Raw genomic sequence first — 72,089 nt, forward strand, 5'->3', positions numbered from 1 at the left:
CAGAAATCACATAAACATAACAGTAAGTTAAATTTTGAAAAATAAATAGGGGAGGAAAGAACTATACTAAAATATTATCTTCTTTAATGTTTTTGAGAAAATTAATTATAGATCATAAATAGGATTTTAAGTGAAAATATCAATAAACTTGATGTCAGGTTCAAGTCCTAAGCAACCCTTAACTATCTACGACCCTGATCAAACCACCAGTACTCACTATTCATTTTTTCTTCTGTGAAATAGAGAGATCCTCACCTAGTTAGTTTTGAGGAAGTTTGTAAATTTGAGGAAGTTTGTAAATTCAATCTCAGATATGAAGGTTTTTCAAAATTCTGATTTTATAGACAACCAGGTAATTTTTTTTTGTCTTATACAACATTTGTGGTATGTATATATACCACGTGTGTGTGTATATATATACTATATGTGTGTGTGTGTGTGTGTACACACACACACACACATATACCACATTTGTGGTATATACATTTGTGGTATGTATATATACCACGTGTGTGTGTATATATATACTATATGTGTGTGTGTGTGTACATATACCACATATACCACATATACCACATTTGTGGTATATACATACCACAAATGCTGTAAAAGACAAAAAAAATTACCTGGTTGTCTATAAAATAAATATAATATTTGAAAATGTTATAATACCTGTTTGAAAAGAATTCCTAGGTCATCCAGATTCTGGCAGTTATTAGCGCCGTGTGGTCCTTACCTCAGAAAAACTCAGGTTTCCTTCCAGATTTTTGTGGTATAACTTAAGTAACATAAAATTTTTACCCATTATAAATGTATACTTAAATGATTTTTACTGAATTTGCAGAGTTATACAAATATCACCACATTTTTTGTGTGTGTGGTTTAAATGTGTTTTAAATATCTTAGAACATTTCCTTCACTACAAAAATCTCCCCCTGTCCCTGTGCAGTCAATCTCCACTCCTTCTCTAAGATCAGGGCAACCATTGATCTGCCTCTAGCTCTGTAAATGTGCTTTTCCTGCATATTCCATACATGGAAAGAATCAAACAATATGTGGCTTCTTTCACTGGATAATATTTTTTTACTGTGTTCCTTTCTAGAAGTTTTATAGTTTCAGGTTTTATATTTAAGTCTATGGTAATTTTTTAAAATTTTTGTTTATAATGTGAGGAAATGGTCTGACATTATTATTATTATTATTAATTATCATTATTTGCATGTGAGTATCCTATTTCTGGGGGCAATGTTATTGAGAACCAGTTGGTCATAAGGGTGTAGTTTATTTTCGGACTCTCAATCTTATTGCATTAACCTATTTGGCTAATCTTGCATCAATACAACACTATAATGATTACTATGGTTTTATAGTAAGTTTTTTAAAATCAGGTACTACATGTCCCCAACTTTGTTATTCCCCTTTGGTCCTTTGCATTTTCACTCAAATTTTAGTAAAATTTTGAGAGAATGTATACAAGTACGCACTGAAAATGAACATCAGCTGCTTTCACTAGTTCTCATCAGGTAGTATAGTTTTGTTTCTATTTTCTCTCAGAATTAGCTGTAATCTGACTTCTGTATCTGTCATTTCAGTGAACCTACTCTTGGAAGACAATTAACTAAAATGTAAATAAATTTTATGGTGTTTTATGACTATTCATATTTTTTAATCTTTAATCAAAATGTACACATATAATTCTCTACTTTTTCTAGGAATTAAATATCTTCTTAAGTTTATGGACCCTACCCTGATAGAAATCTCCATAATTCTGAGAAAAAAAATTGTCTTCTTTCTAGACTCCCATTTCTAGACCTCCTCCCAACCCAGAAAGTGCATGCTCTAAAACTTAGTTCTTGAAATGCTTCTTTTGGCTTTACTGAAGAGTTGTGCTGAATGTGTATTTTAGCTAAATGGTAAACAACCCAGGGTGAGAGGGGTAAAAAGCTGAGGCCAAGGCTTATTCTGTCATAGCTATGAAGTCCTGCAATTATATTTTAAAAATTATTGATGGAATATTATTATTTAAAAAATTTATTAAAGTAATTTTAAAATGTGACATTATAGTATAAAAACAAAAAGAAGATAATTATTGGGGTTGCCAGCTGCTAGATAATTCCTGTCATCATTATATTACATAATTTCAATGCTAAATGGAGTTTTATTTTTTTTAACATTTTTTTTTATTTGAGAGAGAGAGAGAGAGATAAATTCAAGCAGACTCTATACTGAGCACAGACTTGAATGCAGGGCTTGATCTCAGAACCCTGAGATCACAAGGGTGAGATCACAACCTGAGCCAAAACCAGGATTTGGACGCTCAACCGACTGAGCCACCCAGGCAATCCAGAGTTCATTTTTTTTTTTTTAAGATTTTATTTAAGATTTTATTTATTCATTTATTTATCAGAGAGAAAGAGAGAGAGAGCGAGAGCACACAAGCAGGCAAAGTGGCAGGCAGAGGCAGAAAGAGAAGCAGGCTCCCTGCTGAGCAAGGACCCCCCCCCCACCCCACCCCAATGCAGGACTCAATCCCAGGACCCTGGGATCATGACGTGAACCAAAGGCATACATTTAACTGACTGAGCCCCCCAGGCGTCCCTAGAGTTTACTTTTAATTGAGATTGGTGAATAAGTAAGATTTGGAGGCTAACTCTGTCAAGATGCAGTACTGCTCATGAGTTTCCAACAGATTGAGAAACTTTCTTCCTCTTTAATGCTATGTACTAAGTATTTTAAGAAGCAGATTCAAGAGAACTTCTTAAGACATTTTATTGTATTATATTGTCAGTATTGTATATTATAAAATGAAATACTATAGGGCTTAAAATAATTTTAAGCTACCTTAAAATTTAATCTTACCTTATTCAACTGGGCACAAAACATGTTTTTAAAACTTGGATCAAGAATGTGCTAATTGAACAATGTATTTGGCTTTGAGATGATATAACATGGAATTTCCAGCTCTACCTCAAATATTATTTCATAGATGTCAATTTCAGTGTATTTTGAAAAAACTTAAAAAAAAAAAACCTGATTTTTCACTGGAGGCTCCAAAAAGAACACAATATGGACTAGACCTTAACCTTGGCCTAGGAAGACCTGTCAAACTTCTGAGTTGTAAGATAATATATTTATGTTGTTTTAAGCCACTAGGTTTGCGGTAATTTGTTCCACATCAATGGAGAAATAAAACAGGTTTTGGTATATAGAAGTCAGATACTACTGTAACAGATGTAAATAAACACATTCAAGTGGCTTTGAAAGTGGGCAATGAGAATAAGCAGGAAGAATAGTGACGAGTATGAGAGGATAAACCTCGATTGCCTTGAATACAACATTAGTAAAAATATGACTGTTAACTCTGCTGGTAACATAGTTCGAAATAAGGTATGTTACAAAATACATATCCTCTTAAAGAACACCTACATTATCATGACTAGACTGTTAGTAGAAATATGAACTTTAAAGACACTGGTGGTGATGGTGCATATGGAAATGAGCTAGATGTCAATGGAAACTAGAAGAAAGAAAATTCTTGTTTTATAGTAGAAGAAAGCTAAGCTGAACTGTGACTTCTAGTTATATGAAATGCAAATTTTGTAATCAGTGAACCTGTAAATTGAGCGGAAGAATTTTCCTAGCAGATTGTTTAAGGTTTCCTGGTTCAAATAAGATATGAAGGAAAATAAATATATATGTGTATGTATATATATATATATATATATATATATATATATATATATATATTAGAGGACAGAGAACAAGGCAATAATTGTTAGGCAAAAATGGAACTGGTGCTTGATGTTGATTTAATAAATTCTTACTCTTATCTGGATTAAAAAACTTGCTATAATTAAGAGATTCACTGTCAGACAAGCATGATTTGGAGACTAGGCCAAGGGTGTGGACAAGCAACCTTTAGCTAGTTTCTCAGAAAGACCAAAAGACCAAAAGAGCAAAGCAATCAGTCATACACAGGGCTTTTGGAATAAATTAGTCATGTGATTCAAGGATCCTTTCAGCCATCCCAGCAGAGTCAGGAACAGAAAAGGGATTATCCAGGAAACATCTGTAGGCAAGCCTGCTGTCTAGTGGAGTGAATCTTTGTGAGAGAATCAGGGGTTCTTGAGAAAAGAACATGTCAGTCTCTCAAAATTCTATTGGCTGGAAGTAGGCTGATAAAACTACTCAACTTAAATCACTTGCTACCCTTCAAAAAAAAGGAAGGATGACTGTGAGGGTGGAACTGTAGCCCACTGGAAGGAGCCATGAACCTAGAGGTTATGAAGTATAAAGGATTATTTCCAGATCTCGAAGATTGGTTGGAGATTGACAGAATGAAATAAAAAATTTCTTATGGCTTTTTTATTTTAAAGCAATTTATCTTTGTTAAATTTTCTAATTCATCACATTATATTGTTGTTTTTTTTTTAAAGATTTTATTTATTTATTTGACAGAGAGAGAGCACAAGTAGGCAGAGAAGCAGGCAGGGAGAGAGAGGAGGAAGCAGGTTCCCTGCCAAGCAGAGAGCCTGATGCGGGACTCAATCCCAGGACCATGAGATCATGACCTGAGCCAAAGGCAGAGGCTTAACCCACTGAGCCACCCAGGCACCCATATTGTTAAAATATGTTTGGATGTATTTAATGTGAATAATTGGAGGGTTTTATTTTTATTTTTTATTTTTTTAAATTAATTTATTTATTTTTTAAATTTTTTATAAACATATAATATATTTTTATCTCCAGGGGTACAGGTCTGTGAATTGCCAGGTTTACACACTTCACAGCACTCACCATAGCACATACCCTCCCCAATGTCCATAACCCCACCCCCCTTCCCCAACCCCCCTCCCCCCAGCAACCCTCAGTTTGTTTTGTGAGATTAAGAGTCACTTATGGTTTGTCTCCCTCCCAATCCCATCTTGTTTCATTTATTCTTCTCCTACCCCCTTAACCCCCCATGTTGCTTCTCCATTTCCTCATATCAGGGAGATCATATGATAGTTGTCTTTTTCTGATTGACTTATTTCGCTAGTTCCATCCACGTCATTGCAAATGGCAAGATTTCATTTCTTTTGATGGCTGCATAGTATTCCATTGTGTATATATACCACATCTTCTTTATCCATTCATCTGTTGATGGACATCTAGGTTCTTTCCATAGTTTGGCTATTGCAGTAAGGAGATTGAAACAGTCATCAAAAATCTCCAAACAAACAAAAGCCCAGGGCCAGATGGCTTCCCGGGGGAATTCTACCAAACATTTAAAGAAGAACTAATTCCTATTCTCCTGAAACTGTCCAAAAAATAGAAATGGAAGGAAAACTTCCAAACTCATTTTATGAGGCCAGCATCACCTTGATCCCAAAACCAGACAAAGATCCCATCAAAAAAGAGAACTACAGACCAATATCCTTGATGAACACAGATGCAAAAATTCTCGCCAAAATACTAGCCAATAGGATTCAACAGTACATTAAAAGGATTATTCACCACGACCAAGTGGGATTTATTCCAGGGCTGCAAGGTTGGTTCAACATCCTCAAATCAATGTGATACAAGACATTAATAAAAGAAAGAACAAGAACCATATGATACTCTCAATAGATGCTGGAGGGTTTAATTCAAATACATGTGTTTAGATTTTTCAACTTGGTAGTAATAATAATTGTTTACTAGTTTTAAAGTAATCTTAATGTTTCTGATTCTTAATGACGTAAATATATTAAAAATCTTCATTCCCCTTTACACTTAGCATTCTCCAAACTTTGTCAACAAACACATAAATACAAATTAAATACTTTTGGAACCACCAAGAAATTAGATGTCATTTTAATAATCAAACCACCAATGGATAAGAGCAGCCATTCTCAGTGAGTAGTCCATACACCATTATGGATCTAAAAAACAATTTAAGAGTTTCTGTAAGGATGAAACTTGTTTCCTGAAAATGGTAAGATGAAATTTGCCATTTTCAGTGTGGTAATATTTGCATTAATTTTTCAAAATCTGTGATAGCTAATACTGCTGTCATTTCAGCATGAGTCTAGTCAGTGGCATCAAACTGCACATATGTAGATATATAGAACAGACCATCAATCCCACCCACTTCCACCCCGATTCTTCCTTAACTCTTGTGTCCAATACATCATCACTCTCAACTCCTAGCAACAACTGATCTGTTTCCAGCTCATATAGTTTTGTCTTGTCCAGAATGTCATATAAATTCTATTATATAATAAAATCTGATCACATGCTCAGATTTTGTAGTCTTTAGTGTTTGTTCTCTTTCATTTAACATAATGGGTTTGAGATTTATCTAGGTTCCTATGTATATCAAGAGTAATTTCTTTTTGTTACCGACTAGCATTCAATTTTGTGGAGGTACTTCAATTTATTCATCTGTTCCCCGACTGAAAGAAACTTGGGTTAGATCCAGTTGGGGGTAGCTGCAAATAACAACACTGTAAACATCTCGTATAGGATTTTCCATGATCAAAATTATTCATTTTATTTTGTAAAAAACTTCTGAGTTAGAGTGGTTAATCTTATGTTAAACCTTATGAAATCTTCAAAATATTTTCCAAAGTAGCTGTACTGTTATGCATTTCCCCCAAGCATTATATGGGTGCTCTGTTTGCTATGTATCTTTGCTAATATAGAATTATGTTTTGTTTTACTATTAACATTTTAACCATTCAAATATTTGTGTAAAATATCTTATTGTCATTTTGATATTGAGCATCTTTTTTCTTAACCGTACATCTTCTTTGTTAAGAATTTATTCAATTTATTTGCCAATTTTTAACAGGACTTTCTTTTCTTTTACTTAAGTCTTGAAAGTTCTTTATATATCCTCTGTCAGTCTGTGGCTTGGCTTTTCATGTCTTTAATGGCATTAATCAAAGAGCATTTAAATTTAATGAAATTGAACTTATTACTTTTTTTTTTTTCTTTTGAAGATAGTACTATTGGTACTGGTTCTAAGAAATCTTTTCATAAGTAAGAATAAAAAAAATACCTCCTACATTTTCTTCTAAACTATTTATACTTTTAGGCTTAATATCTATTCCTCGGTCCATTTTTAGTTATTTTTTTTGATTTGGGTATGACAAAGATTTCTTATATGCAATACCAAAAACATGATCCATAAAAGAAAAATTGAAAAATTTGACCACACAAAAGTTAAAACATGCTTTTTTTTGATAGACAGTTTAAAAAGAAAAATCAGGGCACCTGGGTGACTCAGTTAAGCGACTATCTTCGGCTCAGGTCATGATCCCGGGGTCCTGGGATGAAGTCCCACATCAAGCTCTCCCTGCTCTGCAGGGAACCTGCTTCTCCCTCCCCTCTACCTGCCACCCCCTCTGCTTGTGCACTCTCTTTCTCTCTCTCTCTGTCAAATAAATAAATAAATAAATATTTTTAAAAAAATTTAAATAAATAAAATGAAAAATCAAACATTGCACAGACTTGGAGAAAATATTTGCATATTATATATCTGATAAAAGCTTTGTAATTAGAATATGTAAAAAAGAACAATAAGAAAATGAACAGCCCAATTTAAAAAAAATACATGTTTGAACAGGCCAGTCACGAAAGACATACCAATGGCAAATAAGCACATGAAAAGATTCTCAATATTATCAGTCATTAGTGACATTCAAATGAAAACATGACCAGATACCACTCACACTTTTTAGAATACCTAAAATTAAAATTATGTAAAATTAAAACTGAACATACCAAATGTTGGTGAGGATGTTGAATAACTCAACCGTTATATAGAGCTAGTAGGAATGTAAGATGGTAACACCACCTTGAAAAACTGGCTGTTTCTCAAAGAATTAAAAATGCATTACCATACTCTCTAGGCATTTGCAAATTAAAAAGAAAACTTGTGTGCACAAAAGGACTTGACCATTAATATTCATAGCAGCTCGTTTTTAACAGTCAGTTTGAGAAACAATCTCATTGTCCATCAACAGGAAAATGTATACGCAAGCTGTGGTATAGCCATACAACGAAGTACTATACAGAAAGTCAGAAACAGTACATATTATGTGACCCCATTTATATAAATTTCTAGAATATGCAAACTCTATAGTAACATCTGCAGTTACTTGATAATGCTGATTCAAGGCATAGGAAGGTCCAGTATGGAGGGATTGCAAAGACTTACACGTAACATTTTCAGGGTGAGAAATATGTTCACATCTCAATTGTGATAGTCTCAAAACTTATCAAATTATACACTTTTAATATATGTTTATTGTTTGACAATTAAACCTCAGTAAATGTGATTTAAAATGGAATTCAAACAATAAATCACACTTACTACGTCTTTGTTATCCACTTTTAAACAACTCTAACTACAACAGGCTAGAAATCCTATTAAAAATAAGCAGATGATATGTGAATTTTTTTAATAACCTCCAGCTATTTCTCATATTATTCAAAGTCCTTCAATGGTCTAAATGTGCTGTATCATTAGTTCTTAATGTACTGACCACTAGAGAAATTTGTGGGGATATTTTTGTATCACCAGTGATTGTGGAGATCAACTGGCTCTAGTAGGATACTACCTGTTCTACAATGTTTAGGGAAGTCCCACAAAATGATTTATCATATTTTACCCATAATATTTGAATTTTTCTGCTAGGCATTCATTAAGATAAAAGATCTTGAACCTAAAACTAAACTCTATTTTTGGATAACCACTAAGTTTTTTCAAATGGTTTTAACATAAAATAAATGCTCTAAGAATGCAGACTTCATGAAAATATAAGAAGGTCGTGTATTTGTTTTATTTAGAATTTTCCCAGGTTTTTAATCATTTCAAAAAAATTACGTCACAGAAAATAACTCTAGATATCTGAAGTATTTCAATCACCAATGCAAAAGACCTGTATCAGTTCTGTATTTATATCTGTCACATTCACACTTATTCTGCCTAGAGGTGTACATATCTGATTCTAGCACCACATCTCTTTTCTTTAAGCATAGGCTACACAGAGTGACTTCTTTCCAAAAGGTGCAGTATACAAATGGAGAAAAAATAGTAAGTTTACAGTGGATAAACATGAGAAACTAGGTCATCCAGATGATAAAAATTAATATCAACAGTGATAAGTGGTATTGATTGCATGTACCTTTGATATGATATAACTGAGAATGGCATTTTACCTCTGTGATTTTCCTTCCCCAAGCCCATAAGCCCTCACACTGGAAAAACAAACAAAAAAACAACAGGCAAACCCAAATTTAAGGAAAGTCTATAAAATACCTTATCGGTGTTCCTTCAAACTGTCAAGGTCATCAAAAAGTCTAACAAAATGTCAGAGTCTATAAGACCCTACAGAAACATGATGACTGCGGTGAAAAAAAAAAATTATTGAATGTTGAGTGGGATCACAGAACAAAGAAAGAGGATTTAATATTACTAAGATAAGTTTTTGAAGTTATCAGAAATTTATTTGCTTATTTTTTCCTCAAGTCTTGATCAAAATATGTCATTTTATTCTTGGCAGAACATAATGTATTTAGGGGTGCCTGGGTGGCTCAGTTGGTTAAGCAACTGTCTTCCACTCAGGTCATGATCCTGGAGGCCAGGGCTCAAGTCCCACATCGGGCTCCCTGCTCAGTGGGTAGTCTGCTTCTCCCTCTGACCCTCCCCCCTTTCATTCATGCTCTCTCTCTCATCCTCTCTGTTAAAAAAAATTGTATTTTTAGTACAAAATACTTTTTTTTTTTGCTATTATGATGTACACAATTCACCCTTGATGCTGACTTTCTTCTGTAGTAGACATATTATAGGAAGACTATTATTTCTCTTGCAATACAAACACTTCACAGCTAAAATATTTAAAATAAACCAAACAATTACATATTTCAAACACACCAAAGTAAAAACAGTGCAGAAGAAATTTGGGACATCATTTTATTCTATTTTGGATAATTCTGAAGTGTTCTTATATTTCTTCATAGATTAAAAATCCTTTGTTAAAATTTATACATTGACTTGTTGTTGTTTTCAGCAAAGGCACAAAGAAATTTGGGGTACAAGAATAAATAGGTTATTTACATATGTAGGTTCAACACTACATATGTAAAATAATCTTATACCTTTCTGTGGGATAATTGAGGAAAGTTGTCGCACAGGCACGCATGCAAGCATACCAACACGTATAAATATACACAATTTTAAACACTCATTATGCCTTAATCTGAATAATAATCTGATGCTGACTACAAGATTACATGAGTTTGTTCCTTTGTGTGTATGTGTTTGTGTTTTGGATATCCCCAAATGCTAGGACTTGGGACAGTTATAACCTGTGGAACCACAAGAATACATCTACACCCTACCTTGATTTCTATTGTGGAGAGCAGGTGAACCAGTTTTCCTGATCTGCATGTAAAGAAAACTTGAATAATGGCATTTAAATATAGAGGAGTTTATGGTTACAATGTCCAGGAGGCAATCCAACAAAAGAAAGAGGGAAATAATAAATTACCAATATCAAAAAAGAATGGTGCTGGAGGGGCACCTGGATGGCTCAGTGGGTTAAGCCTCTGCCTTTGGCTCAGGTCATGATCCCAGGGTCCTGGGATCAAGCCCCACATCGGGCTCTCTGCTCATCAGGGGTCCTGCTTCTCCCCCCTCTCTCTCTGCCTGCCTCTCCGCCTACTTGTGATCTCTCTGTCAAATAAATAAATAAAATCTTAAAAAAAAAAAAAAAGAATGGTGCTGGACATCTTTACAGATCCAGAGACTTTAAATGACAATAGGGAATATTATGATCGGCTCTACACACATAAATTCAACCACTTGAAACAATGAAAGGATTTCTTAAAAAGAAGAAACTACCAAAACTCTCCCAAAATGAAACAGAAAATAATTATACAGTAATCATTAAGCATGTTAAATTCATCACTAAAAAACATTTTGAGACATAAATCTCTGGACTGAGAGGGTATCACCAGAGAACTCTAACAAACATTTAAGAAAGAAACCATTAATTCTATATAGAGTATCTTCTAGAAGTTTGAGCTTTTTTTCAAGAACACAGATGCACAATTTCTCAACAAAGTATTATAAGCAAATCCAATCTATTAATATGAAAATGAATAATGTGCTACAACTTTTAACAAGAAATGAATGGTTCAATATTAAAAATTCATACATGCAATCAACACTATTACTAGCATTTAGAAAAAAATATAAAATCATATCAACTTTGATAAAAGAAGAAAAAGCATTTATCTGACTAAACATACATTAATGTAAAATGTTTCCAAAAATAGATATAGAAAGGAACTTTTTTTTTTTTAAAGATTTTATTTAATTATTTGTCAGAGACAGAGAGGGAGAGAGAGCAAGCACAGGCAGACAGAATGGCAGGCAGAGGCAGAGGGAGAAGCAGGCTCCCTGATGAGCAAGGAGCCCGATGTGGGACTCGATCCCAGGACGCTGGGATCATGACCTGAGCCGAAGGCAGCTGCTTAACCAACTGAGCACCCAGGCGTCGAAAGGAACTTTTTTTAACCTGAAAAAGTGTGTTCACAGAAAACTTATAGCTGACATTACATTTAATAGTGAAAGGTTAAATTATTTCATCTTAAGTTTGGGAAAAAGCATTGATATCCTTTCACTACTTATATCCAACACCATACAAAAAAAGTCCTATCTAGTATAAAAGGGAAGAAAAATAAGTAAAATTATCCATATAAGAAAGGAAGAAATAAAACTGCTCTTATTTACAGACAATATGATTGTATATTGTGAAAATATTAAGTAATTTAACAAACATTTTAGAACTAATAAGTGAGTTGAGCATCGCCTCAAAAAGACTTACATAAATAAAACAATCAGGGGTGTCTTGGTGGCTCACTTGGTTAAGTGCCTTCAGGCCAAATCATGATCCCATGCTCCCGGGATTGAGTCCCACATTGGGTTCCCTGCTCAGGGGAAACCTGATTCTCCCTCTCCCTGCTTCACTCCACATTCATGCTCTCTCTCTGTGTCTCCCTCAAATAAATAAATAAAATCTTAAAAAAACAAAAAAACTAAAAAAAGAAAGAATCATATATCATGTTCATGAAAGATTCCATATAGTTAAGATGTTAATTCTCGAATTGTCCAGTAGATTTAACGAATTTTCAATCCAAATTCTAAAAGGTTTTGTAGATTTTAACAAGCTGATCCTAAAATCTACATTTAAGGGCAAAGAAAATAGTTAAAACAATTTTGAAAAAGAAAAATAAAATCACACTAACCAATTTTAAGTGTTACTATAATGCCACAGTGATAAAGATCTTAAAATATTGTCCAGGGGCACCTGGGTGGCTCAGTGGGTTAAGCCTCTGCCTTCGACTTAGGTCATGATCTCAGCGTCCTGTGATCGAGCCCCGCATCGGGCTCTCTGCTTGGCAGGGAGCCTGCTTCCTCCTCTCTCTCTGCCTGTGTCTCTGCCTACTTGTGATTCTCTCTGTCAAATAAATAAATAAAACCTTTAAAAAAAATTAAATTAAAAAATTTAAAAAAAAATATTGGCCAAAACAAAAAAAAGAACAGAAAATAGAGTCCTGAAATAGACCTATACAAACATAGTAATTTAGTTGTACAAAGATGCAAATCAAATAAATAGAAAATGATAATATTTAAATAATACTTAGCTATGAAAATTATTAAACTATTGATACTTACAATAACAGATGAATCTGAAATGCATTATGCTGAATAAAAGGAATCATTCTCAATGTGTTACATACTATATGATTCTATTTTTATGACTTTCTCTATAACTACTGTGATGCAGAACAGATTAGTGGTTGACATGAGTTAAGCATGAGAATAGGGTTTAACAATAAAAGGATACATTAGGGAGATTTGGGGATTAATGGGCCTGGTTTGTATCATCACTTGATGGCAGTTACATGAATTTAAATATGTGTTAAGTTTATAGGCCTGTACACACACACAACAACAACAAAATCCAACTTTATGATAATTAAAAAAATTAAAAATAAAAAGATTGTTTCAATGGGAGAAGTAGATAGGGCTAAAATATATAATTGAAAGTAAGGATATTTTTACTATAGTAATTTCTACACTACGTTTTTGTTATAGTAGTAAACTCAATAGAGTTTACAGAGCCTATAACAACAAAGCTTAATTTATCTTTGTTTGCATTTCAACCATGCACTGACAAGGAGCTCAATCTCTTCTCTTACTCATGACAATATATTCTCCTTGGCTACCATTCACATTTGTCAAGGATAAAAACAAGAGACTTTGCAGAAAACTGATCAGCTAGCCACCCAGAAGAAGTATCTGGAATTTCCTATGCTATATGTGAAGTTGCTTTGTATATCTGCAGTGGTAGAAGTCAAACTCTATCATATTACTACCAATTTAGTTGTATGTACAGTACATATGTCTCTGCATTATCTTTTTAATTTACATTTGTTATAAAGCTTTTACCTTTGGTGACGTTGAGGGGGAGGATTTGGTGTGTTTTTCTACTTTCTAATTTGCTTTTGTTCCTTTAGGATCCCTTAATTTCAAAATTCTTCTTTTTTTCCATTCACTTCTACATGTCTATACATTATTGTTCCTTTTCTATTTTCTGCCTAATCTCCCAGAAGCAATTGATACTTATGACTTCCAACTCAATTATTATAATTGTTCAAATGTTTTCTCTCTATATCCTGCTGAGATCTACCAGGTCTCAAACTTGTTTTCAATGGGCTTTTTCATGTTGAAAACAAATTCTTCTTTCTGGGATGATTTTACCTAAGCCCCATCTACCCGAAGCCCTTGTACCCACTCCCCTTTTCTTTTATCATGCAGTCTCCGGATTCCATGCCATCTTGACTCAGGACTTTGGTATAAGCCATCCATTGAAATATCATGTTTATTTCTCTCCCTATACATAAATTGAGGATTACAGTAATCTCTATCTCCTGATATGTTGAGATATTGGCTATGTTTTATTTGCTTTCCTCGCTAATCTGTATAGTTTTATGGATGATATGCAGAGAAACTAAGATACAGCAAATTTTAGAATGACCTAGAAGGCAAAGACATAACATTTTTATTGGAGCCGAATTCTTGTTCATTTTAAGAAGTTTAAAAAATATAAAAATGAAAAGTAAAATCAACTATAGAGATAAATGTGAATATTTTTATGCTTAGTGTTTTATGGCAAAATGCACAGATGTAAAAATATATATATGTAAATATATTTTTCATAGCTTTTATCATATCATATAACTTTTGTGTATTTTTCTCTTAATGCTATATTTTTATAATATTCCTATATTGTAATATTTTTCAGCATGCTTTTCCATAGTTATTTTACCAAATGTATCCTAGAAATATTACTCATCATACATTGCTCCTCATCAATAAGTTTTGCACACTATCTAAAAGTATTTGTAATGTTATTATAAAACAAACACAGAATACCACAATGTGTAAAGATTTATGCTCAAGTTCAATAGGTAGTTAATTCTACTTTTCTTAGTAGCCAAAGTAGCTATTTTTTTTTAAAGATTTTTATTTGTTTATTTGACACAGAGAGAGAGATCACAAGTAGGCTGAGAGACAGGCAGAGAGAGAGAGAAGGGGAAGCAGGCTCCATGCTGAACAGAAAGCCTGATGAAGGGCTCGATCTCAGGACCTGAGATCATGACCTGAGCCAAAGGCAGAGGCTTAACCCTCTGAGCCACCCAGGTGCCCCCAAAGTAGCTATTTTTATTATTAAGAGATGGTTACTTATCTTGTTGGTCATTAACAAGTTATGGCCGTGGAATGGTTTATTTTACAGAAAACATTTTTAAATACCTTTGAAAAATCTAGGAGAAAGCCCATAAAACTGCAACAATTAACACTGCTGTGAAATTTTAAGAATGGATAAATTCTGCTCAGTTGCTAGTTTCATTATGCCATCTGTTCAATCTATTTTTCAAACAATCTGTTTTAATACATTACTAAATATGTCTCCAAAACTCATATCCTACCCTCAGTGAGACAAAGGAGATTTCTTAGCATGAAAACAATTTTGTTACAACTTTTTTAATTTAAATTCAGAATATAGCAATTAGCTCGGGCCTGGGAAAATTCATATTCTTACTACCTTTAAGTAAGTAGCCAACAGTGTTTATTTACCACTTTGTTTTCACTGTTTGAAGAATCTTTTTCTGTTATGTTTTATCTGCTGTGAGTATTCTATTTTTTGCACTAAGCAATACTATCTAAGTCACAGTTCTGCTTTCCAAATTTCACTGGAGAGGATGTTTTCAGAAAAGCTCTGACACTGGTACACTGGAACATGGGACATAGAGATAAATCATGTTCCTTTCCTACTTGAATCTGTGCCTAATGGAAATCCTGGGCAGCATATATCTTGAATTACTAAGGTATGATCTCTCTCAAGAAACTCCCTCTGCTTTTATTTTCTGAGACGGGACTTAAAAAATTAGTATCATTTCTTCCTTAAATGTTTGGTAAAATTCATTAGGGACTCTATCTGGCCCTGATGTTTTCTTTTTTAGGAGGTTATTACTTACTGATTCAATTACTTTAAAAATATAGTCCTATTCATATTTTCTACTTATCATTGTGTGAATTTTGGCAGTTTCTGTCCTTCAAAGAATTGGCCCTTTTAATTTAAGGTATCTAGTTTGTGGACATGAAGTGTCCATGATATCCCTTTTTTGAAATCTTTCTAGTGTCCACTGAATCTGTAGTAATAGCCTCTCTCTCATTTCTGATATCAGCAATTTGTGTCTTATCCCTTTCTACTTGGAAAACCTGGTGGAAGTTCAAATTTCCTCACATATGATAGTCTGCTGACTCCAATCTTAGACCCTTGAGGGCAAAGGTTTAGAAATATATTTTTGTAGAAATGTTTTGGAATTATATGGTTTAAATGAAGTATAAATATTAGTACTTAACAAATTTTCTGTCCCTTCCTTTTCCTCCCTTTCTTTTCCACTCATTACTTTCCCAGCTCCTTATAATTAGTCTTATTTATGCCTCCTCACTGAAGACACAATTCATTCCATTTTCTAAGATATTCATGGCTGACAATGCTTGTGCTCAAGCTCCTCTAGACCCTCCATTCAGTGGGGTTGGGAATTAGTCACGCTTTCAGAGACTGGTTTTCTTGCCTCCTGTCAGACTTCTTTTGTCATGAAATAATAAAATATGTTCTGCTATTTTAATATCAATTTCAAGCATCACTGTAAGCAGCAATTTCAATAGCTCAAATACTTTCAATAGCCTAGTCCAGGGTTACCTTTTATGAGTTCAATTTCAAGGAGAAATATGTACTTTTAGTGGGGTTTTATATTTATTCATCAATAGTGGGAGTGTACAGGGGATTATGCTTCCTTTGCTTGTCTATGTGATTTAACCAAAACTCAAGCCACCTACTAGAATTCATGAGTCCCTTCAGGCCAGGGTAGTGTGGGCATTATAGGGACAGTGGACTCACTTCTGCAATTTAAACTTAACACAATACCTTTCATTTTACCCATTCTGTTTGGCATCTTGTAAATACAGAGTTTTTGTTCTTTTGTTTTTGTTTTAGGATTTTTCCTCCCCTACTTCTTTCCAAATTAACACCTGCCTCCACTGCAAATTTCCTGTCTCCACTGCAAATTTCCTGCCTCCACTGCAAAGAGAAAGGCTTTAGATCCATGTATCTGTCCTTTTTCTGTTCTAATGGTCTTTGGTAATTTCTGTAACAAAGTATCATATTAAATACTAGGCCCCCTGCCAGCTTTAACTGGCTAGCTCTTGCTCAGAGGCACTGCTGGTCTACTGTGATACAGTCACAACCTCTATTGTATTTATGGCTTAGGTCATCCCATCCCTACATTTTCAGTCACTTTGCCCATTCCTGCAGGAAAGGACCCTTACAATGGCAGGTCCACTGACTCTCTCTGTCTCCTAGAGGGAGCACACAGGAAAAGCTCTAATCTAAATTACAGGGGCTTAGAAAATAGTGGGCATAATCCCTGATGGCCAATGTCTCTGTTGTGTCTGCTCCAGATTAACGTAAAAATACATTAAAAACCAGTCTTCTCACAGAATCCAAAATGACAATTGGGAAAATATCTACTGTGCTATTTCATTCAGGCAGCCATAGCAAAATATCAAAGGTTATGTGTCTTAAGTAACAGTGTATTTCCTCACCATTCTGAGATTAGAAATCCAAGATCAGGGTATCAGCAAGGTTGATTTCTCCTGAAGCCTCTTTCCTTAACTTATAAATGGTCTCCCTTTTGCTGCCTCTAGATTGTTGTGGATGGTTTTTCCCTTGTGTAAGTGCACACCTGGTGTCTCTTTGTGTGTCCAAATTTTCTCTTCTTATAAAGTCACCAGTGAGATTGGTGCCACCCTAATGGTCTCATTTTAATTTAATTGTCTCTTTAAAGGTCTCTTGTTCAGATAGGTTGCATACTGAAGTACTGATTAGGACTTCAGTATATGAACTTGGGGGAACACAATGCAGTGCTTAACATCTATGTATATATGTATCTACCTATCTATCATCTATCTATCTATCTCTCCCTCCATCCACCTATCATCTATCTAATCAATTCTATTCTATCCCAACTACAGGTGTTTTTATCTAAAAAGGAACTTTTCCTTTCCCCTACCCCTATTCTTTTCCTTGTCTTACTCTAAGACACTAGATTTTTAAAAATCCCCATTTTCTTCCTCTTGATTCTTGAGGAAGAGTCTTCTTGAGGAAGACTCTTTCTAGTCACTAGATAGAAGAATTTAAAATATATACTGACAATATTATTGTACTTATGTATCTCTTCTTGCAAATAAAAGATCATATATATTAAAACATATACATTTATACTTTTATATAATAGTCCTTGTATTTATAAAATATTTCTGATACTCTTTGAAATAATATAAATAGTGAAAACAAATATATTAGCAATCTACAAAACATAGTAAACTGCAGATATAAATTATAAGTAAGCAAGAAAGTGGTATTTTAAAACTTTTTGGTGCTTTTAACCTTTTTAAAACCCCATCAATTCTTTGCTTTATAATATGGAAAAGCACTGTAGATTATATCAAATAATTCTTCAAATCTCAAGAAGAATTACACATTTTCCCATTGAGTAGATAAATGTTCATCTTAATCTCCTGGATATGGTTTCCTATAGTAATCTCCACTTTTCCTACAACTCAATGGTATCTTTAAACATAGTTTAAAGTTTTTAATATACTGTGAATTTCAGTAATTGAGTTTGCCTCAAACACTGAATTATATTATGTGAGAGTATGTACAAGGAGGATTAAAAATAACAAAGAGGATTTTAAATACATAAAGCTATCAGATCTAACTCTACCTCAGAATTTTCATCTTTATTGTTAAGTTGTTAATATTGTGCAAATGCCTTAAACTGAGTGTAGCTTAATAAGAACAATATTCTCATCCTGTTAAGGATAAAATTAATTCAGCTTAAATGATAGCAGATTCATTTAAATAAGAATAATTTTTACTATAAACTTAGAGAAAATACAGTTTCAAAATGGGTAAGGTTTTGAATTCAGACTAATATTAAAACAAATCAAGAAGACTTCACCCAAGAAGACAGACTGAAGACACAGCAATCATCCAAATCGCAGTAATAATTTCTGTGTAAAACATTTTTATTATCATATTATCAAACATTCCTAGAATTTACATAACAATTTAAATGTACCTAAACCAGAAAAGATGCAAAATCATACAGATTACTTATTCTTTACCCATTTCTAAAGTACAGAGTTGTCATAATTGGGTAGTGGGACTCAAATAAGTCGATCACAGTAGGTAGTTTAATAAAAGGTAAGAGTTTTCAGCATCTTACAAATGACTAACAAGGAATCCTTTGTGCTAAGGTGTGCCATATGCAACTCTTATTACAGTAGAGATTTATATCAATAAATAGATAGATAAATAGGTAGATAATGGATAAGTAGGTAAGTAGGCAGTAAAACATAGGTAGGTAACAAATGGTTGGATAGATAAATATGTAAGAAAAAACTGAAGAAATATATTCTTTGAAGATGTCTTAGGAATTCAGTATTTAAAAATCCTAAATATTTAAATGTGTGAAAGGGATAAGAGGAAATAGCCAGGTACTGATTTTAGTTTCCCCATGTTTGGAAATTAGAATAGTTTTCACTGAAAAGTAGAAAGATTAGAATGAGTATATAAAGACTAAAATTGGTCACAATAACATTTACAGAGACCTGTTTCTCAAGTCCTTAGTTCTGTTAAGAATACTTTCTTTCAAGTAACTTTTTTTCGAATAATGTGAGGGCTATTAATTGACATATGACCATTTTCCCCTAAATTTATCATTTCTTTTTTCACTGAACTACCAGTAGTTTCCTTAATCACATAGCACTTCCTTACTAGTGAAATAAATGGGTTTTATATTTTCTGATGGAATAGCTAGCATCCATAAAAAAGGCAAGGAAGGAATGTCTGTCTACCTTTCCTTTGGGGCAAATACATAGATTGTTGCTAGCAAACATGTGATCTCCAGGCTTCCTGAAGTATTGATTGCAGAAATGGGTTTTTAACTGATGTGTCATTTTTCCACAAGACAAATTAAAGATCTCAAGAACAAGACTGACTAATCTCTGTATAGGTGTTCTGGAGACTACTGTTGGGAGGAGTCTTATGGCAAGAAGAAAACTTCAGAGGAGTATAGAGGTCTTCCAAATCTTATTAAAAACAGGGACTTTGGCAATCAGTTGTACTCCTCAACACCATATCCTGGGAAATTCCCTGGTTGCTGCCTCCTCTACTTTCAAGCTAAATTCAACAATTCACACTCCTCTTTATCTCTTTCCCAATCCTGCATTTATTTAGTATAGCCTACATGCCCAGCATGAGTTTTTTCCCCCTCCCCTTCAACTCTTAAAACTACTTTCCATTTTCTCTTAAATTCATGATTTTTTAAAATGTGTTGTTATATTAAGACTGTATTTTATTCAGAGCAGTTTTAGGTTCCCCCAAATTGAGGAGAATGTACAGAGGTTTCCCATACAATCCCTGCCCCACACATGTACAGCCTCTCCCATTATCAATATCCTTCACATGTGGCACATTTGTTATAACTGGTGAACTACATTGACACATCATAATCACCCAAAGCTCTTAGTTTACATTTTGATTCACTCTTGATGTTGTATATGCTAGCTACGGATTTGAGTCAGTGTATAATACCATGTATCCATTATTATGATATGAAACAGAGCATTTTCACTGCCCTAAAATCCTCTCTATTCCTCCTAAATGATATGAATATATATGATATATTGATATATCAGATATGAATATATATGATATGAAACAGAGCATTTTCACTGCCCTAAAATCCTCCACCTATTCATCCTTCTCTTCCCTCTGCCCACCTGCAACCCCTCATCTTTTTTATTGTCTCCATTGTATTTGCCTTTTCCAGAATTTCAGAGTTGGAATCATGTAGTATATAGGCTTTTCAGAAGGTCTTTTTTCACTTGTTATATGATTCTAAGGTTTCTCCATGTTTTTTCATGTCTCATAGCTCATTTCTTTTCAGCACTCTGTAATATTCCATTGTTAGATATAATAGTTTATTTATCCATTCACCTAATGAGGACATCCTCGTTACTTCAAAGTTTTGGTAGTTATTAATAAAGCTGTTATACAGATCCATGTGCAGGCTTTTGTGTAGACACAGTAACTTTTCAAATCTTGCAGGTGAATGCCAGGGGGTGTGATTGCTGGATCACATAGTTAAGAGTAAACCTCCAAGCCATCTTTCCAAGTAGCTGCACCACTTTGCATTGTCACTAGCAATGAATTAGAGTTCATGTTGCTCCATGTTCTCACCAGTATTTGGTGTTCAGTGTTCTGCATTTTGGTCATCTAATAGGTTTGTAGTGGTATTTCATTTTAATTTTCATTTCCTTGATGACTTGATATGGATCATCTTTCATATGCTCACTTGTCATCTGTATATCTTTTTTAGGGAGTATATGTTAAGGCCTTTGGCCCATTTTTTAATGAGGTTGTCTGTTGAATTACTGTTGAGTGTTCTTTGTGTGTTTTGGGTAATAGTCTTTTATCAGATGGTTTTTAAAAACATTTGCTCCCAGTCTACAGCTTTGTTTTCTTGTTCTCTTGACATGATCTCTCACAGAGCAGAAGTTTATTAAGTTTAATGATGTACAGTTTATCAGTTATGTTTTTCATGGATTGAGCCAGATCTAAAAAGTTATCAACATACCCAAGGTAAACTATTCTCTTAAGTTATCCTATAATTAGATATGTGATGTGTTTGAGTTAATTTTTGTGAAGGGTGTAAGGTCTGTGTCTAGATTCTCTCTCTCTCTCTCTCTCTCTTTCTCTTTTTTTTTTTGCATATGGATGTCCAGTTGTTCCAGTGCCATTTGTTGAAGAGATGATCTTTGCTCCATAGAAATGCCTTTGCTCCTTTATAAAAAATCAATCAACTATATTATGTGGGTCTCCTTCTGTGCTCTCTATTTTATTCCAATGATCAATTTCCTGTTTTTTTTTTTTTTTCCACGAATTTCGTGCTTCTTTAGGTTCTGCAGATTATAGAAAGCCTTGAAGTCAGGTAGTGTCATTCTTTAACTTTGTTCTTCAGTATGTTGTTGGCTATTCTGAGTCTTTGACTCCCCATATGAACTTTAGAACATATGAATTAGAATTTTGTCCATATACACAAAATTACTTGCTGAGATTTTTGACTGGGGTTGAATTGAAACTATAGATCATGACGGGAAGAGTGAACATACCGACAATATGGAGTCTTCCTGTACAAAACATAAACCATCTCTGCATTTATTTACTTTTTCTTTTATATTGTTCACCAGTGCTTTATAGTTTTCCTCATATAGATCTTATACAAATTTTGTTAGATTTATAACTACTTCATTTTTTGAGTGCAAATGTAAATGGCATTTTGTTTTTGTTTTCAAATTATACTCATTCAACTACCTGTTCTAACTGGTAGTTAAACTGTTGTTTAACTACTACTACTATGTATCTACTTGCTGATAGATAGGAAAGTAATTGCCTTTTGTATAGTAATGTCTACTCTCCAACATTATTATAATCACTTTTTAGTTTTAGGAATTTTTTGCCAATTATTTCAGATTTTTTACCAGATTACCATGTCATCTACAAAAAGAATCTCATTTTTTCCTTTCTAATCTGTATATCCTGTATTTCCTTTTCCTGTCTTACTGAATTAGCTAGAACTTCCAGAATAAGATTTTAAAAGAAAGGTGAAAGGAGACATCTTTACCTTGTTCTGACATTAGTGGTACATTTTTTGAATTTTTCATTAAGTATGATGTTAGCTGCAGTGGTTTTTTTTTTTTAAGATTTTATTTATTTATTTGTCAGAGAGAGAGAGAGAGTACAGACAGGTAGAGTGGCAGACAGAGGCAGAGGGAGAAGCAGGCTCCCTGTGGAGCAAGAAGCCCGATGTGAGACTCCATCCCAGGACCCTGGGATCATGACCCGAGCCGAAGGCAGCCGCTTAACTGACTGAGCCAACCAGGCATCCCAGCTGCAGTGTTTTTGTAGATACTCCTTACTAAGATGAGGATGTTTGGCTCTATTTCTAGTTTACCGAGAGTTTTTTGTTGTTGTTATTGTTGTTTTGTTTTGTTTTTTAAATAAATGGTGGTTGAATTTTAGCAAATACTTCTTCTACATCTAGTGATATGATCATGTGATTTTGCTTTATTGGCTCACTGATGGATTGAATTAGTTGGCTTTTGAATTTGTAAACTTGCCTTGCATACCTGGGATAAATCCCACTTGGTTGTGGTATATAATTATTTATATACATTGTTAGATCCAACTTGCTAATATTTTGTTGAGGTGTCTTGATCAAAAGAGATATTGGTCTGTAGTTCTCTTGTAGTAACTTTGTTCGGTTTTGTTATAGGTGATGCTGGTCACAAAGAATGATTTAGGAAGTATTCCCTTTACTTCCATCCTCCAAAAAACATTGTATAGAATTGATATGACTTGTTCCTTAAGTTTATTTTAAAGATTTTATTTATTTATTTGAGACACAGAGAGCACAAGCAGAGGAAGCAGCAGGCGGAGGAAGAGGGAGAAACAGGCTCCCTGCTGAGCAGGGAGCCCAGTGTAGGCCTTGATCCCAGGACCCTGGGATCATGACTTGAGTTGCAGGCTGACATTTAACCTACTGAGTCACACAGGTGCCCCATTCCTTGAGTTTTGGTGTAATTCATCAGTGAAACCATGCAGGCCTGGTGCGTCCATTTTAGAAGGTTGTTAAATATTAATTCAATTTCTTCAATAGATACAGGGCTATTCAGATCGTCTATTTTTCTTGGGCAAGTTTTGGCAAATCATATATCTTTAAAGGGATTGGCCAAAGGAGCCTGTGTGGCTGAGTTGGTTAATTTTCTGCCTCCAGCTCAGATCATGATCCTGGAGTCCCAAGACCAAGTCTCACATGAGGCTCTCTGCTCAGGGGGAGTCTGTTTCTCCCTCTGACCCTCTCCCCTGTCATGATCGCTCTCTTTCTCAAATAAATAAATAAAATCTTTAAAAAAAATAAAGACATTGGCTCATTCATCCAGGTTGCCAAATTTCTAGATGTAATGTTGTTCATAGTATCCTTTTATTATACTTTCAATGTCTATGGGGTCTGTAGTAATGTCCCTTCTTTCTTTCTGATATTTACAATTTGTGTGCTTCCTTTTTCTTTTAGCCTGGCTAAAGACTTATCAATTTATTTTATTTTTCAAAGAAACAGTTTTTGGGTTTGTTAATTTAATCTACTGATTTCCTGTTTTAAATTCCATTGATTTCTGTTCTAATTATTAGCATTTCTTTTCTTCTGCTTACTCTGGATTTAGCTTGCTGTTCTCTTTCTAGTTTTATAATATGGGGATTCAGATTATTTTAGATTTTTTCTGCTTTTTTTATATGTACAGTGCTATAAATTTCCCTATAAATACTGCTATAGCTGCATCCCACAAGCTAAATAAGTAAAGCTGATAAATTCTTTATTCATTTTCATTTAGAAAAAAATACTTTTTAAATTTTGCTTGAGATTTCTTCTTTGAGCTATATATTAAAGGGACACTTGGCTGATATTGCAGGTTCACTTCCAGATCACTGCAATAAAGCAAATCTCACAACAAAGTGAGTCAAATGAAGTTTTTAGTTTCCCAGTGCATATAAAAGCTGTGTTTATACCATATTATAGTCTATTAAGTGTGCAACAACAGTAGGTCTAAAAAAATGTACATACCTTAATTAAAAAATAATTTTTTGCTGAAAAGTGCTAACCGTCTGAGCATTCAATGAGTCATAATCACTGATAACAGATCATCATAACAAATATAATAATAATGAAAAAGTTTAAAATACTGTAAAAATTATAAAAATTGGATAGAGAGACATGTAGTAAGCAAATGGTATTGGAAAAATAACACCCATAAACTTGCTTGATGGAGAGTCATCACACACCTTCATTTTGTAAAAAAAATGCATTGTCTATGAAGTTCAATAAAATAAAGCAGAATAAAATGATGTATGTCTACATTTAGAAGTGTACTAGTTAGTCTCCACATTTTGTGGGATTTTCCTGTTATCTATTATTGATTTCTATTTTAATTCCATTTTGATCTGAGAGTAGATGTGGTAGGATTTCTTTTCTTTTAAATTTTAAATTTGTGTTTTATGGACAAAAATGTGGTTGATACTGGTCAATGTGAAGCTTGAAAAGAATGTTTATAATGATGCTGTAGGATTTAGTCTATAGATGTCAATTACAATCAGCTGATTAATGGGACTGTGATCAACTATGCCCTTACTGATATTCTAGGTGCTGGATCTGTCCATTTCTGAGAGAGGGTTTTGGAAGTCTCCAGCTATAATAGTGGATTCATCTATTTTTCTTTGTAGTCCTATTAGTTTTCGCCTCCCACAGTTTGATGCTCTCTTGTTAGACATATACACATTAAGAATTGTTATGTCTTCTTGGGGAATTGACCTCTTTGCAATTACATAATGTCGTTCTTTAACTGTAATAAATTTATATTTGAAATCTGCTGTCTGAAATTAATGTAGCTATTTCTGCTTTCTTTTGCTATGTATTAGCATAGTATATTTTCTCCATCCACTTACTTTTAATTTGTATGCCTCTTTATATTTAAAATATTTTTCTTATCGATGTAATGCAATTGGGTTCTGGTTTTTTTTTTTATTCACTCTAAGAATCTTTACCATTTAAATGGTGCATTTAGACTATTGTTTTGCAGTGATTATTGATATATTTGGGCTCATATCTACCATACTTGTTATTATTTTTTATTTGATGCTCTTATATTGTTTCTTTTCTTATCTTCCTCTCTTTTTCTCCCTTTTATGGTTTTAAATAAGCATTTTATAGAATTCCATTTTTTCTCATTTCTTAGAATATAGCACATATTTTTTGTGTTTGCCCAAGGATTTGCAATAAATAATTTACAGTTAATTTAAGTCCACTTTCAAATGACAGTATACCACTTCACCAGTAGTGTGAGTACGCTATTATAAAATAAACCTAATTCTTTCTTCTTGTTCTTTGAATCATTGCTGTCATTCTTTTCACTTATAAAGAAGCATATAGAGCATATATGGTATATGCATAAGCATACACACTGGAATACATTATTGGTGTTATTATTTTGAAAAATATATCTGTTGAATCAATTAAGCATAAGAAAAAAGTTTTTATTTTATTCTCACTCATTCCTTTTTTGATGCTCTTCCTTTATGTAGATCTGGGTTTCTGACCTATATTATTTTCTTTGTCTCTAAAAAATTTTTTTTTTGTTCAGATTCTGAATTATCTTTCCATAATTAAGTTAATTTAGGTACACTGGCTTGTATTTCATAGAAAAGAATCTATCTTTAGGTTACATATAGGAATGGATATAATTTGCAAATGTTACAAAGATAGTTCCAAATCTCAGCTAACCTTTCCCACAAATTGCAAATACTCACTTACTCTTCAATGAAAATAAAGACCAAAAACAAATGTTTACGCCTATCACTGTTTGAGATTCTGGTAGCTAAGTAATCCCTGAAAGAGCAGTAAGCCATGATTATTGGAAAGCTCAGAACACTAGCCAGCCTAACTGCAAAACATTTAACAGAGGGCCACAAATTTTGTTTTCCTAAGAAGAGCTAGAATTTATAGGTATCATTTGGTAATGCATTGAAATGGCATTACCTAGTATGAGTGTTGCACAGAAACTCCAGGTCACCTCTTCCTGAACTATTATTTTGCATAAGCGTCCACTATCATAGCATGGTCCTGCTCTCCAGCTCTATAGGCAGTCACTAAGGAATACCAGCTTCTTTCCTTCTGTAATCTGTTGGCATGTCCATGACCATCCTGCAGCCAGTGGCTCCAAATAGGTATTTCAGGGACAGCCATACACCCCAATTGTTAAACTTCTTTAAAGTAGGCAATCCAATCTTGTTTTTTCTAACCATGTATTTTTGTGCAAACACATTAGAATCCATGGCTTTCAAATTAGCCAAAATCTGACCTGAGAAAACTTGCTGAAATTCAAAAGCATCAATATCAGTTAATTCTGCCTTCTCTAGAACGTCTGGAATAGCATATGTTGTTTGAATAAAAGTTGATCTTTTGGATCCTGAGATACTTACACAAAATCCCTAAAAAATGACCTCCATTTATAACCCATGGCCAGAGCTTTTTCGTCTGCCATAATCAACACTGCTGATTCACCATCGGTCAGGAAAAAAGAATTTGCAGCTGTCGTTATACCACAGGGCTTGATGAATACAGGTTTTTGTTTGGCCATCTGCTCCAGGCAGAAAGGATGAGAGTAATTATCTTCGGTAACTGTATCTTTTCTTGGTACTTTTAAGGATACAACATGGGAAAGGAGTCCTTCACCCTGTGTCCTTAGGGTCAGGCTGTGGAAATAAAGTACATACTCAGAAAAAGCCAAGGCAGTGACCAGTTGGTATGCAGAGTGCCCATCGTCTCACCAGAGGGTGCTCAAATGCTGAGAAATTCAATCTGAATTTAGAGGTTAAAGACAGTGACTGACCCAGAGTCTTCGCCTTACTGAGATCAAGAATCATTTTCCTCACCTTGCTTGAATGATGAATAGAGATGTCCAACATTAACTGTACACCACCTCCCACTAGCCAGAAACAATCAAGCCAACACCTATGGCCTTGGCTTGGCTGACAGAGATGCAAGCTAGTATGAGCAGGATTCTTGTCAGAGAAGGCAGCTCCAAGGGCAGCCTCTCTACCACATTGCTTGTTTTCACTTCTTGTATAATTGTGCCAAAGATGATATAACCAACAACTTGGTTTGGAACACTGGTATAATGCATCAAACCCAAAAGTGCTCTTCTAGCCTAATCATGCAGCATCACATCTTTATATGAAGTGCCTGGTAGCAAAGGAGTGCAAACAAAATCCACCACCACGATATTCTTTATACGTATTGGGGTTTGATTAAAGTCGTCTTGGATGTGGATGCCTGGGGCAGCTCATAGCTGGGAGGAACAGCTCAGAGTTCCTGAAAAAAATGTTAGTTTTGTTTGTTTGTTTGTTTGTTTGTTTGTTTTTTATGTAGGAATATTTTTAAATGTGTAAGTCAAGATGGAAGTAATCTTGAAATCCTCTCACCTTAGTTTCCACCATCCAGGCTCCTGCCAGGGTAAACGTCCAGAGCCCAGTGACAGGACTCAAAAGGACCAAGAGCCTGTTGGCCTAAAAAGGACACCTCCCTCCGGCCAGAGTCTTCTAGGGTTCCGGGTCCTTGGGGGCTGCCCTTTGACTGCCTGTCTAAAAACTTCAGCATCCCTCCACAGGCCTCCTTCCTTCCATTGGAGAAAGAGTCCTTTAGGCCGCGTTACCCGGAAATGAGGAGCAGGATGAAGAGGCCCGCGACCACTTGGCACCAGGGGTTTTAGTCAGGAAGTGCTCCGGAGCCTGGCTGTACTGTGCGGCAGGACAGAAACCCTCTGTGGGCAGCCTCAACTTGAGGCGTTTGCATTTTCGTGCTCGTTGGGTGCAACTGGTCAACCTCTTCAGTGTCTCAAGGATGCTCCTCTGCTCAGGGGAGGCCGGCTGAGGGCACCCCAGAGTCCTGGGCAGAACGCCTGTGGAGACCCAGGAGGCCCCCAAACCATGCCCCCTGTGTAAATAACTGTTTAACGTTTCTTACCAGACAAATCTCCTGGCAACAACTGCTGTCAGTTTTTGTTCGTGTGAGCAAATGTTTATTTCTCCTTCACCTTTGAAGGTTAATTCCATAGGGTACAGAATTCTAGCTTGGTGGTGTTTTTTTTGTTTGTTTTGTTTTGTTTTGTTTTTTCTCCTTTAAACATTTAAAAATTTCACTCTATTCTGTTCTTGCATGGTTTTTGAGAGGTTGGATGTAATTTTCATCTTTGTTCCCCTTTAGGTGAGGTGCTTTTTTGTTTCCTAGGACATCATTCAGGATTTTTTTCTTTATCTTTGATCTTCTGTAGTTTGAAAATTATATGCCTGGGTATAGGTGTTTTGTTTGTCTGTTTTTGTTTTTGTTTTTGGCATTTATCCTAATTAATTTTCTCTGAGATTTGTGGATCTGTGGGTTGGTGTCCGACATTAATATAGGGAGATTCTCAGTCATTCCTGTTTCTTCTTTTCCTTTTTTTCCTAAAGTTTTAGTTAGCAAGTTTCCTAGAGTATTTAAAAATGGTTCCTGCCTCCCTCTATTCCCCCCAAAGAAGACCCAGATAATTTTTCTCTGGTGTTTACTGTGAAAACCTGATAGAATTCACTGAAGTGAACCTTGACAGAGTTGCGGAGGCCCTTCTGATGACTGGGTTCCCTGGGAGCTTTTAACTCTCAGACTCGTGCACATCGAGTCTCCAGCAATTCTTCAGTTATAGTTCCAGTTTCCTATCTCTCCCTTCCCACTGAGGTTCTCATGGTAGTTTCATCTCAGTATCCTGAGATTCCTTGTGTTCTGTCTGGGGGCAGTGGTTTACCCTGTGCCCTCCCCTCTTTTAGGGATTGAGGAACAGTTGATTTTTCAGTTTGTTTATCCTTTTACCTCATAGAACAGCATGGCAACTTTTAAGATCGTTATTTACAGAACAAGAAACTGGACCTAAATATATCAGTTTAACATATAATCACTTGCTCATGATTTAATACCTATATAACAAGATCTGCATCCCTTCCTTGCGAGAGATATTGTGGCACTGCACCAATATTTCCTAAGCCAGAAGTCTAAAGTCATTCTGGACACTCAGTCCTCCTATTTCCTGTCTCATAAGAGAACAGAAAGCACTAGGAGAAACTGGTTTTTAGGGATTTTCTTTCTCTGCTTCCAGCTGTGAAACAATGACCTTTACCCTTTTCTCCATTTTTATGGTCTGCTTAGAAACTGAGTATATAAATATCTCTTGTTCCCAGAAGCTCACTGGTGAATAGCTTAACGTGTGTGTGTGTGTGTGTGTGTGTGTGTGTGTGTGTGTGTGTATGTGTGTGTGTGTGTATGGAGTGGAGAGGGGCATAGAGCAGGAAGGTTAAGTTATTCTTGTATGATAAATCTTTACATTTGTATTATAAATCTTTACACTTGATTCCCAGCTCTCAACCCCTTGCTACTCCTAAAATTATGGATCAGATTAATAACAATTCTTTTCATCTCTTGTCTTTAAATAGCTTAGAAGTATACTTTTTAAATAATGAAAGGTTGAACTGCTTTTTCATTGGAGGCAAGACAAAGGAGAGAAGAGATAAATTCTGAGCACATTTGTTTAGTCAAACTTAATGATTCTGTGATCTTATAAAGGTCAAACCCTATAGTCTCCATGAAACAATGCCTCAAAATATTATAACCAAGCCTGTCCTAGTCTGCAATTTTGTTGTCTCCAAATGTACTAAAAAGTAGTTAGGATCAGGTACCAATTACTGAAGAAAGTTTGTTAAAGAATAGGTAAATAATTTAGTCTACTTACAAAAATGTCATGATGGTGGTGAATAAGTATAACATCACTATATATAGCTAGAACAATCATTTAATTTTTAATTATTTCTTGTTTTCTTTGTGAAAGTTTAATTTTTAACACAATTTTATTTGCATATCTTTTTGTCTCTTCTAGAGAAATTAAACATTAGTGTTTCTGCCTTATTGATTTGCAAAAAGTAGTCCTAGCCAATAGCTCTGCACACTCACCAGTGTCCTGTCTATTATTTGCTGGACTTCAGTGATCATTTTATGTATTTATCACCCTGTAGTGTTATTCAGCAAAATGCTATGACAATATTTGTATAGCATACCGAGACCTAAAGAACCCTATGTGGTGTTTTTCACTCTGATTGATTTGGGGTATATAATGGCTCTTCAATGGATAAAAATCAAGAAAGTAATTTTGCTTAACCAAATAGCTTAGTGATCACTATATTTCTTTATAGGAAAAGAAAGGAGGTCCAGGGGACTTTTCAGTGATATCTATTCACTTAATCCCTTACCAAATAAGCTTCTAAAAATCAAGGAACTGATTATTCCCCCTCCTAGTACACACATTTTATTTAAACACATGTCAATCAGTTACTCTAACAGAAAAAAACAATGTGAACCTAAGTATAGAAAGATGTATATATATGTGATCCTTGTCTAGATGCATAGGATCATAATTTAGAAAATAGAAATGATACTGCATATTGAAGTTATACATTATAACTTCACTGAGCTAAATATCAGAAACATTTTCATATTTTCATTAAAATGCCTTCTACCATACAGCGTTACTATGAAGCTGTTTTAAAATTTATTAAGCTAAACTATTGTTGAACTATATGCTATTTCTAAATTCTCATAATCACAACAGTGTTTCAGTGAATGTCATTTTATATAATTTTATTACTAACTTCTTAGGAATAAAGTTATGGAAGAGAGATTTTTGCCAGTGAGTCATTTTATATTTTTTGGCACAGTCACCAGTCTTGTTATTAACATTATATTTGATAATTATTTTTTTCAAAGGACAAATATAACAATGATGTTTTCATTTGAATTATTTTTATTAAATACAAAGAAAATAATTTTAGTATGGTTAGATGTTATATTTTTATCCATTTAAGTTTTGTATACTTGGGGCACCTAGGTGGCTCAGTGGATTAAGGCTCTGCCTTTACCTCAGGTCATGATCTCAGGGCCCTGGGATGGAGGCTTCTGTCAGGCTCTCTGCTTGACTGGGAGCTTGCTTCCTGCTCTCTCTCTCTGCCTGCCTCTCTGCCTACTTGTGATCTCTCTCCCTCTCTGTCAAATAAATAAATAAATTCTTCAAAAAAATATTTTGTATATTCATTACCTTTCCCCAGTTTCAACTGGAACATTCATTATCTTGTTTTGTTTTTAACATTTTTATTTATCTGTTTATTTAACAGAGAGAGAGAGGGAGGGAGAGCTAATGGGGGGAGCAGCAGCCAGAGGAGAGGGAGAAGCAGGCTCCCCACTGAGAAGGGAGCCTGATCCAGGGCTCAATTCCAGGACCCCGAGATCATGACCTGAGCTAAAGGCAGCTGCTTAACCAACTGAGCCACCCAGGCACCCCTCATTCATTGTTTTTATATAACTTCAATTATTTTCATAGTCTGCTAGATATGAGGTAAGTAGTATCCTTCATATTCCTTTTGCTTTTTATTTTTCTGTTAAATTTTACTTCACACTGAAAACTTAACATATTGATTTCTATCAACTATTTTTAATAGTACACTTTTATTAACATTTAATTTGATAGCCCCTTTCTGTCCCAAGACCGAATACATGCATATTGTAATTTATATTTTCTGTTGTTTACCTTTAGAGTTATTTCTTTTATTTTTAACTTTTGCTCCTTTAAAATGTTTGACATGTACACTGCTGTATGATATAAGGTAGAGCTTATTTTGAAAGCTCATTTGTCTGTTTCTTTTTTAGTAATTTTAAAGACTCCCTTGATTAATCCTTATTTATAAGTATATATTTACTTTTTTCTACCAAATTAATGCTTTCAAATTATTTTATAAACTCTTTGCATTTTTAATGGAATATTATTAAGTATTTACATTTTTATGGTGATTATTATCTTTGTCTTTTTTTATATTGTCAAATCTTTTACATTTCAGTAAGATTTATATAAGAATTTTCTAGCTTTTTTGTTTTTTAAAGTTGTATTATAAACTTTATATTTTTATATCCAGGGTAGAATCTGTATTTTCCATTTGTTTGATTATGCCATATTATTTTCTCCTTATTTGATATAGAATATTATTTTTCCTCATTTGTCATTGATGTCATTAATTATATAAAGTTACTTTTGAATTGTTACCCAACCTTGTTTTCCTGTAATAAACTAAACTTGATTACATTTAAAAAGATATATGATATGGATTTAATTCTTTATAAGATTTCTACTTGAATATTAATAAATTTGTTTAAGCTATAGATTTCATATTATGATAATATTTTCCAGGTTTGATATCAATTTTGAACATAATATGAAAAGCTTTTTGTTTTTTCTAAGTTGTGCTTATGAAATGTTAATTAAATGTTTCTTCAAAGGGAGCCTGGGTGGCTAAGTCTGCTAAGTGTCTGCCTTTGGTTTAGGTCATGATCCTAGGGTCCTGGGATTGGGCTTTACATTGGGTTCATTGCTCAGTGGGGAGCCTGCTTCTCCCTCTCTCTGCTTGCTGCTCCCTCTGCCTGTGTTCATTCTCTCTCTCTGTCAAATAAATGAATAAAATCTTTAAAAAAATGAGTAAATAAATAGATAGATAAATGTTTCTTCAGATGTTGAAGTAGTTTGCTTTGGGGTACCTGGGGGGCTCAGTTGGTTAAGTAGCGGCTTCGGCTCAAGTCATGATCCCGTGGTCCTGAGATGATGCCCCACATCAGGCTTCCTGCTCAGCGGGGTGTCTGCTTCTGCTTTTCCCTCTCCATCTGCCCCTCCCCACTTGTGCTCTCTCTCCCATTCATTCTCTCTCTTAAATAAATAAATAAAATCTTTAAAAAGAATGTTGAAGTAGTATGTTTTTAAAATTGGCTGGTAATCACCTTTAATTGTAATAATATTTCTATAAACTTACTCTTAATTTTATTTTTTCTTATTCTATTTATTTTTAAGCTCTCCTTGAGACAATATAATTTATTGATTTCTATCTTATATAAAACAACCCACTCTTTTCAGCATTTATTATTATATAATTATGAAGAAAACTTATTCATAATTGAAACTACTTGTGATTCTGCACATTCTCTGTCAGGCCCCTTTGGGTTCTAGAAACAACATATTCACACATAGTAATACTGCTTCAGTCCATATAGCTGGTGAGGAGGAAGGCAACTAACTTTGAGTGGAATCTCGAGCAGAAAAGTGTTATTTTCTTTATTATGCTACATAGAGATTTGTATATTTTACTGGCCTGAAATTTCAAACAAACCAATTTTTTAAGATTATATTTATATGTCGGAAAGAGAGAGAGAGAGAATGTACAAGCAGGTGGAGCAGCAGGCAGAGAGAGAAGCAAGCTCCCCTCTGAGCAAGTAAACCGATGCAGGACCAAACAGAACTTAACTTTTCAAATGAATTCTATAGCTCATCTCTCTCTTTTTTAAAAATTAATTTTGCTCTCATTTATTATTATTTTCCTTTGTTTTCATTAAATTCATTAATTAGCTTTCTAACTTACTGAGTCTAATATCCATTTTAATATTTTATATAGTAATAGAATATTTTATGTTAATTTCTCTCTGCTTACAAAGTATGTTATATGCAATATGTTTTGAAATTAGTGTTCATATTAATATTTTCAAGAGTCCTTTTCTTTGACCTGAGTATTTCAAGAAAGTGTTTTTGTGTTTTATCAGTTTAAATCTTCAAACAAAATTCTTCCTAAATTGATTTAATTAAATATAGATTTAATGTGATCATAAATTTAAATAGGAGCTGTTTTCATTTTTAATATAAGTAAGTTGACTTTATAATGCTTAGTCTTCCAAGGTCAACTTCTTCAAAGAAGAAGACACAAACACAGGTTTTGGTCTGCAAGAGATTTATTGAGGGAAAGTCCTTTTTTAAAATTTTATTTTTAAGTAATTTCTGCACTCAAACTTACAACCCCAAATCAAGAATCACATGCTCTACTGACTGATCCAGCCAGGCCTCCAGGAGGGAAATGCCTTTAAATGTTGAAGGGGAACAAGCTCGTGACACTGGGGAGATGTAGATCTGACATTGTAAAGGAAGGTGAAGTAAGAAAAAGTGAGAAAGAAGAAACTCAGAATGTAACATAGCTCTGTGAACTTTTTGGGCGAAATGAGGAGTCCTCAAGCCACAGTCACCCATTGGAAGAAAGCTACATCTTGCAGGAATGGGCCTTCATTGCTCCCATTACCATGCTCAGTCATCATTCACTGGATGCTGGCTAAGAAAGTGTGGCCTCAGCAAATATATGATTTCAACACCCAAAAGGTGGCTGCTGGAACCTTTTCATGGCCACCACAGTCCATCATGCTTTTAGTTGCACAAATCTACTCTTTTATGTAGATTTATGCAGCAGCTCCTTGATTTCCATGACCTTTCTTTCTGAAAAGAAACTTAGAAGAGGGAGCTAGCCAAACATACTATATCCTTTTTTGCTACGTTTAATTTCTGTGTTGCAACTGGTATTTATTCTCTTCCTCCTACACTATTTATCCAAAATTCTTCTCATCCTCAGACATGACTTTACTGGATTTTGGTAGCTCGCTTGATACTGTGACCCAAATATTCATTTGTGATGTCTGAGCCCTTGGTAATCATGTCTTTTTTCAGAACAAGTTCGTTGTCTCTGTCCATTTACAGTTACAATGGGTAAGTGAGTACAGGAAATACCAGAATGGATCACCTGGGTTCCATACATGTTCCTTCCTGCTGTCACTGTGTTAAGGCACCAAAATGATGGTGATTTTTCTTCCCATCTATTGGATACAAAAGTGTTCATGGACACAAAAAGTCCAGAGATCTTTGCAATATTTCATTGTAAGAGTGTGCCCTTTTTAGGGACCAAGACCTCCAATCCTTCAAGGCCCATAATTCTGGGAACAGGAAGCACAAATTCCCTCAATTGGTAATTAGGAATGACAGTAAGTAGGGCCTCCTCTGCTTCTACCCCTTGTTTTCTTAACCCATACATCATTGTTTTTAAAGATAAAACACCATATAAATGTCTTTAACCCATATATTACACTCTAAAAAATGGCATCCTATTTTTCAGACTGCTCGTTTTAAGATTAACTTCAGTTGTGCCTTTAGAAGCATCTTATATTAAGCTGGCTGCTTCTGGATGATGCAGTATGTATGATGCAGTTGACACTACAGACATAGGTCCACTCCCATAAATTCTTTGATATGAAGTGAATCACTTGATCATATTCTACATTGTATGGGATTTCATCCAGTAGAGGTAGATGAGGCATTCCACAAGACCCTGGATAATCCCTTTGATGGAGACTTTACTGAAAAGAAAGGTAAATGTTTAATCCAGAAGAGGAATCCATACTTCTAAAGACAAACCACAGAGACTTTCAGGATGAAAAGAAATCAAAGTGGTCACCTTACCATCAAGAGGCCATTGGTCTCCTTGAGGAATAGTGCTATATTGGAGGCTTGGCATTGATCTCTATTTCTTACAAGTTGGACATTCAAAGGTACCAGTGGCTAGATTCACACTGATGACTGAGAGTTCATGCTGTTGGTCCCATATGTCACTGTGTCTCTGTGTACACTCCACCAGTTTAATAGAGGACAGCAACAAAGACTGGTTATCAGCAACTGTCTTAAGTAATTTTTTCTACTTTGGGGCACCTGGGTGGCTCAGTCACTGGGCATCTGCCTTCAGCTCAGGTCATGATCCCAGGGTCCTGGAATCAAGTCCTGCATTGGGCTCTCTGCTCGGTGGGGAGTCTGCTTCTCCCTCTCCCTCTCCTTTAACCATTCCTCCTGCTTGTGCTCTCCCTCTCCCTCTCTCTCTCTGTCAAATACATAAATAAAATCTTTTTTAAAAAAAGTAATTTTGTCTACTTAGTTGTTCAGTGCCTCTTTTCTAGTGAGCATTAACCTATAATACAAAAATTTTCATTCTTTGTGCCCACTCCTGTATGTTCAACCATGTTACTCTTGTCCAGACTTTTATATATATATATTTTTTTTTTCTTAAGTCACTTTTCTTTTCATATGAAATGTATAAACAGATGAATTGCTTGCATTGCTTGCAGCTCTGAAACACTGATTACTTTCCCCCTTTACTGTCATTTAACATCTTGCTGAAGTGGGACTGAAGTAGATCTGAGAGAAATGTTCATCTTTTACACATGTTCTGAGATGGACAACCAATAAAACCAAGTTCGGCTCTTTTCCTCCTCCTTCAACTGATTGAATAGGACCTCCTGATTTTCAATACAGCCAAAAGCACAAACTCAGGGTCATTGATGTAATTGTGCTGGATGACAGGAAAGTCATCTCAAAACTTATGTACAATAATCTGGAAATGCTTAAATATTATGCTTGCTGGAGCACAGTTACTTGAATGATCATAGGTCCCTTTGAAGGAAGGCCTAGTCATTAGATTTTACATTTGCAGTATTGCTGTGGATATCTTTCTCCAAGGACACAGATACTTCTTCAATTCATGGGCCCTAATTCTACAGTCTGAGAACTTAATGAGGGATCATAGTTTTATATTGATATGGCTGCTTTTAGTCTACTGTTCCTATGTTCTTTTCTCTTACTAGATTCTTGTTGGCTGCACGCTTATCTTATTGTGGGAACTCCATTCATGCTTTATCAACCATTTTCATGACACTCTGTGAGCAAGCTTGTATGTCTTTATGGTGATTGTGGCCTGCTAGTTTTCAGTGGTCAGGCTTTCATTACCCAAGCTTCTTTTACTTTGGTGGCCCTGTCATTCCTGTGAATATTAATAATTCCACCTGTGTGAATTTCTCTTCTCCTGTCATCTCTAGTCCTCAGAAGAATTCTACCACTGAACTTCTTAATAGTGATGGAGAATTTTGCATTTGGGCCTCCTTTGGAACCTAACTTTCTAGTGGTTTATCTGGGCTTATACAGTATTTCCACATTAGCATTCCCACATCCCTCAGCCTTTTATTGTTTTTTCATTTAACTTCAGACACCTTTTTTCTAGGCTTCTAAAGACCACTCTGGTAGAGAGTTTTCCCCATTCACAGGTATACCTGCCAAATGTCCCAAAGAAGTGTGAGTACCCCCCAAATCAATGAATTCTTGCTTAATCTAGTCTTACATTTGGCCTCTCTTGAAACAGTGTTCTCAAAATTCAATTCATTCATGTTTCCCAGGTTTGATCAAGAACATGTTAGGTAATCCTTGTAGCTTTTTTGGTAAATAATGTTTATCCTGCATCAGCAGGCCCAGCTTGTCCTGAGCAGTCCTATGATGGGATTTAACCCTACCTGTTGGCTTGGAAGTCAGGAGAAGAGGTGAGGTATCTTTAGGAAGTAACCTGGTGACTTAACAGAGAGAGATTTTCCAGTGTCTACCAATACTGGATGTGTTCTAGCTCTTACTAAGCAAGAATGCATCACCTTTACCAGTTCTGAGGCTCAGAGGGAATCTTAAAAACAAAACATCCTTTAGACCATCCTTACAGATTTCTTCATTTCATGTTTCAGGATACCGATAATTCCCAACCACAGCCCTAATCACAGGATGACTGATGTGCTTTAGTTGAACATTTAAATTCCATGTGTGAATGTCTCTGGAATCCCATGTCTCTAACTTTCAGGTACTCAATCTTTTGGTCTGCTCTGTGTGCTTTTACTACTGGAGTTATGAGGCCTCATATGTATGTTAGAACTATTAATATACCTTAACAGACATCAATTCAACATTAAGAATAATCAGTGAATTCCACTGTACTTGTCTCACACTACCCGCCATATCTTTCAAAATGCCTGAAATATTGCATCTGAAGGAGCATTTAGGCTTTCTATCATTAAGTGTAAAAGAGAGGGAAGGGAACTGGGTAAGAAGAGATGAAGACTGCAGTTGGATGAGCCTCATGTCTCGCAGGAAGAGTCTGCATTAGGACCACAACTGTGCCCATTCATTGGTGGGGAGAAACCTTTGGAAAGGGTGACCATCGTGTACAAGGGGTGACAGAAAGGCAGCAGGAGGTACCACCAGTCAATTCTGCTCTCTGTGGCAGTAGATATGAAAAGCATATTTTCGTGGTTTCCATAGGTACCACCTAATATTCAATGAAAATTTATTTAAATTAGAGTGTCTCCATTCTTCCAGAGCCTTTAATTTTCTCCAATTAAAGACATTCTGGGGAGGCCCTGCTAGGCTTTTCTCTATATACTTTCTGCTTTCTTTTGAAACAAGTTTGAGGTTTCTTTTTGTGGTCTTTTAAAACCTTGACTTAACAGGGTAAACTTCCTGGAAGCTTGGGGTAGGAAGTACTGGCCTTTTCTGATTTTTACATTTATATAGAAACAGGTTTTTTTTCTTCTTATTTTCTTTGATCATTTAGTTCTGGCTTTGGAATCTATAAATTGGTGTTCGCCCCATATTTATAATCAAATGTGGTATCAGTGATTGCTATTTTTTAATTAAGTGAGGTGAGAAATTAAGGAGAAGAAATAAAACAAAACCAAAAATTAAAAGAAATTAACTCATCATTAAATTTGAGTACATATTTTTAAAAAAAATTATCATTTCTTCCAATGTTTTAGAGTTTTATTAACCATAGTTAATTTAACAGCATTTTATCTTTATATTATTTTTAAAAAATATTTTATTTATTTATTTGTCAGAGATAGAGAGAGTAAGCACAAGCAAGAGGAGCAGCAGGTCTCCCCAGCCAAGAAGGGAGACCGACACTGGGACTCAATCCCAGGACTCTGGGATCATGACCTGAGCCGAAGGCAGACACTTAATAGACTGAGCCACCCAGGTGCTCCTTTCCTGTTCATTTTAGAGTTATATTAGTCATAAACACTGAAGCTTTGGTGCATTTGAAAAATTATTTTCATGAATATATAAATCCATAAAAAGCTTGAACTTAAAGTTTTAACTATTAAAATACATGTGTTGTTTCACGTGGGGGTACTAAGCAGAATTATAATTACAAGTATTTGTGGAAACCAAAGTAGTTATTTGGATAAATTTAACAAATATACATGATATTTAGAAATAATTTAAAGTTCAAATGTCACTGAAATATTTCTTTAGGAATTCATAAGCATTTATTTCATAAAGGAAAAATACACAGGAAACTTGCTTTTCCATGTTTGAGAAAATGAACTTCTCAGGGATGCCTGTGTGTTTCAGTTGATTGAATGTCTAGGTCTTGGTTTCAGCTCAGGTAATGATCTCCCGGGTCTTGAGACTGAGCCCCACATCAGACTCCATGCTCAAGGCGGAGTTTGCTGGAGATTTTCTCCCTCTGCCCTCCTGCCACTTGTGCTTTCATGTTCTCTCTCAAATAAATAATCTTTAAGCAAACAAACAAACAAACAAACATCTCACTTATTCAAGTTATTGCAGAAATTCCAAGGAGAAAATCTCCCTAAACAAACAAACAAACAAACTTGAAATCAAGAATTTGATTATGCAGTTCTGATTATTTAGAAAGGAACAAAGATAATTTCCATTCAATAGGATAGCCTATTTTCTAGTTATTCAGATTATTACAATAAAGCTGTTAATATTGAGAGATCTGAACTGGAGCTATGATAATAGACATGTTTGACCACAGAAGGAGCTGAAACTAAACAGGAAAATAAAAGGGACAAACAGGACAGTATTCTTAACAAATGCAAAACCAATTTTTAAATAGCATATGCAAAATTCAAGTACAGTGGACCCTTGAAAAATGCAGTTAACACATATTTTATTATATGTATTATATACAGTATTCTTACAATAAAGTAACTAGAGAAAAGAAAACATTATTAAGAAAATTATAGCAAAGAAAATATATTTACAGTACTGTAATTGTATTTACTGAAAAAAATCCATGCATAAGTGGATCATGCAGTTCAAACCCATTCAAGGATCAACTGTACTCTCTAATGTTTTATGTTAATTTTTAAATTTATTTCCTAGGCAGATAATTATTGCTATTAACTAATGAGATGTATTAAATTTCTAAATCAATTACTAAATGTATATGAATATTTTCTGAAAGTATCTCTTTCATCTATGTTTCTTCATCTCTTTGTCGTTAAGAGTAATTATGTAACAATTAAGTACAATTATATAGCCTAAGGTGCCTAACAAACTGTATTTAATGGTTACATAATTTCATTGTCAAATATACAGAAATTAAATCGCTTATTTCTTTAAGTAAGTGTTTCTAGACACTACTATACATTTTTTCCTTGTGGAGAATGTTGATGTACCATATCATCATATTGCTTATAAAAAAAACATAAAAATAAAGCCCTGAAAATGTAAAAATTGCATGTTCAGTAGAAGTTCCCCTAATCAACTAATTAAGCAACTTGCTGGATTCTGACCTATTTCCTTCATTCTCTCTACGATATTTGCTAATAAGCATGTCTTTGGAACACTAATAACTATTAAGTTACTTACTTAGAGATCTTGGCACTTGTAGTTACAATGAGTTGAGTGCCTAACAAGAGTCCACAGAAGTTATTCTCAACTAACTCATGCCAGTTAAAACTATGAAAGGTATTAGCTGATTTAATTAAATGCTACATAATTTGCTGTGCCAAAGAAACTCTGTGTGTGTGTGTGTGTGTGTGTGTGTGTGTGTGTGTGTGTGTGCATGTGTGTGTTTACATGAAAAGTATGTCTAATGCTTTAGAAAGACTCAGTAAAAGGAAATTAATTTTAAAATCCTGTTAAGGATGTCTGGGTGGCTCAGTCAGTTAAGTGTCTGCTTCTCCCTCTCCCTCTGTCTCTCCCCTCAGCTCGTGCACTCTTTCTCAAATAACTAAATCAGTATCTTTAAAAAAAATGAACAGGAAAACAAACTAGTAAGTAAAATAGTAAATAAACTTCATCATGTACTTTTATCACAACTTTGTTGTCTTTATAGCTACTATGTTAGCCCTAAGATGAGGATGCTCAGTACACTGGCATAAGCAAAACTAGTAAAATTATTCCATGTGATATCAGAGTGTGCTTTTCTGGACCTCTGCTACTGATCTGCCAAGAATTTTAGATTAGCTGCTTCAATTTTATTACTACGTTATTGGAGATGTTTCACCTGTGCCCCTCACTTTCTTCTTGCACTACCTTCTTTATAAACTAACAAGCCATTAACAGTGGGGATAGAAAGCTGTGTTCATCTTATGAAATTATTTCCAAACTAGGTTTTCTTTTCTTTTCTTTTTTTTTTTTTTAGATTTTATTTATTTATTTACAGACAGAGATCACAAATAGGCAGAGAGGCAAGCAGAGAGATGGTGATGGGGAGGTGCGGGGAAGCAGGCTCTCTGCTGAGCAGAGATCCCAATGTGGGGCTCGATCCCAAGACCCTGAGATCATGACCTGAGCTAACGGCAGATGCTTAACCCACTGAGCCATCCAGGTGCCCCAAAACTAGGTTTTCAAAAATCCTAAAAACATACTTTGCTTTCTAAGGAATATTGGTTTCTTTCTTCTATTCTTCCCTTTCTCCCTCCTTTCCTTCTTTCTGTTCCTTTCCTCTCCTTTCTTCTCTTTCATTCCCTCTCCTCTCTCCTTTCCTTCCCTTCTTTCTCCTTCCCTCATTCTCCTTCCTTCCTCTTTCTTTTTCTTTCTTTCTTCCTCTCTTTCTCTCTCTCTTTCTTTTTTGTAATAACATATTACTGAATACCTCTTTTCTTAAAGGTACAAAAATGTAACACCTGCAACTCATATATAGGATGCAGTAAAAATTTAACATTTCAAAACTATGGCTCTGAATATGGTGTTTTATGACTTTGAGGTACTACCTGGCTACTGAGTTCAGACTCCTTTCACAGGAAACGGCAAGAAACCCCAGAGAGAGAGTATTTGTAATTATGTCCTCTATAAATAACATCCAAAACCTATTTTCTTAGAATATTTTCTTGGTGAAATGAATATTTTTTTTAACAATGCAGCAGGTTAGTTGTTCACTCAGATGTGAAAAGCAGATTTTACAGACTTTTCCAAGTCGAAGTACGAACAAGTCTTCTGTTAAGAGAATAAATGACCACCAAGTATTAAATGTGGGATAAAAATCTTATACTTATAGCTGAGGACAAGAGCAAGTGATCAACCAATGCCCAAAATAGGTGTTTTCATACCGTTCTCCCTCAGTACACCTTTGCAGTCAACCATTGTGAACCTGCTGTCTACAACATGCTTTAAAGACTAGCATCTTACCTTCCCCTGGTCATTGTTCTTTCCAACATGAATAAACTGCAGGGGCCAAGGAGACAAACTTACCTAGAACCTATTGTTCCCCACCCCCCTCTTTCACTGTGGAACTTAGACCTGGAACCATCTCTAGTACCTCCATAGTCCTTTTTCTCAAGGCTACACAAAGGTGATTTACTGCTATTATGCTCACCACCCAAAAGCCTTGGCTTTTGTTGTTGACTAAGGCATTGTGAATGGAGCTTGGACTTGCGGGCTAAGATGTTCTTCTTAGTGAGAAAAGGAGAAATAGAAAGTGGTACACTCGGTGCCTACATTTGTACTTTTGACTTGGCTCTGCAAATACTGATGTCATAGGTGGGCTAATTTTGTTAACTTCTTGAAGGACAAAAACCAAACAAAACAAAATCCTTAATTATCTTTACATCCCAAGGCCTAGTTTTTTTGTTTAATATTCTAAAGGTAGGCTTAGTACAACCTGAAAAACTAGCAAACTTACCATTCTTAGGCAAGATCTGTCCTGTAGACTTTTTGTGTTAGGTGTGCATAGTATTTAAATTTTATTTTGAATAAATATTTACTCTTTGGGAAATTATACACTATAATCTGGCTTCTCAGGGAAAAAAGTCTGAAACCACTAAGCCCAGCCACATTCCCACGTGGTATCTACAAAGAACAGTTTTTTTTTTTTCCTCATTCCCAGTGGATCTTGTGTTGTTTATCCAGTTTGCCATGTTCCAGAGAATCCTGTGTTTTCTCTTAACAAAATGTTGTCAGTCACCTGCCTGGCCCCTATAGGCATTTGAATATGTCACATCTATAGTAAACATGCATGAAAATAATGAGTAATCAAAGTATATAGGATAATATTAAGTCAGTATCAAAATTATTATAATTTAATAAATTATTTAATGTAATTTAAATTCATAGGCCAGTATTAAAATTCTGACCATCTCAAAATTGCTATTAAAACTCTCCTGTGAAAAAGGGATTGATTTTCACAAATGAACTTGCAGTAACTCTATCTGTGAAGTTTAATCTAATTCTTAAATTTTGTGACAAATTGTCCATAGGCTCATTAGTCTTAAACAACTCCTGAATGTTAAATATTCCTCTTTGAGGCTCCTAATCAGATAATTTTGGAAAGAGAAACCTTTGAAAATGTCTGCTTTGTATCTGAAATTAATTCCCTCTAGTTTGAATTTCCTAGTTCTCTAAAAAAGATCTTTATGGAATGATGTCATAAGTATGTTTTTCCTTTTCAAAATATCACTTTACCCCCTTGAACTACAAACTTTATTGTTAATATATTTCTTATCAGCCCCAAATGCTAGGTAATTTATGATGGAACCATATGCTAAATACTTTGTTATACATGTCTTTATATTTCATATTTCAGTTATCAAGTTACCTTTGGATGCATTATTTGATATCCCTTATTACAAATGAAATAGTGTACTTTTATATTACATCATTTACTTGAAGAAATAGTTTTCTAATAATGCTATGAAATATGTAATCATTCATTAAGCATGGCATTTGTATTATAGCTGTGACTATGGATAGGAAAGGAAGTAATGCAAAGGGGAGAAATTTCAAAATAAATAATAAAGTCATTTTGTTCTCTGTGTGGTAAGATAAAATCAAAGAGGATGCCTAGTTTTTACAGCTGGAGTTAAACCACTTTTCCATTATGAACTCCTTCTTTAAATTCCCTTCCCAATGCCATCAAATAAGTCTTACAAATATACTACTGATTTCAGAGACAAAAAACCATTATATTCTAGTTGAATTATAATCAGAGGAGATAAGCTAAATACAATTAAGGGCCTATATCTAAATATAGACTTTATTCAGATATTTTGTAAAACCTCAGCTATACATTGTCAGTGGCTGGATTCTGCAGTATTAGATTTGAAAACTATTTATTGGTTATGTATGGTAATATTTCATGCAACTCTCTACTGTACTCTAGGTACAGAAAATTTACTTAATGTGGAGAATCCTAAAAATCTTCTTGCCCTTCCCACCTTTATGTATTTCCCTTGTCTGTCTAAAGTTAGCATTACCCTCCTGCGTGGACAGCTGTAGCACAGACCGGTGCTAACAGCCTGTTTTCTGGGTTGGGAGCTTCATGCTGCATTGAAGCCACAGTCTGTCAGCAGGTCTCCCAAAAGATTCAAGGATGTTATTGATCTGGTTTGCCTTCATGTTATCTTTCAGTTCTTGATTTGACTTGACTTTTAGTGAATCAGTTAAAAGCTTACTGCTGAGGCATGAGAATTCGGTGACAGCTTTCAGTGCTGTACCCCTTTTGAAGAGATTTGGCTGCATGTAAGATACGGTTTAGTTGTCAGTCCTTAGCACGCAACTGACACCTTAAAATGATCCATAATCTGTTACAGGATTACTCATGTGAGAGCTGTTACATGGACTGTACAGCCTGTTGGGATGACAGTGTCAATATTATACTCTGTACATAGGTATCTAACAATAAGTGGCCTTGTGATTTAGGAGACAAGGGCCAGAAAAATGACACATTGGGAGAGCAAAACTACTGTAAAAATCAGGCTAAAACTAATGACATAACCATCGGCAGGTTTGCCTTTTCCAAAGAGATAGTGCATGAACATACTATGTAGAAGACTTAGTGAAATACTTAATTAGTTACCATTGTAAATTAAATTTGGAATATAGAGAAATATGTAATCTAATTACAGTTTGTGGGTATAAATAAAGATGTGCTGTTATTAATGTATGGTGAGATATATGAAACTTATTTTTGTGTTGTTTCCTAGGAATAATTCTAGAAGATATAAAAAATTTTCAGAGATTCCAATGGCTAGCTATTTAAACCCAACATAATATTATTGTGAATTAGTTCAGTTGGTGGAAGTATTAAAATTAATATTATGTAGTTTGGGAGACATTGGGATTTACTACGAGCAATGCACAGTCTTTGGTATTATCAAGATAGTATCCAGGGCTGCTACTAAGTATCCTAGGTGGCTGAGGGTCCAGCAAAATTTTTGAATGTCTCTGTCTATATATAAACAATTAGATTTAAAAACTGTTTTTGCAAAATTCATAGGACTATGTGAGCTATTGTGACCTGTTAGTGAGGATTTAAAAGAATGATAGGAGAAGACAAAAAAATGGTAAAAGACTTTCTTTGCTTTTTTTTTTTTGAGATTTATTTGTTGTATTTTAGAAAGAGAGAGAGAGAGCATGAACAGAAGAGGCAGAGGGAGAGGGAGAGAGAAACTCAAGCAGACTCTGTGCTGAGCTGTATTGAGTGTGGAGTCCAGTATGGCACTCAATCTCATGACCCTGAGAACATGACCTAAGTCAAAACAAAGAGTTAGATGTTTAACCAACTTCACCACCTATTTGGTCAATAGAAGTGGTTCTTACGTATTTATCACCCAGCTAGTACACATGAAGAGTCTTCTTAATGCCTGTGCACCATCTTTTCTCTATTGTCAACTGTGCCATATCTGGTTAATTTCATACCTCTCAGGAAGAAATAAAGGCAACAGTGTTGTTACCAATCATTTCATCATGATTCTTCAGGATGTGTTGTATTTAAACCATAGATTTGCTAATGTTAATTATGTCATTACTTTTTTTGTTTGTTTGTTTCTCCAGAAGATATACTCAAGTCCTAATCCCTAATAAATGTGACCATATTCAGAAGTAGTCTTTGTAAATATCCAAGTTAGGTTGTGGTCATACTGGATTAAGGTGAACCCTAATTAATGACAGAGGGAGATTTGGCCAAACACTCAGAAGATGCAGGGGAGAAAATATCATGTGAAAATGAAAGCAAATATTTGAGTGGTATGTCTACAAACCCAGGAATGCCAAGGAGCCAGCAACAACCAGAAGCTATGAGAGAAGTTTGGAACTAATTCACCCTCTGAGGCTCCAGAAGGAATCAGCCTTGTTAATACCTAAATTTGGAACTTCTGTCATCCAGAAGGATGAGAAAATAAAATTCTATTGTTTAAAAGCCACACACTTTGTGGTAATTTGTTATGGCATATCTAGGAAATTAAAACACTTGTGAACTACATTGTCTAACATATCACCTGTGAATATTGGCTTTCAATAATCCTCTTAAGGATTGATACTGTGATTTGTTAATGATGACTACAAATGTGAGTCTTACCCAGAGTATACAGGAAACAGTAAATAACTTATTTTTTGTCATGTTAAATTTACTGTTTGGAATTTTATAGCATAAATATAGAACAGCACATCTTCCAACCATGTCTTCTTTTGAACTCATAATTATTGCATCCCTAAAAGATGATCTCTCTCAATATCGATGACACCCCTGGCTTTCATCAGTGAGGAGGATAGGCAAAAGACCTGTGAGTGATGTATGAACTGAAGTCCAAATAGCAAAAGGAATGCATTCTCTTTTTGAGCATGACTTAAGACTAACCCAGGACAACACACCACCACCACATCAATTGGAGGCAATTGAGGCTATCAGCTGGAAGAACCTTTTAGTGTTGTGGAGTAACAATTGCAAAAGCCCTTGCAGAAGATACTGAAAAATATATGACCCAGAATCTGTAGAAGAATGGGGTGAATTTTCCAAGTGCCTACAATAGGGACTGCAAAAGATAAAAGATGTGTTTATCCACAGGTGCTGTTAACTGAAATTGGCCCATGTCTTTGGTAAATAACAAGAGCCTTACACCTTCCAATCTAAGGGAAGTACTGAAAGTATCTTTTGGGAAATGTTTGTTGTGAATATCACCTAGCATTCATTTATTTTCTTCTTCATCCTAACAGATAGCATGCAGTTCAATGTCTAAGTGGAGACTGTATTTTCAGCTACAGGGTTGCAGGTTTTGGTCTAAGGATAACCAACCCCAAGAAATTGGTTCTGTCAGGCAATACAATGTAATTTTAGCCATTTGTACTCTCTTGCTAAATGTAAATAAGGCCATGGTTGTCACTGGCAACCATCCTAGAACCTTAAAGAAAAACTACTTTATGAAAAAATTGACAATATGGGAAGCAGAGGAAAAAGAGAACTTGAATTTTAAATGATCAAATTGGACTTCTAAATGAATTACTATAAAGCCAGCACTAGCTCTGTATTTCAATCTCCCTATTTATTCCAAGTATGGTTTGAGTAGTACAAATTTATCTAATTGACAATCCCATGAAGGGGAGTTGAAGAAGGGTATCATTAGGGGAATGGTGATCACTTAAAATATTATTACTATTATTTGGGTTAGGGTTTGGACTATATAATAGAAACTGTGGTATTGGAGAAATCAAATCAGGCAATGTATTATAAAAACTTGATACTTTATTTTTATTTATTTTTTAAATTAAATGTAGCTTAATTTTGTTTCTCTGTTTTTAAGTTTTATTTTATTTTATTTTTTTCAGTGTTCCAAAATTCATTGTTTATGAACCACACCCAGTGCTCCATGCAATCCATGCTCTCCTTAATATCCACCACCCAATCCCTCACCTCCTCCCCTCCAAAACCCTCAGTTTGTTTTTCACAGTCCACAGTCTCTTATGGTTTGTCTCCCCCTCCAATTTCCCCAATCCCTCACCTCCTCCCCTCCAAAACTCTCAGTTTGTTTTTCACAGTCCACAGTCTCTTATGGTTTGTCTCCCCCTCCAATTTCCCCCAACTCACTTCTCTTCTCCATCTCCCCATATCCTCTGTGTTATTCCTTATGCTCCACAAGTAAGTGAAACCATATGATAATTAATTCTCTGTGCTTGACTTATTTCACTCAGCATAATCTCTTTCAGTCCTGTCCATGTCGATACAAAAGTTGGGTATTCATCCTTTCTGATGGAGGCATAATACTCCATTGTATATATGGATCATATCTTCTTTATCCATATGTCCATTAAAGGGCATCTTTGTTCTTTCCACAGTTTGGCGACTGTGGCCATTGCTTCTGTGAACATTGGGGTAGATAGCACTTCCTTTCACTAAATCTGTATCTTTGGGGTAAATACCCAGTAGTGCAATTGCAGGATCATAGGGTAGCTCTATTTTTAATTTCTTAAGGAATCTCCACACTGTTTTCCAAAGTGGTTGCAGCAACTTGCACTCCCACTGAGAGTGTAAGATTGTTCCCCTTTCTCCACATCCTCTCCAACACTTGTTTTTGCTGTCTTGTTAATTTTGGCCATTCTAACTGGTATAAGGTGATATCTCAATGTGGTTTTGATTTGAATCTCCCTGATGGCTAATGATGATGGACATTTTTTCATGTGTCTGTTAGACATTTGTATGTCTTCTTTGGAGAAGTGTCTGTTCATGTCTTCTGACCATTTCTTGAGATGATTAACTCTTTCATGTGTATTGAGTTTGAAGAGTTATTTATAGATCTTGGATTTTCATGTGTGTTGTTTGAAGAGTTATTTATAGATCTTGGATATCAGCCCTTTGTCTGTAGTGTCATTTGTGAATATCTTCTCCCATTCCATGGGCTGCCTCTTTGTTTTGTTGTTTCCTTTGCTGTGCAGAAGCTTTTGATCTTGATGAAGTCCCAAAAGTCCATTTTTGCTTTTGTTTCCTTTGCCTTTGGAGACATGTCTTGAAAGAAGTGGCTGTGGGTGATGTCAAAGAGGTTACTGCCTATGTTCTTCTCTAGGAATTTGATAGATTCCTACCTCATGTAATAGTGGGGGATCTTAATATGCCACTCTCAGTAATAGATCATCCAAGCAGAAAATCAATAAAGAATCAAGAGCATTGAATGACATATTGGACCAGATGGACCTCATAGATATATACAGAACATTCCACCCTAAAACAACAGAATACTCATTCTTCTTGAGGGCACATGAAACTTTCTCTAGAATAGGCCACATACTGGGTCACAAATCAGGGTTCAACTGATACCAAAAGATTGAAATTATTCCTGCATATTCTCAGACTACAGTGCTTTGAAACTGGAACTCAACCACAAGAAAAAGTTTGGAAAGAATTCAAACACTTGGAAGCTAAAGACCACCCTGCCTAAGAATGTTTGGATCAACCATGAAATCAAAGAAGGACTTAAACAATTCATGGAAACCAATGAGAATGAAGACACTTTAGTCCAAAACCTATGGGATATGGCAAAGGCGGTCCTAAGGGGGAAATACATAGTCGTCCAAACCTCCCTCAAAAAACTGAAAAATCCAGAATACACCAGCTTCCTTTACACCTTAAGGAACTGGAGAACCAACAAAGATTAAGCAATCCCCACACACAAGAAGGGAAATAATCAAGATCAGAGCAAAGATCAATGAGATACAAACTAGAGATACAGTAGGACACATCAATGAAACTAGAAGCTGGTTTTTTGAAAGAATCAATAAGATCACTAAATCATTGGCCAAATTAATCCAAAAGAAAAGAGAGAGGACCCAAATTAATAAAATTATGAATGAAAAAGGAGAGATCACTACTAACACCAAAGGAATAGAAACAATCATCAGAAATTATTATCAATAGTTATATACCAATAAGTTAAGCAATCCTGGTGAAATGGATGCATTCCTGGAAACTATAAACTTCCAAAACTGAATCAAAAAGAAATTGTCAGCCTGAATAGACCAATATCCAGTAACAAGATTGAAGCAATGATCTAAAACCTCCCAAGAAACAAGAGCCCAGGACCTGACGGATTCCCTGGAGAATTCTACCAAACATTCAAAGAAGAAATAATACCTATTCTCCTGAAACTGTTTTGAAAAGTAAAAACAGAAGGAAAACTTCCAAATTCTTTTTATGAAGCCAGCATTACCCTGATCTCCAAACCAGGCAAATACCCCACCAAAAAGGAGAATTTCAGACTAACATCCCTGATGAATATGGATGCAAAGATTCTCAACAAGATCCTAGCTAATAGGATCCAACAGTACATTAAAAAGATTATCCACCCTGACCAGGTGGCATTTATCCATGGAATGCAAGGGTGGTTCAACATTTGCAAATCAATCAGTGTGATAAAACAAATAAATAAGAGAAGAGAGAAGAACCATATGGTCTTCTCAATTGGTTCAGAAAAACCATTTGAAAAAATACAGCATCCTTTCTGATTAAAACTCTTCAGAGTATAGGGACAGAGGGAACATACCTCAACTTCATAAAATCCATCTAAAAAACCCACAGTGAATATCATGGGTTATGATGGGGAAAAGCTGACAGCCTTCCCTTTGAGATCAGGAACAGGACAAGGATGTTTACTCTCACCATTGTTGTTCAGCATAGTACTAGAAGTCCTAGCAACAGCAATCAGACAACAAAAAGAAATAAAAATATTCAAATTGGCAAAGAAGAAGTCAAACTCTCTCTCTTTGCAGATGACATGATGCTTTGTATGGGAAACACAAAAGACTTCACCCCCAAACTACTAGAACTCATATAGCAATTCAGTAATGTGGCAGGATACAAAATCAATGTACAGAAATCAGTTGCTTTCTTATACACTTCCTTATAATATGAATGCTTCCCTTATACAGAAAGGGAAATGAGAGAATTGATTCCATTTACTAAAGCACCAAGAACCATAAGATACCTGGGAATAAACCTAAGCAAAGAGGTAAAGGATCTGTACTCAAGGAACTACAGAACACATATGAAAGAAATTGAAGAAGACACAAAAAGATGGAAGAGCATTCCATGCTCATAGATCAGAAGAATAAACATTGTTAAAATGTCTATACTGCCTAGAGCCATCTATACTTTCAATGCCATCCTGATCAAAATTCCACTGGCATTTTTCAAAAAGCTGGAACAAACAATCCAAAAATTTGTATGGAACCAAAGAGACCCCAAATTGCTAAGGATATGTTGAAAAAGAAAAACAAAACTGGGGGCATCACATTGTTTGATTTCAAGCTTTACTACAAAGCTGTGATCACCAAGACAGCATGGTACTAGAACAAAAACAGACACATAGACCAGACAAAATGGGAACAAATATCCAGTGGAAAAAAGACATGCTCTTCAATAAATGGTGCTGGAAAAATTGGACTGCTACGTGTAGAAGAATGAAACTCGACCATTCTCTTACACCATACACAAAGATAAAAACTTGATAGTTTAAAATGATCCGTAATCTGTTACAGGATTATTCATGTGAAAGCTCCTGCATGGTAACTATACAGCTTGTTAAGATGTCCATGTTAATACTGTACACTGTACTGTACATAGGTATCTAAGAATAAGTTTATTGTGATTTAGAGAACAAGGTCTAAAAAATGACACCTTCAGAGAGCAAAACTATGATAAAAAAATTAGACTAAACAAATGGTAGTACCATCTGCCAGCAAAAACAATAGTGCCTACATCTGTTGTGTCAGTTACTAAGATGCTTCCATTATTTTATCTTAATTATTCCTCTCTGAAATACTACCTGGGAAGACATTTTACAGATGAACCATCTGAGACACACTGAGTTTAAGCAAGTTGAAGAAATCATACACCTAATTACTGAGAGAGCTCAAATTCAATCCCAAATCTATTTGGTTTCTAAAGATCATGTTCTTTCCATCATGGAATGTTTTGAAGAAATGAAAAGATTAGCTTTGAAAATATGGCTAATCGTATCAAGCATTATGATATGATATGATTGTGTTTTAATCATTATATTTTTTATCACCAATCTCAAATCTGCAGTGCTTGTATATTGAGGACCAGGTGAGAGCAGTTAATTATTTATCCATTTGTTTCTTGATGTTTCTACTGTCAAGCAAAGAGCTAATGCAAACATCTGGTACCCTTAAAATCAAGTTAAATGTTCCAGTATCATTATTTGAAATATGGATTTGCTGAATTACACAGATACTAGGTGCTGCAATAATTAAACTCCAAACTAACATTTTCTTCTGAATTTAGGAAATGTACAAGTGTTTTGGGTCATTTCGGTAAAATGGTGTGTGTGTGTGTGTGTGTGTGTGTGTGTGTGTGTGTGTGTGTGTGTATGAGTGTGAGACAGGGAGACAGGGATAGAGACAGAGACAGAGATTGGCTTAACCAAAGAACTCTCTTATTCAGCAGAAAGCAGCTAGCATACTGACTATGCCATATTGGCTTCTTGATATTTTCTGGGGTTGCTAAACCACCCATATCTTCCCAGCCCTGGGGTCACTTATGGTATTTTCACTTTAACAGATGACATTGCCTCTATGTCCTGAGACATGAGACTCAAGGATTAAAGAGATGTGGTTGTTACTCTAGGACCTAGTCCACCCTCTTGAACCCCAGTTTTTCCAGATTTAGAAAGTGTTGGTTGATTTCTTCTCTGTGAACTGTCTTCATATAACACATAAATTTCTATAGAAATTCACTCCTTCCATTGAACACCCTGTTTTCTGTTCTTTGTCTAGAGCAGGGGCTTGTAAACTCTTTTTTCTAAAGAGCCAGATGCTAAATATATTAGGCTTTATTGGCCAGATTTTCACTGTCACGACTATGCAACTATGCCATTGTAGTGTAAAAGGAGCCATAGAAAATATGAATGGATGTGATTGTATTCTAATAAAACTTTATTTACAAAAGCAGGTGGTCAAAGAAGTTGGGCCCATGAGTTATAGTTTTAGAGTATCACTATATTTTTTGTCTTTTATTTTTTTACCATAAGTATATTCATCTTTGACTTACCTTGAAATAAAATTTCAGGATTACAAAAACCAAAGAAATCAAATTGTCTTGACATAAAATATTCAAGAAAAAATATTCAGAAATATATATATTCTTCTTCTATTGACTAGTTATTCAACTGACTTTCAAACACTATCCTCATCATATTCCTTTTACCCCTTCTCTGTATACACAGAGAGTAACACACACACACACATGCACCCCAATCTGATATGAATTGCTGTCTCAGTTTGATTCACAACCGTCCTTTCAATGACATAATATTATGCCACTGTGTCTTTTTCTACCATTTCCTCTTCCTGGAATGCCCATCCAGACTTTACATACATAAATGCTGTTCATACTTCAACAATTAAATATGTAGAATTAGAATGATCATGACTATTGTTTTCCTAAGTACTGCAATCCTTGATGATATTTATCTTAATATGGCATTTATTTTCTGTGACAAATAATTTATGTTGTGTGTGTGTGTGTGTGTGTGTTTCTGTTTAATGCTGGTCTAGGATGTGAGGATTCAAGAATGATAAGTCCCATATTTCTGCCAATGTAAAGTTTATAGTCTGGTAGAGGAGACAGTCATTTGAGTACTTTTTTTTTCCTTATGTCTTCTTACTTTTATTAAACAGTATTGTATGGTATAACATTCCTTCTCACTAAGATTATAATGTACATGAAGATAGAAACCTGTTCTGTTTTATACACATCTCACAATAACTACAGTTAACACTCAAAAACAAAATGATGAGTAAAATTAAAAAGTTAAATTTTTTAAAAAAATAACTATTTAATTTTTTCTTTTTTATTATGTTCAGTTAACCAGCATATAGTAACATCCCAAGTTTTTGTTGTAGTGTTCAATGATTCATTAGTTGCATATAACACCCAGTGTTTATCCCAACACATGCCCTCCTTAATACCCATCACCCAGTTACTCCATCCCCTTACCCCCCTCCTTTCTGTAATCTTCAGTTTGTTTCCCAGAGTCCAGAGTTTCTCATAGTTTGTCTCCCTCTCTGATTTCTTCCCATTCAGTTTTCACACCCTTCACCATGGTCCTCTGCTCTATTCCTTATATTCCCCGTATGAGCGAAATCATATGATAATTGTCTTTTACTGCTCGATTTATTTCACTTAGCATAATCCCCTCCAGTTCCATCCATGTTGATGCAAATGGTGAGTATTCATCTTTTCTGATGGCTGAGTAATATTCCATTGTATTTACGTACCACACCTTATTTATTGATTTGTCAGATGAAAGGCATCTCAGATCCTTCCAAAGTTTGGCTATTGTTGACATTGCTTCTATGACCATTGGGGTGCATGTGTCCCTTATTTTCACTACATCTATATCTTTGGGGTAAATACCCAGTAGTGCAATTGCTGGGTCATAGGGTAGCTCTATTTTTAACATCTTGAGGAACCTTTATACTGTTTTGCACAGTGACTGCACCAGTTTGAATTCCCACCAACAGTATAAGAGGGTTTCCCTTTCTCCACAACCTCGTTATTCTAATTTGCCACATTTCCGCAGTTGCTTTGTTTGTAAGATACTGTGAATCTTACAACTGCAAGTTACTCCTTTAGTTTCCTCAAAAGTTAGAGTTTCAATGAAGAGTGAACCACATTGACCTTGATGTAAGGGAGCAGTGGTGCAGGTTGAGTGAAGGGTCAGTAAGCTAAGAAACAAGTGTGGGCTGACTGAAAAGAGACTCTCTTTTAACTTGCTGGTTTTCTGATAGTTGGGGGAAAAAAAGACTTTCTGTGATGAAACCATTGCTAAATCAGACCGAGAGAGAGAGAGAGAGAGAGAAACTGATTGATACGAACTTTTTTTTCTTGATTTCTTTCCTCTATACTTGTGACATAAATATTCAGAGAAAATATGCAACCATAGACCTAATGTGGGTCACTTACAAGAGGATTCACCACTCCTTCTCTTTAAACCTTAGTGTCTAATTGTGAAATTAGATTTTTAATTTCTAAGTCAAGTGAAAAAATGTGTTAAAATTATATATAGGTTGGAAAGCGTTTGATTCTAAATTACATGAATATTTTTATGAAGGTGTACTTCTTACTTTGTCTTATGATTATTTTGACATAAGTCTGCTGCCTAATTTGCTTTCAACATAATGATGATGGCATGAGCCCAGTGTTTAATTAAGACCTATCTTCTGACAACTAATGGTTGAATTTGACACCTTTTTGCTATATCCTAACATGGTTGAGATTTTGTCAAGCTTTTGGCTGAGATCCAGTTATCACAGCTGTTCTTGTATGATCACTGCTTTGAGAAAACTGTTTTTCCCACCTCTAAACACCTATTTTTAAATGTAATTTTGCTGTGAGAACTTCTTTTATCCTTTCCTATGTATAAATACTTTCCTTTTGGGGAAATTCTTAACTTTGGCTACTAAATGCTATTCATAATTATTACTCATCTGTGATATCATTAGTAAGTAAATCACCAAAAACTCCGAATTTAAGTATTATAGGGAGGGTAATATTGTTAGATTAAAGTAGAGAAGCTTCTAAACCAAAGGAGCAGCACATATCATGAACATATGATAATATGATTAAGTTGGTATAAACATATTAAATTCATGTCTCCATACCATTTTATTCTTTTACTCTTATAGACAAGATATAAACTTCATATTGAAATAGGAAGGCAAGCCTACATTATCCTGAATGTGTGAATAGTTAGCATTTATTTATATGTTAAAAAGGAAATACTCCCTCTTCTCCATAGTTTCCTTAAGTCATGCTTTCTAATTCTAGATACTGGGTTTATTCAGAAGTAGGACACATAGAATGGGATTTTAAGGCCCTAGAGTGGAAGCATGAACAAAATGGGTTTTTGTTGGAGTAGCATGTAAGGGTAATGGAATAAACCCAGGGTTTAAGTGTGACATTGCACAACTAATTTAAATATAACTTTCCATTGGAACATATGTAGTTTTACATTAGATTAAACATACTTATGGGCCTCTGGGTGGCTCAGTCAGTTAAACATCTGCCTTTGGCTCAGGTCATGATCCCAGGGTTTTGGGATGGAGCCCCCTCCACCCCCAGAACCAATGTAGTTCACAGCAGGGAGCCTGCTTCTCTCTCTCCCTCTGTCCCATCCCTGTTCTTGCACATAGTCCCCCTCTCTCTCTGTCAAATAAATAAATAAAGTCTTTAAATATACTTATGTAATTACTGTGATCACTACTTATGGGATTGTGATTATGTAAACTCTATAAACTCCAAGAAAGACCTGGGTTCTGAATTACATGCAGTTGAATTTTGTATTCTGACCCTGCTAAACTCACCTCTATATGATGTGCCACAGTGCTCATAGACGCGATGCTGTAACAGAATTGCAAATATGACAGTAGCACCAACATTTCTCATTTGATCCATTATGTCTCATTTTACCTTTTATTACTCCAATTTTGAGTCTTGATTAACTCTGTCTCCTCTTCTGCTTGGACTGCTTAGCAGTCAGACTGCTTAAGACTCCTCTTCAGTCTTAGTTGGAATACCTACCAATTCTTTTTTGCAGTTCTTTCAACTTTCAACTTTCAACTTTGTCCCCTCCAATTTGAATAATATCTGATTTTACCAATCCTGGGTGTCCACTGGGTGTTACCACCATTAGCTATCACTGCAATCTGTGTCAAAAAGTCCATGTTTGTAGTTTTGAGATATAGTATTATTAACATTTACAGAGAGCTAATAGTAACATATAATTAATTGTGAACTTGGAGGGTGTATAATTTTTTTTTTAAGAAGTGTGTCCTAAATGGCAATGTCACCCTATCTTGAGTTCCCAATAATCTTTTTTCTTTCCTGATGATTCAATTAATACACTTCCCTAAAACAAACTTGTATCCCAGTTTTGATCCCTTTTATAGCCAGTTATTTAAAAGTGATGCTATATCTAGGAATGTTAAAGAATATTTTCTTTCCTTATTGGTTATTAAAAGTCTAAATAGAAAGGATTTCAAACATAAAGGGCTGACTTTGTAGGTGTGAGACCCATGCAGTTGCACAGGGCCCCACACTGACAGATAACCACATGTGGGATAATGCTCTTCTGTCTTTGTCCTGAAGTTCTTAACAATTTTTAAAGCAATTTCTTTTTTCACTGGGCTTGACAAATTATGTAGCCAGCTTGCTTTTGAAATTTGGCAGAGACAGTAAGAAATCTGCTCATAGGTGATTTGGGATATTAATTAAGGAGAGAAAAACTCTCGGGATAAAGGGAAAGCTTTAATTCAATAAATACTAAGTACATACTTTTCGGCAGATCTATTCTTAGAACTGCAGATATGGTAGTCAAGCAGACAAGCAAAATCCTTGTGTTATGGAGCTTGTGTACTAGAGAGGAAACAGATAATAAGCAAATAAAGAGACTAATACATAGTATGGAAGGCGATAAGAACCAGGAAAAAAAAATAAAGTATAAAAGGAATGAAGAAGGGCGCCTGGGTGGCTCAGTGGGTTAAAGCCTCTGCCTTCAGCTCAGGTCATGATCCCAGGGTCTTGGGATTGAGCCCTGCATCAGGCTCTCTGCTTGGGGAGCCTGCTTCTTCCTCTCTGCCTGCTTCTCTGCCTACTTGTGATCTCTGTCTGTCAAATATAAATAAAATCTTTAAAAAAAATGAACAAAGAGAGAGAGGAGGGAAAGACCACCCAGCAGAACAAGATGGGATAGAATTGTAGCATCAGCCACCCTGTCTGCTAAAATTATCTCTGCTTTAGGCCAAACATGCTCTACTCTGTAACCCTTTCATATGGAAGGAGATGATTAGTCCATCATTTAGGTGAGAAAAATGGAATTGGTGGGAGGTTTCTCTGTAAATTTATTGAAATCAAATGTGTAGTTCATTAAAATTGGTCTCTAGCTCAGAATAAATTTTTTACTTCAGCAAATTATGGAGGTGGGGGTGCCTATCACCTATTTCTGCCAACGTAATTGTTTTTGTCCTGAGAAGCACATCCAGAGAGGTGACGGGTCTTGGTATTTTTAACAGATACATGATAACTTTGCAAATATATTTGAAGATTTAGAAGAACATCTGAGTCAAAAATAAAGGATGATCAATTTTCCAAGCTATTTATCACTTTTCAAAGATGAAGTACTGAAGACTGATCTTATAATATTACATATTTTTAAAATATTATATCACTTAGGAATATATGCTATTTTTATTGTGCAGATACATTATGTATGTGCCAAGTTAATGTACAGGTAATGAAATTAGGCCGTGAAGGGATGAGAACAGTTGTCATTGCAACATTCTATCCATATCACCTAATTATAGCATCTTCACTAAAATGAACTAAACTCTTTCCAGATATAAAATAAATGGTATTTCATACATTCCCACAATTTAGGCAAGTATATTATCAACATGCTTTAAGAGCTCACCATTACAGACCCAGGAATTGGAATTAACTTTGGTAAGGTTATTTAGTAAGTAGGTAAGCTGGTAAATGTGTGGATCTTCAAAAGATTGAACTGCCTTATTCACGTCAAAAACCTGTGTTTATCCAACCTTGGCATCCTTAAAGTTTATATACAGAATTAAATTTAATAGAATTGTCCATTGCCAATCAATGGTTGAATTGTGTGAAGTTATAAATCTGTTCATACTAACTGCAGTATCATAAAAATTAGTCATCATTACTTAAAAACAAGCTTCATTAAACACTATTGCTTTTGGCTGGACTTTGTGCCACTACCATAGTTTATTAAATAGATAGAGTCACCTCCGTGTATTACCACAGTTGTTGTTATGTGGATTAGATACCCTTCTATCTGTCTTTAATTTTCTCTATTTTTTAGGTCCTTTTGCATTTCTTGTTTTGCCTTGTATTTAAAAAAAAAGTAATCTGTATTTTCAAATTTCTACTACTTTTTAAATTTTCTTAAAAGATTTATTTATTTATTTTTAGAGTTAGCAGGATGGGGGAAGAGGGGCAGGGAAAGAGAGAATCTCAAGCAGACTCCCTGCTAAGCACAGAGCCTGACCTAGGGCTCTATCTCATGAACCTGAGATCATAACCTGAGGTGAAACCAAGAGTTGGACAGATGTTTAACCAACTGCACCACATAGGCACCCCTACTTTTTAAATTTTTAAACCTCTTTTCAATAGGATTTGAAGCATTGTATATTAATTTGCATTTATTTTATTTTATTTTATTTCTTTTCAGTGTTCCAAAATTCATTGTTTATGTGCCATACCATGCAATACATGCCCTCCATAATACCTACCACCAAGCTCACCCAACCTCTCACCCCCTCCCCTCCAAAACCCTCAGTTTATAACTTGCATTTTTATTTATTCTGGTTAGGTTTATGTTGTTTACATTGCAGTCAAGCATCTCAACCACCTAAACTAATAAAAATGTTGGGTAGGTTTATTATTACCTTTGATATAAAATTAATTGCCATAATTACCATATTATTACCATTAAATGTAAAATATGTGTTGTTTAAAATCAGAAGCATTTAGCTAAAAATGACTGTTATAAAGTAATACAATAAGGTTTGAAATTCATAGGATTTAGTAATACCAATTTAAAGCTTGAAATATGAAAATTAAAATGTTAACATTTTTCTTTGTTTTTAGCCTATTTTAAATTTTAAAACTACATTGGCAAACAAAAACCCTAACAGTTCCGATAAGAGGGGAATATGATAAAATATTACTTGCAACATATATAAAATCATTGAAAATATTATTTTTCCTAGGTTGTGTGGGTGACTCAGTTAGTTGAGCATCTGACTCTTGCTTTTGTCTCAGGTCATGATCTCATGGGCTGTGGGAGCATGGGGCTCTGTCCTCAGTGGGGAGTCTGCTTGAAGATTTTCTCCCTCTGTATCTCCCCCCACTCATCACTCTCTCAGATAAATGGATGAGTCTTTAAAAAAAAAAAAAGAAAGAAAGAAAAGAAAGAAAGGAAAATATAACTTTTCCTGTCCAGGTATACCATAACTTGGTCATAAATAACCTACATACTTTACTCATATTTGTAACAATGGTTAAAAACAGTGGTTCATGGCAGTAACTTTGTTGCTGTTGTTGTTTCAGGTTTTTATTTAAATTCGTTAGTTAACATATAGTGTAATGTTAGTTTCAGGTGTAGAATTTAGTGATTCATCACTTACCTGTAACACCCAGTGCACATCATTATAAGTGCCTTCCTTAATACCCATCACCCATAGAGCCCATCCCTCACCCACCTCCCATCCAGTAACCCTCAGTTTGTTCCCTTTAGTTAAAGTCTGTTTCCTGTTTTGCTCTTTTTTTCCTATCCCCAAGTTTTATTTCTTAAATTCTATTTATGAGTGAAATTATATGGTATTTGTCTTTCTCTAACTTATTTTTCTTAGCATAATATATTCTAGATCCACCCACAAGATTGCAAATGACAAAATTTCATTCTTTGTGTAATAATTCATTGTGTATATAGACCACAGCTTCTTTATCCATTCTTCAGTTGATGGACATTTGGGCTCTTTCCATAATTTGGTTATTGTTGATAATGTTGCTAGATAAATATCAGAGGGCTTGTGCCTCTTCAGATCAGTAATTTTGTATTCTTTGGGTAAATACCTAGTAGTGCAATTGCTCAATCATAGGGTAGTTCTATTTTTAACTCTTTGAGGCATATCCATACTGTTTTCCAGAGTTACTGCACCAGTTTTCATTCCTCAGGTGGTAGCCCTGAAGGGTAACCAGCCTTTCATTGGGAATAACTTTCATTGGGAAAGTGCCTCTTCTACCATAAAGAGAGCCATGGCTGCTGCTTGAGACTCTGATCTTAAAAAAAAAAATTAAAAATGTATTTATTCATCAAAACACAGATTTTTCAGTACATGGTTGTAATAAATTGTGTACCTGCTCTTTCTTGAGCTGCTTTCATATCCTATGTGCATATTGGAAAATTCATCAGTCTGCCGTAAAACAAACAAGCAAACATCACAGTAACAACAAGAAGAGAAACGTTTATGGCTAGAAAATCCAGGACAGAGTAACTGATAACCAATTTGAGTGTTTCTATCTAGTCTTTATACTACATGCCTACTCAATGCCAAACCCTGCCTTGGGGATAGAGATAAAATTGCAACACAGATATATCTTCCCCACCCCTAAAATACTGATCACAAATCTGAGTGTTTCTATCTAGTCTTTATGCAACATGCCTACTCAATGCCAAACCCTGCCTTGGGGATAGGGATAAAATTGTGACACAGATATGTCTTCCCCATCCCTAACATACTAATCACGCAGAGTGGAGTTACATATTCCTGTCCTCCCCTCTAGTAGGAGCATATTTAAAAATTTAGTTGAGGAAAACATGGGACTATCAAGGGACTGAAATAAATTCAGTGATAGTTGCTGGATTATAGAAGGAAAAGGATACTAGTTTAATAGGCAAGGTTGGAGAGGGAAGAAGGGACCAGGCCATGGTGGCACTTGTAAATCAGGTTTAGAAGTGTAGACTTACTCCTAAAAGGAAATGGAAGACTTTGAAAAGTTGCAGAGAAGTGCCACACTCAAATGAATGCCTCTCATGTTAAGCAATTGGGTAGACATAATACTATCATATTACAATAAAAAGAGGTCACTGGAGAAAAGGTAAGTTTGAGAGATGATGAGTTTAGATGTGCAGATCTTGAATATGATGTTTCTTTTTTTTTTCTTATTTATGTATTTAATAACATGTAATGCACTATTAGCCCCAGCTGTACAGGTCTGTGAATCACCAGATTTACATACTTCACAGCACTCACCATAGCACATACCTTCCCCAATGTTCATAACCCAACCACCCTCTCCCTACCACCGTACCCCTGGCAAACCTTTGTTTTGTGAGATTAAGTGTCTCTTATGGTTTGTCTCCCTCCTGATCCCATCTCATTTCATTTATTCCTTTCCTACCCTCCCAAACCCCCCACGTTGCCTCTCAATTTCCTCATATCAGGGAGATCATGTGACAGTTGTCTTTCTCTGATTGACTTATTTTGCTAAACATAATACCCTCTAGTTCTATCCACATCATCGTAAATGGCAAGATTTCATTTCTTTTGATGGCTGCATAGTATTCCATTGCATTTATATACCATCTCTTCTTTACCCATTCCTCTGTTGATGGACATCTAGGTTCTTTCCATAGTTTGGCTATTGTGTCCCCAATAGCTATAAACATTCGGGTGCACATGCCCCTTCGGATTACTACATTTGTATCTTTAGGGTAAATACCCAGTACTGCAATTGCTGGGTCATAAGGTAGCTCTATTTTCAACTTTTTGAGGAACCACCATGCTGTTTTCCAGAGTGGTTGCACCAGGTTCCATTCCCACTTACAGTTTAGGAGGGTTCCCCTTTCTCTGCATCCTCGCCAACATCTGTCATTTCCTGACTTGTTAATTTTAACCATTCTGACTGGTGTGAGATGGTATCTCATTGTGGCTTTGATTTCTATTTCTCTGATGCCTAGTGACGTGGAGCACTTTTTCATGTCTGTTGGCCACCTGGATGTCTTCTTTGCAGAAATGTCTGTTCATGTCCTCTGCCCATTTCTTGATTGGATTATTTGTTCTTTGGGTGTTGAGTTTGATAAGCTCTTTATAGATTTTGGATACTACCACTTTATCTGATATGTCATTTGCAAATACCTTCTCCCATTCTGTCAGTTGTCTTTTGGTTTTGTTAACTGTTTCCTTTGCTGTGCAAAATCTTTTGATTTTGATGAAGTCCCAATAGTTCATTTTTGTCTTTGCATCCTTTACCTTTGGCGATGTTCCTAGGAAGAAGTTCCTGTGGCTGAGGTTGAGAAGGTTGCTGCCTATGTTCTCCTCAAGTATTTTGATGGATTCCTTTCTCACATTGAGGCCCTTCATCCATTTTGAGTCTATTTTCGTGTGTGGGGTAAGGAAATGGCCCAGTTTCATTTTTTCTGCATGTGGCTGCCAATTTTCCCAACACCATATGTTGAAGAGGCTGTCTTTTTTCTTTTTTCTTTTTTTTCTTTTTTTAAATTTTTTTAATTTTTTTAATTTATTTTCAGTGTAACAGTATTCATTGTTTTTGCACCACACCCAGTGCTCCATGCAATCCTTGCCCTCTCCAATACCCACCACCTGGTTCCCCCAACCTCCCACCCCCCCGCCCCTTCAAAACCCTCAGATTGTTTTTCAGAGTCCATAGTCTCTCATGGTTCACATCCCCTTCCAATTTCCCTCAACTCACTTCTCTTCTCCATCTCCCCTTGTCCTCCATGCTATTTGTTATGCTCCACAAATAAGTGAAACCATATGATAATTGACTCTCTCTGCTTGACTTATTTCACTCAGCATAATCTCTTCCAGTCCCGTCCATGTTGCTACAAAAGTTGGGTATTCATCCTTTCTGATGGAGGCATAATACTCCATTGTGTATATGGACCACATCTTCTTTATCCATTCGTCCATTGAAGGGCATCTTGGTTCTTTCCACGGTTTGGTGACCGTGGCCATTGCTGCTATAAACATTGGGGTACAGATGGCCCTTCTTTTCACTACATCTGTATCTTTGGGGTAAATACCCAGTAGTGCAGTTGCAGGGTCATAGGGAAGACCTATTTTTAATTTCTTGAGGAATCTCCACACTGTTCTCCAAAGTGGCTGCACCAACTTGCATTCCCACCAACAGTGTAAGAGGGTTCCCCTTTCTCCACATCCCCTCCAACATATGTTGTTTCCTGTCTTGTTAATTTTGGCCAATCTAACTGGTGTAAGGTGGTATCTCAATGTGGTTTTAATTTGAATCTCCCTGATGGCTAGTGATGATGAACATTTTTTCATGTGTCTGATAGTCATTTGTATGTCTTCATTGGAGAAGTGTCTGTTCATATCTTCTGCCCATTTTTTTATATGATTGTCTGTTTTGTGTGTGTTGAGTTTGAGGAGTTCTTTATAGATCCTGGATATCAACCTTTTGTCTGTACTGTCATTTGCAAATATCTTTTCCCATTCCATGGGTTGCCTCTTTGTTTTGTTGACTGTTTCCTTTGCTGTGCAGAAGCTTTTGATTTAGATGAAGTCCCAAAACTTCATTTTCGCTTTTGTTTCCATTGCCTTTGGAGACATATCTTGAAAGAAATTGCTGTGGCTGATATCGAAGAGGTTACTGCCTATATTTTCCAAACTTTCAAAGAAGAAATAACACCTATTCTCCTGAAGATGTTTCAAAAAATTGAAGCAGAAGGAAAACTTCCAGACTCTTTCTATGAAGCCAGCATTACCTTGATCCCCAAACCAGGCAAAGACCCTACCAAAAAGGAGAATTTCAGTCCAATATCACTGATGAATATGGATGCTAAGATTCTCAACAAGATCCTAGCAAACAGGATCCAACAGCACATTAAAAAGATTATCCACCATGACCAGGTGGGATTCATTCCTGGGCTACAAGGATGGTTCAACATTAGCAAATCAATCAATGTGACAGAACAAATTAATAAGAGAAGAGAGAAGAACCACATGGTCCTCTCAATTGATGCAGAAAAAGCATTTGACAAAATCCAGCATCTGTTCCTGATTAAAATGCTTCAAAGTGTAGGGATAGAGGGAATATTCCTGAACTTCATCAAATCTATCTATGAAAGACCCACAGCAAATATCACCCTCAATGGGAAAAAGCTTTCAGCCTTCCCGTTGAGATCAGGAACATGACAAGGATGCTCACTCTCACCACTCTTGTTCAACACAGTATTAGAAGTCCTAGCAACAGCAATCAGACAACAAAGAGAAATAAAATGTATCCAAATTGACAATGAATAAGTCAAACTCTCTCTCTTCGCAGATGACATGATTCTTTATATGGAAAACCCAAAAGACTCCACCCCCAAACTACTAGAACTCATACAACAATTCAGCAACGTGGCAGGATACAAAGTCAATGTACAGAAATCAGTGGCTTTCTTATACACTAACAATGAAAATATAGAAAGGGAAATTAGAGAATCGATTCCATTTACTATAGCACCAAGAACCATAAGATACCTGGAAATAAACCTAACCAAAGACGTAAAGGATCTGTATTCGAGGAACTACAGAACACTCATGAAAGAAATTGAAGAAGACACAAAAAGATGGAAGACAATTCCATGCTCTGGGATAGGAAGAATAAACATTGTTAAGATGTCTATACTGCCTAGAGCAATCTATACTTTTAATGCCATTCCGATCAAAATTCCACCGGTATTTTTCAAAGAGCTGGAGCAAATAATCCTAAAATTTGTATGGAATCAGAAGAGACCCCGAATCACTAAGGAAATATTGAAAAACAAAAATAAAACTGGGGGCATCACGTTACCTGATTTCAAGCTTTACTACAAAGCTGTGATCACCAAGACAGCATGGTACTGGCATAAAAACAGACACACAGACCAGTGGAACAGAGTAGAGAGCCCAGATATGGACCCTCAACTCTATGGTCAAATAATCTTCGACAAAACAGGAAAAAATATACAGTGGAAAAAAGACAGTCTCTTCAATAAATGGTGCTGGAAAAACTGGACAGCTATATGTAGAAGAATGAAACTCAACCATTCTCTTACACCGTACACAAAGATAAACTCAAAATGGATATAAGACCTCAACGTGAGACAGGAATCCATCAGAATCCTAGAGGCTGTCTTTTTTCAATTGGGCATTCTTTCCTACTTTGTCGAAGATTAGTTGACCATAGAGTTGAGGGTCTATTTCTGGGCTTTCTATTCTGTTCCATTGATCTATGTGTCTGTTTTTGTGCCAGTACCACACTGTCTTGATGATGACAGCTTTGTTATAGAGTTGAGGTCTGGAATTGTGTTGCCACCAACTTTGGTTTTCTTTTTCAACATTACTCTGGCTATTCGAGGTCTTTTCTGGTTCTGTATAAATTTTAGGATTATTCGTTCCATTTCTTTGAAAAAAAAATTGATGGTATTTTGATAGGGATTGCATTAAATGTGTAGATTGCTTTAGGTAGCATAGATATTTTCACAATATTTGTTTTTCCAATCCATGAGCATGGAACGTTTTTCCATTTCTTTGTGTCCTCCTCAATTTCTTTCATGAGTACTTTATAGTTTTCTGAGTACAGATTCTTTGCCTCTTTGGTTAGGTTTATTCCTAGGTATCTTAAGTTTTTGGGTGCAATTGTAAATGGGATTGACTCCTTAATTTCTCTTTCTTCTGTCTTGCTGTTGGTGTATAGAAATGTAACTGATTTCTGTGCATTAATTTTTTGTCCTGACAGTTTACTGAATTCCTGTACAAGTTATAGCAGATTTGGAGTGGAGTCTTTTGGATTTCCACATATACTATCATATCATCTACAAAGAGTGAGAGTTTGACTTCTTCTTTGCTGATTTGGATGCCTTTCATTTCTTTTTGTTGTCTGATTGCTGAGGCTAGGACTTCTAGTACTATGTTGAATAGCAATGGTGATAGTGGACATCCCTACCGTGTTCCTGACCTTATCGGAAAAGCTCTCAGTTTTTCTCCATTGAGAATGATATTCACTGTGTGTTTTTCATAGATGGCTTTGATGATATTAAGGTATGTACCCTCTATCACTACATTGTGAAGAGTTTTGATCAAGAAAGGATGCTGTACTTTGTCAAATGCTTTTTCAGCATCTATTGAGAGTATCATATGGTTCTCGGTCTTTCTTTTATTAATGTATTGTATCACATTGATTGATTTGCGGATGTTGAACCGATCTTGCAGCCCTGGAATAAATTCCACTTGGTCGTGGTTAATAATCCTTTTAGTGTACTGTTGGATCCTATTGGCTAGTATTTTGGTGAGAATTTTTGCATCTGTGTTCATCAAGGATATGGGTCTGTAATTCTCTTTTTTTTTATGGTAAAAATAATTTTATTCTGCGTCTTTAAATCAAGGACTGTACAGGGAACTGTGAAAACTACAAAATCACACAATGTCATAAAACACTGACCCAAACAGTCTTCCCTGCCTTATTCAAGCAGCTACAGTCTCTGATTTCTAAAAAAAGAGTGAAAAAGAATCAAGCCTTTTATAATTGATACCAACCATATTTACTATAATAGCACTAAAGTTAAGGTCTTTAAATTCAGCCCCCCCCTTTTTTTATTTTTAATTTTATTTTTTATAAACATATAATATATTTTTATCCCCAGGGGTACAGGTCTGTGAATCACCAGGTTTACACACTTCACAGCACTCACCATAGCACATCCCCTCCCCAATGTCCATAATCCCATCCCCCCCTCCCAACTCCCCTCCCCCCATTAACCCTCAGTTTGTTTTGTGAGATTAAGAGTCACTTATGGTTTGTCTCCCTCCCAATCCCATCTTGTTTCATTTACTCTTCTCCTACCCCCTTAACCCCCCATGTTGCATCTCCTCTCCCCCATATCAGGGAGATCATATGATAGTTGTCTTTCTCCGATTGACTTTGTAATTCTCTTTTTTGATGGGATCCTTGTCTGGTTTTAGGATCAAGGTGATGCTGGCCTCATAAAATGAGTTTGGAAGTTTTCTTTCCATATCTATTTTTGGGAACAGTTTCAGAAGAATAGGAATTAATTCTTCTTTACATTTTTGTAAAATTCCCCCTGGGAAGCTGTCTGGCCCTGGGTTCTTGTTTATTGGGAGATTTTTGGTGACTGTTTCAATCTCCTTACTGGTTATGGGTCTGTTCAGGTTTTCTATTTCTTCCTGGTTCAGTTGTGGGAGTATATATGTCTCTAGGAATGCATCCATTTCTTCAGGATTGTCAAATTTGCTGGTGTATAGTTACTCATAATATGTTCTTATAATTGTATTTCTTTGGTGTTGGTTGTGATTTCTCCTCTTTCATTTATGATTTTATTTATTTGGGTCCTTTCTCTTTTGTTTTTGATAACTTGGGCCAGGGGTTTATCAATCTTATTAATTATTTCAAAGAATCATCTCCTGGTTTTGTTGTTTTGTTCTATTGGTTTTTGTTTGTTTGTTTGTTTGTTTCTATTTCATCGATTTCTGCTCTCATCTTTATGATTTCTCTTCTCCTGCTGGGTTTAGGCTTTCTTTGTTGTTCTTTCTCCAGCTCCTTTAGGTGTAGAGTTAGGTTATGTATTTGAGAACTTTCTTGTTTCATGAGAAAGGCTCGTAAATGCTATATATTTTCCTCTCAGGACTGCCTTTGCTGTGTCCCACAGATTTTGAACCATTGTGTTTTCATTATCATTTGTTTCCATGAATTTTTTCAATTCTTCTTTAATTTCCTGGTTGACCCATTCATTCTTTAGAAGGATGCTGTTTAGTCTCCATTTTTGGGGGTTCTTTCCAAATTTCCTCTCGTGATTGAGTTCTAGCTTCAGAGCATTATGGTCTGAAAATATGCAGTGCATGATCCCAATCTCTTGGTACTGGTTGAGACCTCATTTATGACCCAGGATGGGATCTATTCTGGAGAATGTTCCATGTGCACTAGAGAAGAATGTGTATTCTGTTGCTTTGGGATGGAATATTCTGAATATAACTGTGATGTCCATCTGGTCCAGTCTGTTATTTAAGGCCTTTATTTCCTTGTTGATCTTTTGCTTGGATGGTCTGACCATTTTGATGAGGGGGTATTAAAGTCCCCTACAATTATTGTATTATGGTCGATGTGTTTCTTTGATTTTGTTATTATTTGGTTTATATAGTTGGCTGCTCCCATGTTAGGCACATAGATATTTAAAATTGTTAGATATTCTTGTTGGACAGACCTTTGAGTATGATATAGTGCCCTTCCTCATCTCTTATTATAGTCTTTGGCTTAAAATCTAATTGATCTGATATAAGGATTGCCACCCAGCTTTCTTTTGATGTCCATTCGCATGGTACATTGTTTTCCACCCCCTCACTTTAAATCTGGAGGTGTCTTTGGGTCTAAAATGAGTTTCTTGTAGACAGCATATTGATGGGCTTTTTTTTTTTTTTTTAATCCATTCTGATACCCTGTGTCTTTTGATTGGGGCATTTAACCCATTTATATTCAGGGTAACTATTGAGAGGTATGAATTTAGTGCCGTTGTATTGCCTATATGGTGATTGTTACTGTATATTGTCTCTGCTCCTTTCTGTTCTACTATTTTAAGGCTCTCTCTGTGCTTAGAAAGCCCCTTTCAATATTTCCTATAGAGCTGGTTTGGTGTTTACAAATTCTTTTAGTTTTTTTTTTGTCCTGGAAGCTTTTTATCTCTCCTTCTATTTTCAATGATAGCCTAGCTGGATATAGTATTCTTGGTTGCATGTTTTTCACGTTTCGTGCTCTGAATATATCATACCAGTTCTTTTTGGTTTGCCAGATCACTGTGGATAAGTCTGCTGCCAATCTAATATTTTTACCATTGTATGTTACAGACTTCTTTTCCTGGGCTGTTTTCAGGATTTTCTCTTTGTCCCTAAGACTTGTAAGTTTTACTATTAGATGACAGGGTCTGGACCTATTCTTACTGATTTTGAGGGGGGTTCTCTGTGTCTCCTGGGTATTGATGCTTGCTCCCTTTGCCATATTGGGGAAATTCTCTACAATAATTCACTCTAATATACCTTCCCTCTCTCTTTCTTCTTCTTCTGGAATCCCAATTATTCTAATGTTTCATCTTATAGTATTACTTATCTCTCGAATTCTCCCCTCATGATCCAGTACTTGTTTGCCTCTCTTTTGCTCAGCTTCTTTATTCCTTATTCAGTCATTTGGTCTTCTATATCACTAATTCTCTTCTGCCTCATGTATTCTAGCAGTAAGAGCCTCCATTTTTTATTGCACCTCATGAATAGCTTTTTTTATTTCAGCTTGGTTAGATTTTAGTTCTTTCATTTCTCCAGAATGGGCTTTTATTTCTCCAGACAGGATTTCTCTAATATCTTCCATGCCTTTTTCAAGCCCAGCTAGCACCTTGAGAATCATCATTCTGAACTCTGGATATGACATATTACCAATGTCCATATTGATTAGGTCCCTATCCTTTGGTACTGCCTCTTGTTCTTTTTCTTGTGGTGAGTTTTTCAACCTTTTCATTTTATCCTGATATGAATATATGAAGGAGAGAATAAAATATTAAAAGGGTGGCAAAGACCCCAGAAAAATGTGTGTTAACCAAATCAGAAAGGACCCCAAATTGTGGGGAGAAGAAAGGGGATAAAAAGAAGAGTAAACACGATGAAGGGATGGAATATGACTGTAAAGAAGAAAATTTAAAAAAAAATTCTAAAAAAGATTTTATAAGTTGGTTGGGAAAAGAAAGAAAAGAAAATGTAGAGAGTTTGCTCAGGCAGGAGACTAAAACAAAGCCCTGTGCTAGATTTAGGGTACATTTTGATCTATTAGAAGAAGTTCTATCCCAAAAATTTTTAGAAGAGAAAACCCTATGTGTATACAAAAGATAAAGTTAGGTATAATGAAGGATAAAATAATAATAATGGAGTTTCAAAAAGATTTTTTTATGAAAGGTATTGTTAATATAAACTAGTTTAAAAATGTTAAAAGCAGAAAGAGTGAGTGTTAAGAAAATTAGAATAAGAAAAAATAAAAAAGTTAATTAACTTTGCAAGACTAAAGAATCATGGGGAGAAAGCCATGAATTCCATGCTTTGCTTTCTTCTCCTCTGGAATTCCGCTGTTCTCCTTGATAGGTGAGCTTAGTCTTGGCTGGATTTCTTGCTGATCTTCTGGGGGAGGGGCCTGTTGTAATGATTCTCAAGTATCTTTGCCCAATAGGAATTTCACCACCCTTGCCAGGGGCCAGGCTAAGTAATCTGTTCGGGTTTGCTCTCAGGAGCTTTTGTTCCCTGAATGCTTTCCATAGATCTCTGGAGTATTGTAATGAAAATGGCAGCCTCTCAATCTCCAACCTAGAGGAGCCAAGAGCTCAGGGCCCCACTCCTCAGTGCACCTTCCAAGAAAAGCGCTCAATCACTCCTGCATCCCTGGCCTCTGGCCGCACTCCAAGCTCACCCAGCCTGTGACCAAGCGTCTCTGTCTCTGGCACACAGCCCCACTTGGAGTCTCCAAACCCAGAAGATCCCTGCCGCTCTTCCGGAGGGTCTACCTGGATCTGCCACTTGTGGGGTCCCTGCTCAAAGAGCAGTGGTCTGAATGTGCCATGGACCACAATTTAAGGTAACCCTGAGTTGAGAGCTTACTCCTCTCTTCTGTCTTTGTAGCCAGCTTCCCTGCTCTAATACCTGCAAACTCTGTGATACTCATACACCCCCAATCCTTCTGTGACCCCGTGGGACCAGAGACCATGCTATCACTGCGAGGCTCCTTGTCTGCTTAGCCTCTGGAGCAATGTCCCTCAGTGGCGCAGACTCTTAAAAGTTCTGATTTTGTGCTCCTTTGCTCCACCACTTGCTGGGCACTGGCCCCTCCCGCTGCAGTCTATCTTCCTGTTGCTTCGGATTCACTTCTCCGCCGGTCCTACCTTTCAGAAAGTGGTTGATTTTCTGTTTCTAGAATTGCTCTTCTCTTCTATCTCCTGTTGGATTTGTAGGTGTTCAGAATGGTTTGATAAACTATCTAGCTGATCTCCTGCTACCTGATGTTTTCTCAGCCTGCTACTCCTCCCCCCATCTTGACCATGATGTTTCTAAAAGACACTCACACATACATGTATAGTAGGCAGCTGAACATACATCTTTAGCAAATGAGAGTGGCTCAATTTGAGATAGCTTTGTAGTTTCATAGAAAATAAAAGGAGTGATAAAAAAAAGTGGCTTAAACATCACTTATATGTAAATAATAAAGGAAAATGACTTCAGTGAATTGGGGTAAACAATTTAAATGATTTGGAGCCCATATTCAGTGGAATTATAGGGGCAGAAAACTAATAACAATCACATGAGGAGGAAAAGGAGGCAGTGAGTTTAATAAGTTATTTCAAGAAACTTAACTTTA

The 72,089-nt window shown here is 35.5% G+C and overlaps 1 pseudogene; it reads right to left on the reverse strand.

The window, feature by feature from the left end:
• Positions 1–26,370: 26,370 nt before the first annotated feature.
• LOC111148896 lies at positions 26,371–56,555 on the reverse strand (annotated as a pseudogene).
• Between the last annotated feature and the right edge of the window lie 15,534 nt (positions 56,556–72,089).

The sequence above is a fragment of the Enhydra lutris genome, unplaced genomic scaffold (assembly GCF_002288905.1).
Source record: "Enhydra lutris kenyoni isolate GAN:26980312 unplaced genomic scaffold, ASM228890v2 scaffoldscaffold21, whole genome shotgun sequence".
NCBI lineage: Eukaryota > Metazoa > Chordata > Mammalia > Carnivora > Mustelidae > Enhydra > Enhydra lutris.